Genomic DNA, 71,246 nt, shown 5'->3' with positions numbered 1-71,246 from the left:
CGCCCAACCTGTTCCAACACTTTCGTATGTTTTTCTGCTGCACTAAAATTCGCTGCTGTTTTTCAAAATCTGTGCCATAAGCAATATTATCAGCACAACCCAGGACCTAGGTAAATGACAAAAATGTTTGACCTACTGCCCTTATTGATAATGAAAAACGGAGAAAAAATGTTTAAGCATTAAGCAATGCTTTGGTCTATAGATTAGGTGGCATCCACATGAAGACCCTAATTTGAGAGGTAGAAACAAGCCAAAAAACTTCCACCTGTTGTGAAAGAAAACCATTATAACACATCCTCCTGATGTTTATCCTAATAATCATAATAATACCTTCAACATAATTTTGTTTTGTTTTGCAAGCAGGAGATGTTTCTACAGAGTTGGCTAACAAATTCTTAAAAACCCATTGAAGCCACATGCAAGGGCCTAATATTGTCTCCCAAAATGTTTTTTTCTAAAACTGATGAAGGCTAAAATTGAACCTTTTTACCAAACTGCCTCTGAAATTTACACCACAATTTATCTAATTTCAGACTACCTATTAGTTAGATTTGGGGGGTTGTAGGTTGCAAGTGTCTCATTCAAGCTGTTTCAGGAATGAAGTTTGTTTTGTCTTGTTTTGTTTTGTTTTGTTTTTTTGAGATGGAGTCTCGCTCTGTCACCAGGCTGGAGTACAGTGGGGCGATCTTGGCTCACTGCAACCTCCGCCTCCCGGGTTCAAGCGATTCTCCTGCCTCAGCCTCCTGAGTAGCTGGGACTGCAGGCGCTTGCCACCACACCCAGCTAATTTTTGTATTTTTAGTAGAGACGGAGTTTCACCATGTTGGCCAGGATGGTCTTGATCTCTTGGCCTCATGACCCGCCCACCTCGGCATCCCAAAATGCTGGGATTACAGGCGTGAGCCACCACGCCCGGCCTGGAGTTTTATTTTAAAGTTACATATGACGGGGAAACAAAACTTCCTCAGGATACACAGTACAGCCTCTCAGCTGGCCTGACGGAGAGTAAGCACTGTCAAGCACTGGGAGAGGCTTGCTGTCTCCTGCGGTCACTTCTACACTTTTTCTGCTTCTTTTTGTGGGTATTTGCACTTATCCGCCCACCGCCGGCTGACTGATTCTCTCACATGCCATAATTCAGCTGTTCTCTTAGGTTGAATCAGCCTGTGGATTGGCTGCCCTTGGGTCCGGCACCCACCACTGGTCCATTCAGCTGTGCCTGGCTTGGTTATGTGGGACAGACCTGGTCACATCTGCCTGCTTCCTCTGTGGGAAGCTGTGGACAAAGAAATGTTCTCTGGGGAGCAGGGGAAGCCATAACATGCACCATGAGAAACTAATACAGGAGAAATTAATCCTGAAAAATATAAAAACATAATTTTATAAAATTAGAGAATACTTTTTTTTGAGACAAGGTCTCACTCCATCACCCAGGCTAGAGTGCAGTGGCTTAAGCTATCTTCCCACCTCAGCCTCCCAAGTAGCTGGAACCACAGGTGCACCCCACTATGCCCAGCTAATTTTCTATTTTTTGTAGAGACGGGGCTTTGCTTTGTTGCCCAGGCTGGTCTCAAACTCCTGGGCTCAAGCAATCCACCCGCTTTGGCCTCCCAAAGTGCTGGGATTACAGGAATGAGCCACCACACCCAGGCTATGGAATACTTTTGTAAAAATACAGTTGAATTTATTTCAAGTTTATGCAGCAATTCACATAAAGCCAAAAACTGTGAACTCTCTAAGTAGAGATCCATGAGGAACCTGCTTTTAAAAATAGATTTTTCCAGGTACTCAGGAGGTGGGAGGATCCCCTGAGCCCAGGAGTTCAAGGCTGCAGTGAGCTATGATCATGTCACTGCACTCTAGTCTGGGTGACAGTGAGACCCTATCTAAAAATATAAAATAATAAAATAAAACATAAAACTATTTATGGTTAACATATTGTACTCAATTACTCAATTTGACAAGTATTATTTGAAGATCTAAATTCATTTACTTTTTTTTTGTTGTTAATAGAGATGAGATGGCCAGGCATGGTGACTTACACCTGTAATCCCAGCACTTTGGGAGGCCAAGGCAGGTGGATCACTTGAAGTCAGGGTTCAACACCAGCCTGGCCAAGATGGTGAAACCCCGTCTCTACTAAAAATACAAAAAAAAATAGCCGGGTGTGGTGGTGGGTGCCTATAATCCCAGCTACTCAGGAGGCTGAGGCAGGAGAATCGCCTGAACCCAGAAGGCAGAGGTTGCAGTGAGCCAAGATAGTGCCACTGCGCTCCAGCCTGAGCAAGAGAGCGAGACTCTGTCTCAAAAAAAAAAAAAAAAATAGAGATGAGATTTCACCATGTTGCCCAGGCTGGTCTTGAACTCCTGGGCTCAAGCAATCCTCCTACCTCAGCTTCCCAAAGTACTGGGATTACAGACGTGAGCCACCATGCCCAGCCATCTAAAATCATTTACTTATACGTAATGGGTTACATAATTTGATAGGTACATATTCTCTAAAATATTTTATTTTTAATTTTTCTTATGGGTGGCTCATTTCATCTTACATCTTAAATATTTTAGGTAGTATCCCTCTGATTTTATTTACTTTATCCAAAAGAAAAGGTATCAATTAAAATTTTTATTTTAAAATGCCTGCCTGGCATAAAGTAGCCAGTTAGCTCAGCTGGTTAGAGCATACTGCTAACAAAATACTTGCCTGGATAGAGTTAATATATCCTTCATCTTGAGGATATTAATATTTTCCTGATCCAAAGAACATCAAAGATTTATTTCCCTGCATATTAAATTTCATGATCATCCCATAAACTTAAAGGGCTTAGAGTAATATCTATTCTATATCGGCCAACTTCGTGCCTTCTTCTTCTTTGTTTTCTTCTTCCACAACTAATTCGAGATCTACCTTTTCCTGGAAACTTCCTTTGATGGTCTAGGAGACAGGGCTGTCATAGACTAAGCCCAACCTAAGTTATGGCAGAATGATATAAACCAGATACTTCTGTGGCTGCGGCATCCTCCTCAGATTAAGCATAATCACCTATTTTAAAAGAACACAATTAATGAGAATTAAACTAGAAAAGAGCTGTCCAGTTTCCTTGGTCCAACACCTCATATTTTGCACTTGTGGGAGGTGCTTCTCAATGAACGCTGAACAGTGGCCATATGGAGACCTGGACCTCTGAGAAGATGCACCTGACGTCTGAATAAAGGCAGACTTTTTCCTGCAGCTGTTAAAAATGTCTTAATGGCTCGGGCCTTTAAGAGATCATATCTGCCACTCTTCATCAAAGGTAGCTTATTTAGAATTAAGTGTGGAGCCCTGATAAGTAAACAACGACAAGGAAGGGGTCGCTGGTTGGGGTGGGGGCAGGTGGGGAATATCAATGAATGAATGATTGGTCTGAGAGATGGCTAATCACAAACAACCCGCGGGCACAAGGACCTGCTGGGGGACCTCCTTCTGCACATAAGCGTCTCCAGCACAACCCTATAAAACTTCCCTCCAGCCCCTCCCTCTCTGCCGACGGCTCCTTTTCTGCTGTGCTGCCCGCTGCGGCCTTGCAAAGTATTTTCATTCCTTCTCAATAAATCTGCATTCCTTTATGTACAACTGTCTTGATAAATTCCTTTACCACCTGCGCCACTGGCCCCAGATAGTTACCACCTGTGACATTAAGTTTGTCGGGTAACATATATCAGAACTTCTTTATTTAAAGGACTTCAAAGTGGTTACATCAGGAGGCACAAAATTGCAGCCATTGTTAAAGTATTATCAGAATGCCTTTCCTGGGGCTGCCTTCAGGAATGTCTCAAGAAAATCCGTGTGACTGGATTACTGTGATGATGTGACCTCAGAGAGCAAAACAGACACCCCTTTATCAACTAAGATGGACCCTAAGGGTAAAGAAACCAAAATATTACCTAGAGATAGAGGATTCAGGGGCCAGGTGGCATGACAAATTTCTAAATTTCTACAAGCAAAACCGCACTTTCACTAAACCCCCTAACAACAGAAGCTATCAGGCAGATTATCTGAACTCTGGTTTACAACCCAGACCACTACAACTCTGTTGGACAGAGGATCAGCCTTACAAACATTCTCTTTTTTGACAAACAACTGCAGACCTTAAGCCAATTTCAGCCAGCTTGTAGAGGCCGCGCACAAACCGTCTTTGAGTCATAAAGTTCACCTTTTGACATAAAGAGCCAAATTCTACCTCATTTTAATGCTAAAACCCCACCCCAAAGTGCACAGGGGATGTATGTTGCATATATGTTTACCCATTGCTCAAGCACTAGGCAGCCTTCATAAATATGTATAGCTTTTCCCCAAACCTGCTGAATATGTATGACTCTAGTGTGTAATACAGACCCTGTGAGGCATAAAACCCAACCATCCTTCCCCTCTTTGAAGAGAGAGCACCTTGGATACACACTGGACACTTTCTCTTCCCAGCTGGCAAAGCGATATCACCAGTAAAGGTCTTCTTTCTACCTTTTAGCCATCGTGGTGGTCTTTTGGACAGCAATAATCAAACTGTTGGATCAGAGAGGCAAGCACAATGACGATTTCTAATATTCACCTGAATCGTCACTAAAAGAGCTTCCAAGTGCACTTTGGAAGTGCCATCGAATATCTTTTCTGGGTTTTTCTTTTTTTTTTTTTTTTTTTTGAGACGGAGTCTCGCTCTGTCGCCAAGGCTGGAGTGCAGTGGCGTGATCTCGGCTCATTGCAAGCTTTGTCTCCCGGGTTCATGCCATTCTCCTGCCTCAGCCTCCGGAGTAGCGGGAATACAGGCGCCCGTCACCGCACCCAGCTAATTTTTTGTATTTTTAGTAGAGATGTGGTTTCACTGTGTTAGCCAGGATGATCTCAATCTCCTGACCTCGTGATCTGCCCGCCTCGGCCTCCCAAAGTGCTGGGATTACAGGCGTAAGCACTATTAGAACTTGAATCATATTTAGTATCTAGTTCAATCAAGTCTAGGTTTGGCAAATGATACGGTTCTTGAGGTAACTGTGTCATCCTAGGATTCAAGATCAACTAAACTGTAGGAATTTCAGTTGCATCTATTATTGCCCACTAATTGTGAGATGATAGCATATATGCTACAACATACATACAGAGGAAGCTATCCATAGAATTGTATATATATTTCAACTTGTAGAACTGACATAATTTTTTACTCACATGTTTTTTTATATGATATTAATGCACTGAGGGAGAACATTATGCTTTTTTAATTACTTTCTATTTTATTTACATATTTTTTAGAGACAGGCTCTCACTATGTCACACAGGATAGAGTGCAGTGTTGCAATCATAGCTCACTGCAGCCTCAGACTCCTGGGCTCAAGCATCCTCCCACCTCAGCCTCTTAAATAGCCAGGACTACATACAGGTGCACACCACCACACCTGGCAATTTTTTTTTAAGAGACAGGGTCTTGCTATGTTGCCCAGGCTGGTCTTGAATTCTTGGCCTCAAGCAATCCTCCCACCTCGGCCTCCCAAAGTGCTGGGATTATAGGCATGAGATGCCACACCTAGCCTAACATAACTTTTTAATGTGCAATTCACCCCTTAATTATTCTGTTTTAAGAGTTTGAAAATTTGCACATCTTCCTAAAACAAGACCCACCTACATGTATTGAGGGGGCTGAACTTTTTAAAGTATATGCTACAAATGGAACATTTCGTTGTAGTTTCCACCTGGGCTTTATTTGTATGTAGAAGAAATTTGTGTAGACTTTATCTGCAACTAATTTTTAAATTTCTCAATGTTTGGGCAGACGTGGTGGCTCACGCGTGTAATCCCAATACTTTGGGAGGCCGAGGCGGGTGGATCATGAGATCATGAGTTCAAGACCAGCCTGGCCAAGATGGTGAAACCCTGTCTTTACTAAATATACAAAAATTAGCCAGGTGCGGTGGCAGGCACCTATAATCCCAACTACTCGGGAGGCTGAGGCAGGAGAATCGCTTGAACTCGGTGGGGCAGAGGTTGCAGTGAGCCGAGATCACGCCACTGCGCTCCCGCCTGGGCGGCAGAGTGAGACTCCATCTCAAAAACAAACAAACAAAAATTCTCAATGTTTAATTCAGTGGCATTAATCACACAGCAATTTATCTCCAGAAAAACTGAATTTTTCAGTTTTGTTTTGAGTATATATAGCTGGTCAGATTAAAAGAATGTTTGCTGGCCAGGCGTGGTGGCTCACGCATGTAATCCTAGCACTTTGGGAGGTCGAGGAGGGTGGATCGCCTGAGGTCAGGAGTTTGAGACCAGCCTGGCCAACATGGCAAAACCCCCGTCTCTACTAAAAATACAAACTTAGCTAGGCATGGTGGCGGGAGCCTGTAATCCCACCTACTTGGGAGGCTGAGGCAGGAGAATTGCTTGAACCCAGGGGACAGAGGTTGCAGTGAGCCAAGATCATGCCACTATACTCCAGCCTGGGCAAAAAAGCAAGACTGTCTCAAAAAAAAAAAAGGATGTTTGCTATAGTGCTGCTATAATTAGAGTTTTGTTTTAAAAGCAAATGAAAAGAAATGAGTATATACCTAAAGCAGAATAAGATCTTAGATCATAAGTGTCCAATGATGACCCTATGATGAGATGCCTGATCTTTTAGGGTAACAACAATTTTTTTAAATAGTGCTTTGCTTTCTATTTTATAGCTCTTTACAATTTACAAATAATTTTCACATCCACCATCTCATCTGATCCATTGGATGGATTAGCCAATGCTTTTCAATTATGAAATACACACATACACACACACACACACACACAGAGACATACATATATTTTATAATATATATTTTACTAAGATGCTAAGACTCTCACCTAATAAACTGCATTTGGGCCACTATCACTCTGCTGCTTTTTACAGCATAATCTGAGCCACCTCTATAACATAAAATAGACACATACCCCATGAGAATCTTTACTACTGGCAGAGATGTCACTGCATGATATTCAAAAAAGACTGTGCTTTCTGTTTTTAACTGCAGTTGTTACTGCTGTGTCCTGCTGTTGACAACTCATTTTTCTAGACACCAAGACAACTAGTAGGGGTGGTTATTTAGAAAATTAGGAAAATCTGTCAACTTTATGGAACGTGTCACTGTGGTAGTCATAAGTGCTGTTTTCCAAATATTTCCAAACTCTCTTGTCTTCTGGGTACACTGCCAGTTTGCACTTTTGCACCTTTTGAGGTTGTGGGGGATGATGACGCTAATTCTGTCTTACAAGTTGAAAGCAGAAATGATGTCACTTCCAAGTCCCAAGCAATTAATTGTTGATGCAAGACCCTTGTGGGCTTTTTCCTTCCTCCCATGGTGGTAAGCAATATTCCACATAGCAACTGCTGCATTCATCTGGGTTCCATGATGAACATGCAGCGTGTGCAAGAAATAAAGCTTTGTTGCTTTATGCCACTGAGACTTGGGGCTGTTTGTTACGTCAGCTAACCCAGCCCATCCTGACTGACATAGCCACTTAACCAGTTGTTTGGTATCCTGAGGTAAAGCAAGGAGTTACTTGTCTGAACATTTTACTTTACCATCTGTTATTCTATTGTTCTTCAAAGACATTCTTAGATCAAAGAAGAACTGCCCTGCTCTTGACTGATGCATGCCAGACTGCTCTGCCAGCCATGTGGCTCTGTGCTTGTCCACATAATTACAATTCACAGAGATAGCTTGCTTCCATCATAAAAACATGTAGAAGGTCACCCTGTGTGCAGCAGAGGGCTGGTCTAAGGTGGAGCCCTCGAAGTGTCGCCTCCAGACCTGGGCCTGGTCGGCTGATGGTTTGTCACTAGTCTGCCACAAAGTAAGTATAGAACTCAAGAGTAAGCACTTAGAAACTTCAGTCTCCCAGACAAAAAGCAATTCTGTCTAAGAGACTGAGAGCAAAATAGACTTCATAGAGGAGGTCAAAAGCTCAAGCTCTGTCTTACACGGGGTTGGTGGGGGGTAGAAATTCCCTGAGCAGATGATGTTGGGAATGGTACTCAGAACAGCCACACACAGGGAGACTGTGTGTGAGTTAGAAACATGTGCCCCCTCTGAGTGGATGAATTTGAAAATGTGCCCCCACACCAAAGGATGTGACCTCAGGCCAGCATCCAGGGCTTGGCCAGCAGTGAGGCTGGATTCCAACCCCACCCCAACCATCTCAGCTGGGTGCCTTTGAGCAGTGCAAAAAACCCAAACTAGTCAACTGACAGCATTGGACCAGGTATACAGGTCAGAAAAGTCTGTCTGAAGGTGAGGCTGCAAGGAAAACCAAGGTTCATTCAGCGAGCTGCAAGACCTCCTTATGCTGGAGCAGAGACGGACAAAGAGAGAAGCAATGGGAGAGGTTGGCTCTGCCGCCACAGGGCTTCCATCCTGAAAGGAGGAATCTAGACATGGTCTGTGTGTGAAGAGCACTGGAAGGAGAGGCCTGATCATCAGTGAGCACTGCTGTGCTAGGCCCTCTTGGAGCCCGAGACAGAAGGAAACGTGTGTGTCCCTATATGCGCTTATCAAAATATCTTCCCATGCTTTGAACCAAGTGGAAAAACCTCATTTAAAAGTCTCCAATCAAAAAATAATTAAGCCTCAGCCGGGCACGATGGCTCACGCCTATAATCCCAACACTTTGGGAGGCGGAGGCAGGTGGATCACTTGAGGTCAGAAGTTTGAGACCAGCTGGGTCAATGTGGTGAAACCCCATCTCTACTAAAAATACAAAAAAATTAGCCAGGCGTGGTGGCATACGCCTGTAATCCCAGATACTAGGGAGGCTGAGGCAGGAGAATCGCTTAAACCTGGGAGGCAGAGGTTGCAGTGAGCCAAGATCGCACCATTGCATTCAAGCCTGGGCAACAGAGCAAGACTCCATCTCAAAAAAATAAAAATAAGAAATTATACATATATATAATTTTATATATATAATTGTATATATATAATTGTATATATAATTGTATATATATAATTGTATATATAATTGTATATATATAATTGTATATATATAATTGTATATATATAATTGTATATATATAATTGTATATATATAATTGTATATATATATAATTTTATATATATATATAAAGCCTCCTTCCCCCCATCTCCCTTTCTTCTCTCTTTTAAAACAAAAACAAAAATAAAAAGGCCAGGTACAGTGGTTCACACTTGTAATCCCAACACTTTTGGAGGCCAAGGCAGGATGACTTGAGCCCAGGAGTTCAAGACCAGCCTGGGCAACACAGCAAGACCCCCATCTCTACAAAGAAAATATATATATATATCTAATAAAAATATCCAAGAGGCTGGGCGTGGTGGCTCATGCCTGAAATCCCAGCACTTTAGGACGTTAAGACGGAAGGATTGCTTGATTCCAGGAGTTCAAGATCAGCCTGGGCAACACAGCAAGGCACCATCTCTACTAAAAATCAAAAAAATTAGCTGGCCGTGATGGCACGTACCTGTGAACACAGCTACTCAGGCAGCTGAGGCAGGAGGATTGCTTGAGCCCAGGAGGTTAAGACTGCAGTGAGCTGTGATTGCACCGCTGCACTCCAGCCTGGCAACAAAGCAAGACCCTGTCTCAAATATTTTAATAAATTTTTTAGAAAGTACCCAAGAATGGTGGCACACACCCATAGTTCCAACTACTCGGGAGGCTGAGGTGGGAGAATTGATGGGGCTTGAGAGGTTGAGGCAACAGTGGGCCATGATGGTGCCACTGCACTTTAGCCTGGGCAACAGAGCAAGATGCTGTCTCAAAAAAAATTTTTTAAGCCTTCCCTTTCTTTCATCTCTCTTTCTTCCCTCTCAAAATACAAACTATGTATGTGTGTGTGTGTGTGTGTGTGTATCTATATAGTGTGTATATATATACATATATACATATATACATATATATACATATATACATATATACATACATATACATATATACATATACATATGTACATATACATATATATACATACATTACATACACACACACACACACACATATATATATATATATATAAAGCCCTTCATTGCCCAATTTGTTTGTACCCCATTGTCAACCCTCACAGATCCATGGCAGGGACACAGCAGCCACACAAGCCCAGGATCCGAAGCCTGATTGGAAACGGCTCCTCTCTTGCAGTAACGCAAGGTCGTAAAACAAACCAAACAGCCTGCTTTTATAAAATTTTGATATGTTGTTTATCATGGGCTTTTTGGTATCGATTTTGTTTTTAAAAATATTGTGGTAAGGCAGGAGTGACTGAGGCAAGCATTAGAGCAGGAATGAAAGTTTATTAAAAAGTTTTAGAGCAGGAATGAAAGGAAGTAAAGTACACTTCGAAGAGGCCAAGCGGGCGACTTGAGAGATCACCCAGTGGACAGTCTGACCTTTGACTTACGGTTTTATAAGCTGGCATGCTTCCGGAGTCTTGCGTTCCTTCTCCCCTGACTCTTCCCTTGGTGTGGGCTGTCCACACTTGCGCAGTGGCCTGCCAGCACCTGGGAGGGGAGCATGCGCAGTGTGTGGCCTGCCAGCACCTGGGAGGGGAGCATGCGCAGTGTGTGGCCTGCCAGCACCTGGGAGGGAAGCATGCGCAGTGTGTGGCCTGCCAGCGCCTGGGAGGGGAGCATGCGCAGTGTGTTTGTACGCATGCAGGAGTTGTACACATGCTCACGTGAGGCGTTCTTCCCTTATCAGTCGAATGTCCCTAGAAGGTCATATACCAGTTAAACTCTGCCATTCTGCCTCTTAGTGCTCATGCTTGAGTCCACTCGCCCAACTGCTAAGATCTTATCGGGAAGCTGCTTATCACCCGTTTCAGGTGTTTTCTATCTACTGAGAGCCTGTCTTTCCCTAGCACCGGCTGCGACCGATTATTATTTTAGAGCGACAGACTAACAGCCGCCTGACCATCACCTGATGGTCACCTGAGGTTCCTGGTATTGGAACGGACCCTCTCCTGCCCTGCTCATACCTGACAGCTACCTACTGTAACGCACCTAGGCAGATAAAGATGAGATTGCGGAGTTCCAACAGAGGCAGACATTAGGGAATGAGCTGAAAGGTGGAGGTGGAAGTTGTTTAGGGAGATGAGATTGCGAGGGGTACGTAAGAAGAGAGCCTCAGTAGGCTTCGCGGTGGAGCAGGCTGTCCCATCTCCAGCGAAGCTCCCCCCATGCCTCTGTCTCCATATGGAGTTCCACTGTTAACCCTGGGCATCTCCAGCAAGATCCCTACGGGGAGAGGGAACGAATCTGAGTACTGTTTGCAGAACCACACACGACAGCTCTGAATGAATAAGCCAAGAGAACACCCCGAGATTCTTCTGCGGATTTGGGTTCCCAGGCCGGGAAGGAGCTGTTGGAGCCTGCATGGAAGATTAGTGGATCTGCACAAAGACAACGTGGATAACTGGCCGACGCCTTGTCCCAACACTGTCCAAGCAGAAGAATCGCCGGGATACTTGCTCCAGATACAAATTCTTGGACCCTGACTCAGACCGACTAAATCAGAACCTCCAGGAGGCCTCCAGACACTGCATTTTTAACAAATTCCCATGTGATTTTTAACGCAGTATAAGTTTAGGAAGCTCTGCTCTGTTGACAAGGAAAGTCTCTGCTCTGGTTTGTAGCAGACTGTCCAGGCTTTCCCAATTTGGTCCAAAAGGGCAGAAAGTGATTGGCTTGAGAGGGCAGAATCAATGGAAAAAGTTTATGAATTCCTGCCCCTGGGAACATTCGTCTTTCACTTTTCATCTTCTTCCCCACCCCCACCTCTTTGGGGTAGTCTTCCCCATGCCCCAGTTCCACATCTGCTCTGACCTGGGGTTCCCACCCAGCCTCCATCCAGAACACGCTCACCCTGTTTTTGTAAGAGAAAACATTGTCAAAAGCAGCTTATGCCTGAAAATTCAAGAAGATAAATTCCTCCTGAGCCTACTTGCTGGCATTCTCATCTGTTTCCAGTTTGGTGTATATCATCTGAAGGGTCCTTGTTCATCCATTTTGGTTCAAGTCATTTTAGAAAAGAAATGCACTTTACACTGGGCACAGTGACTCACGCCTGCAATCCCAGCACTTTGGGAGGCTGTGGCGGGTGGATCACTTGAGGTCAGGAGTTTGAGACCAGCCTAGCCAACATGGTGAAACCCCATCTCTACTAAAAATACAAAATTATCCAGGCATGGTGGTGGGCACCTGAAGCTACTCGAAAGGCTGAGGCAGGAGAATCGCTTGAACCCAGGAGGTGGAGGTTGCAGTCAGCCAAGATCATGCCACTGCACTCAGCCTGCGTAACAGAGTGAAACTTCATCTCAAAAAAAATTTAAAAAAGAAAGAAAAGAAATGCGTTTGGAACACAATGCAATCGATCTTTGAAGAAAATCCATCTAAAATGCTTCTCTTATTATTGTTTTTTGGGGGTTTTTTTGTTTTGTTTTGCTTTGGGGTGTGCTTTTCTCTTTTCTCATATTTAAAGGTTGTTCTTGTGTGGTTCTCCTAGGAAACAGCACTTTCCCAAGCTTGACAAAGAAAAGCCTCAGGGAAATAAACTGGGATGTGATGAAATGTATTCAGCCCAAGAAGTAAAAAATTCCTTTCCTTTCTTCCAAGCCTCGGACTTGTAAGTTGCTTTTATCACACTGGATTTAAGTGTTCTTATATGGAAACACACACAAAAATCTGATGGTTGATCAGCTGAAATTCATCAAAATTATTTGAAGACAAATTGGCATTCAAGACACCAGAATAGACAAGAGAGGAACCTGAGAGCTGTGTTCTCTGAGTGAAAGGACATCATTCTAACTAGCCTGTAACAAAAGAAAAAACAAAATGCCCTTCTCCCAAAAAGTTTATTCATTTTACCCGTGTGTACAGGCACTGTCCTAGGCTCAGGGAATACTGAGAAAAACAGAACAAATTTCTGTCCTTCTAAAGCCTATATAATAGAGAAAAACACACAAACCAACAAATAAATCTAAATTCAAAATTTCAGTACCCTAAAGACTTACCACTATGGGAGCCCAGCATTAAACTGCCTGCTCTGGCCGGGCACGGTGGCTCACGCCTGTAATCCCAGCACTTTGGGAGGCTGAAGTGAGCAGATCAAGAGTTGGAGATCAGCCTGGCCAACACAGTGAAACCCCGTCTCTACTAAAAATACAAAATTAGCCGGGCATGGTGTACAGCCAAGTAGCTGTAATCCCAGCTACTCGGGAGGCTGAGGCAAGAGAATCTCTTGAACCTGGGAGGTGGAGGTTGCAGTGAGCTGAGATCGCACCACTGCACTCCAGCCTGGGCAATAGAGAGTTCATTTCAAAAAATTATAATAAAAAAAAGTAAAAAACTGCCTGCTTATATCTGGGCCAGCCTGTAGTCCCAGCTACTTGGGAGGCCGAGGTGGGATGACTGCTTGAGCCCAGGAGTTCAAGATCAGCCTGGGCAACATAGTGAGAACCCATCTCTACAAAAGATAAAAGGTAAATAAAAATGAAAGATCGTGAAAATCAAGGTCACAGGGATGGATCACTCACCGTGAGTTAGGGACAGTTGGTGACATGCACTGCTTTTCAGCCACACAATCGGCAACCCTGTTTTGCTACTGCCTTGAATGGAAATGTGTTTTATTTGGCATGACAGTGTGCACATACACATACGGTGTGAGGAGGCAAGGGCACTGGTTTCATCTCACGTGTAGAAATGACTCTCCATACCTTAGGCTTACGGCCAATTGGTGTATACAGGAGTGGACATGGATGTGGGTGGATGTGTGGGTGTGTCTGTACACACAGCCACCAGCAGGTACCCCACACATACCAGGAATTTCTGAGATTCTCACAGACCACTGAAGAAGATGTCTGGGGAGCATGAAAGCTGCTCCACAGCCAGGCATGGTGACTGACACCTGTAATCTCAGCACTTTGGGAGGCCAAGGCGGGAGGATTGCTTGAGCTTGGGAGTTCGAGACCAGCCTGGGCAACATAGAGAGACCCCCCCCCACTCCATCTCTATAAAAAATCAAAAAAAGCTAGGTGTGATGGTGCACACCTGTAGTCCAAGTTACTCAGAAGCCTAGGGCAGGTAGATTGCCCAGCCTGGGTGACAGGGCAAGACAAGAAAGAAAAGAAAGAAAAAGAAAGAAAGAAAGAAAGAAAGAAAGAAAGAAAGAAAGAAAGAAAGAAAGAAAGAAAGAAAGAAAGAAAGAAAGAAAGAAAGAAAGAAAGAAAGAAAGGAAAAAGAAAGAAAGAAAAGAAAAGAAAAAAGAAAAGAAAAGAAAGAGAAAGAAAAGAGAAGAGAGGCTGGGCGCGGTGGCTCATGACTGTAATCCCAGCACTTTGGGAGGCCGAGGTGGGCGGATCACAAGGTCAGGAGATTGAGACCAAGCTGGCTAATGCGGTGAAACCCCATCTGTACTAAAAGAACCAAAAGTTAGCCAGCCGTGGTGGCGGGCGCCTGTAGTCCCAGCTACTTGGGAGGCTGAGGCGGGAGAATGGCGTGAACCCAGGAGGCGGAGCTTGCAGTGAGCCCAGATCGCGCCACTGCACTCCAGCCTGGGCAACAAAGCGAGACTCCGTCAAGAAAAGAAAAAAGAGAAGAGAAGAGAAGAAAAGAAGGAGGGAAAGAGGGAGGGAAGGAAGGAACGAAGGAAGGAAGGAGGGAGGGAGGGAAGAAGGGAAGGAAGGAAGGAAGGAAACCTCTCCATTATGCAGAATATATAAACAGCCATTTTTCTTTCTAAACTGTAGTTTTCTTTTAAAGTTAAATGCAACACCCACGCATGCAGACTGTAGCCCTGATGATCTGGGAAAAATATACAGGTACCAATTCCTCAATTCATTGTTTCTGGCACTGCCGCCAGGTTTGTCAGAGAAAGGAAAGGACAGAGGACCTAGCCAGGGCTTTGGGGGCGGGGAGGGGACGGCCAACATAATCAAAAGAACCATCTCTGAGCATGCCGGGTTCTGTGCATTTAGCAGGCTGCTCCTCCTCACCTTGTCCCCCGTCTTTCATGAAGCCAGGGCATTCTAGAAACGTAGAGGAAAAACTGGAAGGACGTTCTATGATGAGGTCAAACCCATCTGCCCAATTTCACACACAGGTCTGACCCTTTGGGAATTGTAACTTAATATTTTCCTGAATTCCTGATTCTTTTTTTTTTTTTTTTTTTTTTGAGATGGAGTCTTGCTCTGTCACTCAGGCTGGATGGAGTTCAATGGCATGATCTCAGCTCACTGCAACCTCTGCCTCCCTGGTTCAAGTGATTCTCCTGCCTGAGCCTCCTGAGTAGCTGGGATTCCAGGCGCATGCCACCATGCCTGGCTAATTTTTTGTATTTTTAATAGAGACAAGGTTTCACCATGTTGGTCAGGTTGGTCTCGAACTCCTGACCTCATGATCTGCCCGCCTCGGCCTCCCACAGTGCTGGCATTACAGGTACGAGCCACTGCACCCGGCCAAATTCCTGATTCTTAAGTCCTTAATTTTAACTTTAGTGTAACATTCTTTTATCTTCATTACTTTGCCAGGCCTCTGATTTTACAACTCTTCCTCCTACTTATCGGCTCTCACTCCCCATCCCCTCACCCTCACTCTGACACTTTCTTCCCAAGGAAGCCCTGGCACCCCACCCCTTCCTCTGCCTCCCTCTAATTCAGTACAGTCAGATGCTCCCCTGGACCCTCATTCTGGCTCCCAAGTATCCAGAGGTCATGGGTTTGTGACTCAAATGACTAAACTCGTGCTACCCAAGTACAACGCACAAGCCTTTTTGATTCTGCTGAGTAACACGAATCATGGGGTTCTTTCTTATGCAATTAATCACCCTCAAAGACAACGTGTAGCAGTTTTTTGTTTTTTTTTTCTTAAAAAGACAGTAGTTTTTGTCTAAGGAATGAAATCAAGCAATAATTCAGACATTGACTACATGTATCTGGGGTGGGAGAACACAGTGGTGTTTACAAAATTCAAGTGCCTTTGCAAAGGATTTTAGATCATCACCGTGTCCGCAATAAAGTCACATTAACATAGCGTGGCTCTGTTCCCGTGGCAGCTCCCATTCTAAAGCAAGGCTCTGAACAAGGGAGTAGTCCTGCAACACACAGCCCCCTTAATTTTAATCGACACCCAACCATAACACTTACTAAAATGTGAGGGCCCATCCCAAGAGTGAAGAGCATTTCCATTTTCACCTGAAGGGCAAAGGAAGTGTTTGGGTTGGAGGTTTAGGGAAAGAAAACTGTCCAGGAAAACTAACAATCTAAGAACTCTCCATGGCTCTTAGATTCAAATATGAGGAGTACTCATATTTGAGTACTCCTCATATAACTCAGCCAATGAAAGTCTAAACGCTAAGAGTTACAAGCTGCCTCAAGCTTATCTAAGGCCTTGCTCCAGACAGAATTCCCCACATTGTCCCCAGCAGAGCTGGAGGATGTGTCCTCACCTTTTAATAAGTGTTATTATTGGATGTCACTGGTAGTTGTGTGTTACAAGACAATTCTCTGCTTCGTAACTTTGCTTTAGAATGCAAGTTGCCTTGGGAATGGAGCGCATGCTATTTGAATAGCATTGAACTGATTAGTTCATTGAGCTTAAACATCACCAGCCAAGAGAGGACCCGCTATTTTGCAGGAAGCTCTTCTGGAATCTGCTTGCCTAAAATTTCTAACCACAGAGCCACCTATTAGGCAATCGTTATTAAAGACGGTTGGGAGGCAGCAGGGAGTTATGGATAAGAAATCTGGAGGCACCCCACCCCACCCTGGCTCCCAGTCAATCACTTGACAGCTGTGTTGCCTTCGCTGTTACCTAGCCCCTGGGTGTTTCAGTGTCTGCAGGTGTTAAATAAAAAAGGGATAACAATAGTAATAACCCCAGCCAGGCGCGGTGGCTCACGCCTGTAATCCCAGCACTTTGGCAGGCCGAGGCGGGCGGATCACCTGAGGTTAGGAGCTCAAGACCAGCCTCAACATGGCAAAACCCTGTCTCTACTAAAAATACAAAATTAGCCAGGCATGGTGGTGCATGCCTGTAATCCCAGCTACTCGGGAGGCTGAGGTAGGATAATTGCTTGAACCTGGGAGGCGGAGGTTGCGGTGAGCCGAGATCACGCCATTGCACTCCAGCCTGGGCAACAAGAGCTAAACTCCATCTCAGAAAAAAAAAAAAAAAAGTAATAACCCATGAGGTTTTTATACATATTAAATTATATTATACATCTAAAGCGCTTAGGCCGGGCACAGTGGCTCACGCCTGTAATCCCAGCACTTTAGGAGGCCGAGGCGGGCGGATCACCTGAGGTCAGGAGTTCGAGACCAGCCTGGCCAACATGGTAAAACCCCATCTCTACTAAAATACAAGAATTAGCCAGGCATGGTGGCGGGCACCTGTAATCCCAGCTACTCAAGAGGCTGAGGCAGGAGAATCGCTTGAACCCAAGAGGCAGAGGTTGCAGTGAGCCAAGATCGCGCCACTGCACTCCAGCCTGAGTGACAAGAGCGAAACTCCATCTCAAAAATAAATAAACAAACAAATAAATAAATAAAGCACTTCAAACAGAGCCTGGCACGGAGTAAGCGCACAGTAAATGTTAGTGATGGTGATGATCATGCCCCTGCAACATCTCCTCCTCTCCAGATTAACTAGCTCCAGTCCCATCAGCCATTCTGCATGTCATGAAATTCCAAAAATAGCTTCTCTGTTAGAAGCTCCTCCTCCATTAGAGTGAGCTGCAAAGATGTGGATTTTATGCTGTGATGTGGTACCTCAGGGGAACAGCACATGCCTTGACTTGGACTTCACAAATGTGTCAGTGCTGCCTACGATTGCTTTGACTTTCTGGCTATTGTCTCATCACTGGTCCTTCTCAGTTTTCTAGACACCTCAAACTACCAAGTCTTTTTCATAAAAACTACTGTCAAGCCAAGTCTTTCCAATTTGTATTTATGTAATTTACTTTGACGGCACGAATACATTTACATCTATTAAGGTAAATTCTTGGTTTGGGATCTTTATTCCAGCTTATTGCAACATATTTGTATTCTGGTTTTATTATTCAGTCTTTCCTAATTTTGTGTCATGAGCAAAACTTGATAAATGTGCTTTATCTTTATCCAAGTGATTGATGAAAACGTTATCCAAACAGATGCAAAGACAGAGCCCTGTGGCACATCACTAGAGACTTCCATCTAGTAAAGGATCTCTTCTTGAATGTTTCAGTTATGACTCCATCTAACTCTATTATCATGATCTCTGCTTTTTTCCATTGTTCATAAGATATCATGCTGGCCGGGCGCGGTGGCTTATGCCTGTAATCCCAGCACTTTGGGAGGCCGAGGCAGGCGGATCACCTGAGGTCAGGAGTTCGAGACCAGCCTGACCAATATGGAAAAAACCCCGTCTCTACTAAAAATACAAAATTAGCCGGGCGTGGTGGCGCATGCCTGTAATCCCAGCTACTCGGGAGGCTGAGGCAGGAGAATCGCTTGAACCCAGGAGGCAGAGGTTGCGGTAAGCCAAGATCGCACCAGTGCACTCCAGCCTGGGAAACAAGGGCGAAACTCCACCTCAAAAAAAAAAAAAAAAAAAAAAAGAAATCATGCTAAAAATTGACATGTGCTTTTTCTCTTTCAACTCCTGGTGGGGAAAAAAAAAAGTTGGCCTGGAAGCATTTCTTCTTAGAAAGAGAAAGGTAGTAGTCAGGAAACATGGTGCTAGCCCCTACAATCATGTCCCAGAGCTCACAGCATGGCTACATGGGCTTGTCAGAGGAGTTTTCTGAGTTGAGTTGATACAAACCCAGCAGGATTGACAGATCATCACATGGAAGGGGGTTGCACTAGAAGCAACTGGAACCAGGCAATTTGGTGTGGCATATGCCACAACTAAATTTCACTAACATGTCATCTTCTTTTCTGCTGAAGACCACGACTGGATTGGACTTGGATTGAATCACTGGGCTCGGGACAAACATCTTGGCTGAGTCATTACAAACACAAGTTATCTGCACGGCTCTCCAAGGACTACCTCTGCGCCTGCTCTCAGAAGCTGCATGGGGAGGGAGGGCTCTTCCAGGAGTGGCACTTACTCCCTGAAGGGAGCCAGAATTCCATGCAAAGAGAAAGAAGGGGGATGGGTGTGGGTTTTTGGCTCACTATGGGCCTCAGGGAAGTTGAAGGAATCAATAACACAAACAAGTGAATAGGAATTCACTGTTGGTTGGAGGCATGGTGGCTCACACCTGCAATCCCAACACGTTGAGAGGCCACGGTGGGAGGATTGCTTGAGCCCAGGAGTTCAAGACCAGCCTGGGCAATATAGTGAGACCCCATCTCTACAAAAAAAAAATTTTTTCAAAAATTAGCCAAGCGTGGTGGCACACACCTCTAGTCCCAGCTACTCAGGAGGCTGAGTGGGAGGATCACTTGAGCTCAGGAAATGCAGGTTGCAGTGAGCTGAGATCACAGCACTACACTCCAGCCTAGGCGACAAAGCAAGACCCTGTCTTAAAAATAGTAATAAAAATAGAGAATTAACTGTTTACTGGATCCTGAGCTTTCTTGTAAGAGTGGCTGAATCTGGTCAATTCTGAGATGAGTCAAAAGATGAATGGAAAATAAAATCTCAGGCTGGGCATGGTGGCTCATGCTTGCAATTCCAGCACTTTGGGAGGCGGAGGGAGGAGGATCACTTGAGCCCAGGAGTTCAAGACCAGCCTAGGCAACATAGGGAGACCCTGTCTCTACAATTTTTTTTTAATTAGCCATGTGTGGTGGTGTGCACCTGTGGTCCCAGCCAGTACTCAGAAGGCCGAGGCAAGAGGACCACCTGAGCCCAGGAAGTCGAGGCTACAGTGAGCCGTGATCGCACCACTGCACTCCAGGCTGAGTGACAGAGAAAGACCCTATCCCAAAATAAAAAAAAATTACTTTAAAAATTTTTTAAATTTTTTTTTAGAAAAAGAAAATCTCAGTAAAGGGGAGCATGTAAGAACCGGTTGAAACCTTGAATACATTATGATATGAAACCAAGTATATCAAAAGATGGTGCTTGAAAACAACGGATTTTACCACCTGATTCAGACTTCTTTGTCGTTGTTTTATTTAAAATGTTATTGTCTCTGATTAGAAAATACAGTCATGAGGGCTAAACACTGAAATGATGTGAAAAGGCATCCATTAAGCAGTGTTGCCCCACCACCCTCTCCATCAGTCCTGTCTCATGGGGGTGGGGAAAATGAAGACAGAACGCTTTGCCTTGCTTTGCAATCCCTCCTTTGAAGGCCTTCTGTCCCAGGAAGCCAGTGTTCATTTGATGTGGAAGAGGGACCTGTGTTTAACCAGAAGCTGTCCTCCCTCATCCCTTTCCCATGGCTTACACGCAGAAGGGAGAGGAGATGACCAGAGGAGAAATCAGGGGAAGAAAAGGCAACAGGGGAGGCAAAGGGAAAGGAGAGGAATGCTTAAAATATACAGTGAAATTTGAGTAGGATTCTCTACTCAAAGGCTTCTCTGGGAAGTGTCCAGAATTGACCACACAGGTGCTGACGGCAGAAAGAACACAGACCCAAAACCCTGATCTAGTTGCATTAACTCCATTAGCCCTGAGTTCTCTGTAAAATGAAGACTGTGGAGGCACCAACTAGAGGATTTCTGTGACCTTCTCAAACTCTAAAATTTTTGGCACTGGACTGTTCCACTTTGAATGGTCAAGAAAGAAATCTGGAGGTTGCAGAAATCAGGGTCAGGCGCACACACACACACACACACAGATCCAGCAGCATCCTTGGAACATCCTGAAGTCAAGAAGGGCACAGCACTGTCTGCCCCGATAGAAGGAATTCCAGAAAACAGCCACGAGGTTGGGCCACAGAATTTCCAAAGAGAGCAATCTACAAACTGGGGGTTGATTTCCCAGTTCCTGGATCTCAGCAGTCAACACACGAGGATTTTTTTCTGAAGCTGCCACCTCCAATTCTGAAATAATCCCATGTTTCAGACTGGTGCCAGGACGGTGGAAAACCTGCAGACCCTGGCAGCAAGATGAGGGCAAGGAAGGGAAAGGTCAGCTGGGCACAGTCCAGTTCTCAGCAGTAATGACAAAAATGAAGGAAGGAAGCTCAGAATGAGTGCACGGGGGAAATGGGTTTTGCTGATGCATTTCCAGGGCCGGCCGTACTCTTTGTTTTGGCACACTTTTCCTGACAAACAGCCAGTGTTCTCAACACATAAATACTAGTCCACGTTAACAACAACAGCATATGAGACCGTTGTCCGTAAAGATGCCAGATTGCATGCAAATGTACTGGAAATACCTTGGAGGGTTTCACAAAAATAAGACAAAGGGCAAAGGAACTTTGCCAAAGGAGATGGAGAGCAATTCTTTAAAGATAGTGGGAGGGAGGAAGCAAAGAGCTCATAAAGCCTCTTAAAATGGGACGCATTTGCCTCGCGCCTACTGAGTGTCTGCAGCTCAGCTTGGTGCCCCACACAGGAAAGCGGCTTTAAGTGGCTGCCTTTGCAAGGCTCAGAGGCCCTGAGGGTTGATGCCTGAAGTGTCAGCGCCATCTAGTGGAAACGTGGGAAATGGCCGCTTTGGACGGCCTCAGCCTAAAATGAGAGGCAGAGAGACACGCTCTATTTCGCATCTCACAATGAAAGATGAGAGAAAGGCTGTTGAGTTTTATTTCGTCATCGCCCGTTTAGGTCAAAGGAGATGCCACTTTGGCTCCCAGTCATCAATCAACTGGCAACACCCAAGGACCAGGCTGGGCTACATTTGCACATTCCATTTCAGCCCAGGTAGAGATGGAGACACTTATAAGAACGGCTTCGGAATCTTCTCCAGTTTGATTCTCAGATGTCAAAGCCTGTAGGCCATGAGAGGTCCCTACTTAAACAGAACAGCTATCCTTTGGTACCCTCTCCAAAGAAAAGAAAGAGTAAAAAAATAATAACTTTTAAAAATAGCTTATTTATGTGCAGAAAGTGTGAGACCTGAAGATGAGTTAACAGCCGCAGCAGGGGGAGGAGGGGTGACAGGTACTGCTCAAATGAGCAGCAACCTTCTGCCACCTGGCAAGAACAGGCGTTCAGTGCAGGGCTGGCCTGCTCCTGCAGACTCCAGAGACCACTGCGTTTCTTAGAAGGGAAACAACGGGGCCGGGCGCGGTGGCTCATGCCTGTAATCCCAGCACTTTCAGAGGCCAAGGTATCCCAGCACTTTCAGAGGCCAAGGTAGGTGGATCACGAGGTTTGGAGTTCGAGATCTGCCTGGCCCATATAGTGAAACCCTGTCTCTACTAAAAATACAAAAATCAGCCGGGCATGGTGGAGGAGGAGGAGGAGGAGAAGGAAGAAGGAAGAAGGAGAAACAACAGTCCAGAGATGATGCCATTGGGGAAAGAGGTTGACTTGAGGAAGGCAGCCATGGGGATAAAAGCTCCCACAGATCCTTTTCCCTAAAAAGAAAGCAGGCCGGGTGCAGTAGCTCACGCCTGTAATCCCAGTACTTGTGGGAGGCCAAAGCAGGAGAATCTCGAGTTCAAGACCAGCCTGGGCAACAGAGCAAGACCCCCACCTCTACAAAAAATATATTTTGTGTGTTTTTCAAGAAGTAATTCAAATTGCTGCTCAGATTTTAAAACTTACTGTAACTATCAGTGTAAAGACCCATGCCTGGATCCTGTTTCATTTTTATATCAACTTGGTAAAAATGCTGTTCTTGACACCCTGTCCTCCCTATCCTCCGATCTCTGAAAAAATAAAATTAGCCGAGTGTGGTGGTGCACGTCTGTGGTCCCAGCTACTCAGGAGACTGAGGCAGGAGAATCACTCGAGCACAGAAAGTTGAGGCTGCAGTGAGCTATGGTTGTGCCACTGCACTCCAGCCTCGGCCATAGAGCTAGACCCTGTCTCAAAAAAAAAAAAAAAAAAAATGCCGATCCAGAGTATTTTGTGATTTTACCTTTTACTCCTCCTCCCTTGCTTGGTTGGTAGTATGAAGACCAGAGAAGGAAAGAAAAGATGGAAAGGAGGCTGGGCATGGTGATTCCCACCCGTAATCCCAGCACTTTGGGAGGCCAAGGCGGGCGGATCACTTAAGATCAGGAGGGCAAGACCAGCCTGGTCAACGTGGTGAAACCTCGTCTCTACTAAAAATACAAAAATTAGCCAGGCGTGGTGGCGCACACCTGTAATCCCAGCTACTCAGAAGGCTGAGGCACGAAAATTGCTTGAACCCAGGACACGGAGGCTGCAGTGAGCTGAGATCATGCCACTGCACTCCAGCCTGGGTGACAGAGTGAGACTCTATCTCAAAAAGAAAGAAAGAGAAAGAGAGAGAGAGAGAGAGAAAGAGAAAGAAGGAAGAAAGGAAGGAAGGAAGGAAAGAGAGCAAGAAAGTGGGGAGGGAATATGCATTTCTTGAGTCCCTAGCCTATGATAGATAATATATGTGAAACCACATTGCTTTCTTCTCACAACAAACCTCATTAGGTCACACCTCCTGGGAAAGACCAGAAGGATCTGTGTCACTATGTGTCCTTCCCCCTTTTCAGTACAAAGCCAGGCGAATCTTAGTGCGAAGCCTACCAACCAAACCTTTGCGGCATATAAACATCCCTAACTCAGCACATCATCCGCTCACCTCCACCTCCCTCGCCTCTGCCTCACACTGGTTTTTCCTTTTGATGAAAAGCAGAGCGTCAGGCTCTTAGGAAGTAACTCCCTGACTTAGCTACACATTTTTACATGTCACTCAGTTTCTATGTAGAGGGATTATTTTTTTTCCATAACGAAAGAGAGATTTCCTATTGCTCTGCCCTACAGAGCTCTTTCTTGGATTAAGTCAATTATCATGGTTAGGTGTCACATGTCTTTGCCGAGAGACATTTGTGAACTAATTCTGTCAAACAGGGGATCTGGATTTGTCCTCTCCCACAATTAGACCTTGGGTGAAACATGAAACCGGCTTTGAGCTCTCCTCCCTGCCTTTCCTGGGCTGCCAAACCCCAAGCCAAGGTTGCCACTCCTCTGCCTTTCTGGAGTAAAACCTCAGGCCCCGTGATGATCCTGGCTCTCACACCATTGACAGCCTCAAAAATGAGGGGAAACACACTTGTTTTAGAGGCAACAGGAGAGACACATGAAGAAGGGTCAAGTACAAACCCAAAGGAAGTGAACCTTGAACTTCAGCTCCAACATGAAGCTCTCAGGGCAGCCCGTGTTCTATCCCCCGGAGTCTAATGCTCACTACTGGTAACTGCTGCCACCACCGTGAAACAGTGGCCACCACATCTTTATTGCATACTCAGGTGAATAACTTATTATACAATGAACATTCCTCCATTAGGAGACCATGCCCACTTACAGAATGCAGCCGTAAATGCGGTAAATCTATTTACAGAGGTTGGGGTGCAAGATGAGAGAAGTATCAGCCCCAGGAATTTAAAGTGAGAATGATCTACAAATTCTCCTGACAAGGAGCAACCGGGCTTGTGCTAGTGAGGTCTGAAAGAATTCCTGGCAGAGCGTAGGGGGAGATTAGATCTCGGAATTGACAGCAAGTTTGGGGACAGTGCAAGAAGAGAGGGGTGACCTGTGAAGTGGTGCTGGGGAGCTGCTGAGGCCCAATGTGAGGCAGCATCAGAGAGATGAGTAAATTTAGGGTGATCTTTAGCCTCTCCTACCCAGGCAAGAAGGGCTGGGGAGCGGGGGTGCCAGCAAGTTGGCTTCCAGTGTAGATTCAGGCCAGTGGGCTGAGAGGTTTTGCTATTTTTGCTCAGATATGCAGGTCTGCTCTGGGCCACAGAGCCTCACAAAACCCACTGTGAGTTAGAGGAGCAGGCCCCTAGAGCTGTGTGAGCCAGTGTGCGCTCAGATGGCCAGACCTTTAGTCCATGGAAAATAACAGCAAGATTAAGGGCCTAGGCTGGGAGCTGTGACTCACGCCTGTTGTCCCAGCACTTTGGGAGGTGGAGATGGGAGGATTGCTTGAGCACAGGTGGTCGAGGCTGCACTGGGCTGTGATCCCGCCACTGCACTCAAGCCTGGGTGACAGAGCAAGATCCTGTTTCAAAAAACAAACAAAAAGAGTAAGGGTCTAAACTTGAGTTGCCTGAGACTCCCACTTAAAAGAAGTATCCTAAGGATGAGACAAAAAAAAAAAATACTACAGCGCCGCTAAGAACTGGAGTCTTATTAGCCCACATCAGCCCCAGCATGGAAGAATTGTGGTTGAGGCTGGGAGGGAGGCAAACTGTTCCCATAGTGTCTTGTACAGTTTTCTCAGAAGACTCAAGAGTTCGCCCACATCCCTTTGAGCTCCCGCTAGATCTGCCGCCCGGCTGCATTTGTCCCACTCTTCAGGACAGAGTTAACTGCCCTCTTTCTTTACTTCATAGTCTTTGTAAGGGCTCGGCCAAGCGTGGGCCCGTGGGATGGAGAATTCCTTTTGGGGAGGCTGGTTCTGAAAAGGAAACAGTCATATCGTGAAACCCACTCCAGTTCCTGCCATTTCAACAGGTCTCCAGTCTGGGCAGGAGTCTCATTTCCTTCCCTTTCTCCCAGGCCTCCCACCCCCAAGTCCTCTCTATGCCAAGCACTCATTCTTACCCACTAACCCCATGAGGTCGCTTAGAGGAAAGAAGACCCATCATTCCTTCAAGTGGCCATCTCGGGGCCATGAGAAAGTTAACATCGTCTGTTTCCAAAGGATCAGTGTTCCTGAGGTGCTAATGCCTTTGATGAAGAGGGAGAAAAAAATCACTTACCTGCAGCTGAAAATGTGTGGAATAGGGGGCATAGAACGTGTCCCCTGTCTCTTCAAAACCTGAAACGGAGGAAGAGGAGAAATTAAACCATTGGGGCCCCCACCTATGTTCACCCCATTGTATCACTTATCACAGTGTGACATCTTGCCCATTTAATTGCCTGTCTCTCCAGCAGACCTTAAGTTTCTTGGAGGGAGAGAGACTAGGTCCTCAAGCCTAGGACCAGGCACAAAGCAAACACAGTATTGGTTGAATGAATGAATAACTACGATAACTAGGGATGCCCCTTTTCAGAACTTCACCAGAGCCCCACCTCATCCTAGGACCACTTCAAAAGCACATTTGAAAAGTCATGGGCTGGGCATGGTGGCTCATGCCTGTAATCCCAGAACTTTGGGAGGATCACAAGGTCAGGAGATCGAGACCATCCTGGCTAACAAGGTGAAACCCCATCTCTATTAAAAATACAAAAAATTAGCCAGGCGTGGTGGCGGGCGCCTGTAGTCCCAGCTACTCGGGAGGCTGAGGCAGGAGAATGGTGTGAACCCAGGAGGTGGAGCTTGCAGTGAGCCGAGATCGTGCCACTGCACTCCAGCCTGGGCGACAGAACAAGACTCTGTCTCAAACAAAAAAAAAAAAAGAAAAAGTCATAAAAACCAGTCATTTCAGATATAGATCTGGCCAGGGGTGCACCTAGAGTGAATCTCACTGGGGATTTACCTATTTCAACTGCCTGACAAGGAAAATATGTATATATTTGTATCATTTTCTTTGGGAAGAGGCAGGATTGATGAGCAACTGTTTTCTGTGTTTTTGGGGAAAACCAAAGGCTTGGGAAACAAGGATAAACACATGCAATCATCATGAATGCAGTTCAAAGCAATTCATTTATTTCCCACCAAATTTATGGGCCCAATTTGCCAAACAAACACTTAAACGCCTTTATGTAAAAGATCGTGGCCGGGCACGGTGACTCAAGCCTGTAATCCCAGCACTTTGGAAGGCCTAGGCGGGCGGATCATGAGGTCAGGAGTTCGAGACCAGCCTGGCCAAGATGGTGAAACCCCGTCTCTACTAAAAACACAAAAAAATTAGTTGGGCATAGTGGTGCACGTCTGTAATCCCAGCTACTCGGGAGGCTGAGGCAGGAGAATTGCTTGAACCTGGGAGGCAGAGCTTGTGGCGAGCCAAGATTGTGTCCCTGCACTCCAGCCTGGGTGACAGAGCGATACTCTGTCTCAAAAAAAAAAAAAAGAGAGAGATGGTGAAGCACATAAGGATTAACCAGAATGATCCCTCCTTGCAGCTGACACTGGAGAGTAAGGAACATATGACAGGTACATAAATAACAGTGCAATGAGACAGACCCTGATAAGAGCATTTCAAAGTCCTACAGATGCACAGGGTGGAGTGATTACCAGGGGAAACTGGGGAATGCCTGATCCTGGAGAAGGGCAGAAGAGGGAGATGGCCACACCAGGCAGAGGACAGACACACCTGGAGCACAGGCACAGGCAGGAAAGCACAGCGACTTGGTTCATCTGGACTGCAAGCAAAGCTTCAGAGGTTGTTGGTTCCAACTGTGGAAGGGCTCAGGATGGATTTGATGGGATGGGGTGGCTCAGGGGACCCAGGGAGGAAAGTGAGCAGCAAAGCATGGAGGCCAGAGAAGCATTTAAAGGGAGAAAGCTGACAGTGGCCCTTGAAATGAATGAAGGAAGGAAGACTCATCAGTGAATGAGAACAGGAAGTACAGGAGTGAGGTGATGGAGTGAAGCCACGGAACGGACAGAAGGGGCTGGGTGGTTAAATAACCCCTCCTGCCCTCCTCCGCCTCCCTTCAGACTTCCAAGTGCCCTAGACAGGGACCATAGCTGCAGTGAGTAGCACCAGTAAGTTCCACACCTCAGGCTTAAGAGCAAAGGAAAGACCTATTTTTAGCTGGAGCTAAGAACGTGGCCTTGGAGGTTCCTCATTCCTATCCCAAAACCACCCACCCCCTGTGATTAGACTTAAAGGTCAGTGTAAACCCTGGAGACCAGTGAATAGGTCCCTATGAGCAGGAGTACTTTCTGGCCATCAGTTTAGCCTCTTTTGCTTATGAAAACAACACGAGAACATCTGGCTTCTCTCAACTCCAGATAAAAGCAAAATCATTTGATTCTTTTTTTTTTTTTTTTTAATAGAGATGAAGTCTTGCTATTTTGCCCAAGCTGGTCTCAAACTTCTGGGCTCAAGCAATCCTCCCACCTCAGCCTCCCAGAGCGCTAGGATTACAGGAGTGAGCCACCATGCCTGGCCTGAATCATTTGATTCTTGTATGTCAAATATGATCTGTTCCTTCCCATGGGCCCAGAAACATACATAAAAAATGTGGTTCTTCGCACTAAACCAGAATCCTTACCAATTTTACAGAGACTTCCTGCTGGTTTGTGATAAAAGGGCTTTCTCCCTTCTCTGCTCTGTGATCACTGCAGGAAATCATGGCTTGGTTTTATGCACTGAAATCTACAAAGGCTCCACATTTCTGGAAGGAATGCCTCGTTATCTTTTATAAAAAACACAACCTCACCTACTTATTGCTGGGAATTTGTCTCGTTATCCCTTTTCCATGTCTTTGCTGCATCTTATTTTGATGCACAGAAACCTCTGAGGTGTTCTGCCCCACAGGAAATTACAGCACAAGAAAGGGGAAGTGAGGAGGGCTCTCCCAGTCTACACCAATTGTACAAAGTACTCAATAAAGACTCCAGAGGCCAGCTTCGTGTTCTACTTGTCTCTAACAGGCTGGACGACTTTAAGCAAGATCTGAGCCTTAAGGAACTTATCTATTCTATCAAGGGTATAATCTGGAAAATCTTGCATGTTCCTTACAGTTATAATATCCTATGATTCTCCCCCCACCTTTCTACAAGGGATTCTCTGCCTAGCCAGGCTGCATCTGTACCTTGAGTGATTTCCTCTTGAGAGTAGGCTCTGTTCTCCACACCATAGCTCTTCTTCACAAGTTGAGGTTTACAGAAAGCATCCTCAACAGGATAATCCATGGGGTTTCGTTGCTTTGTGAGCAGCCAAAACTCGGGACTAACATAAGCCAACAGGAACACCCAGCCATTGGCAGCCAAGGCGGAGCTGAGGATGGTGTCATCCCACCTGCGGTCAAAGTCAGGAAGCATGAGCAGGGTGATCCAGGCCACCCAGATGGCAATGGAGAGGAGCATCGTGAGGTAGATGTGGGCCCCATGTCTCTTCCAGCCCGTGAAGGAACCACAGAAGGTGAAGGAGGACATGAGGAAGGTCAGCGCCATCAAGAAGAGGACGTAGATGAGCAGGAGGACAAAGTCTTCATTGCGACGAGGAGCGGAAAGCTCAGAAAAGACACTGATGTTGGTCCTATTCATGGTCAGGACAATATATTCAATAGCGATAACATCCTGGACCAGGCTGAAGCCCACAGCCAGACCCAGAATCACCAACAGGGAAAGGGGCTTCCTGCCCCGGACGAGCTGAGTCAGACTGAGAGCATGAGCCAGCAAGCAAGAGAAGCAGATGGAAAAGAGGATCCCAAAGAGGAAGAAGCGTGTGGGCCCTGTGCTCCCGTCCAGTGTGATGATGAAGGCGAAGGTGAGGCCAAAGATGCCCAACACACCCAGGAGGAAGAGAAACTGAGTAGGCAGCATTTTTCGCCTGTTGGAGTCCTGCACCTTGCAGACGAGGATCGGGAGAGCGAGCATGAAGGCCACCGAGGTCACAACCCCGGCTGTGGCCACCGTTTCTAGGACGATGCCCCAAGCTTCAGCCTTATCACAAAGTCTGTAGTACTTGGGTTTCAGGCCATTGCGGCAACCATCAGGGACTGTTGTAGCCATTCTGGACCTGCAGAAAAGAAATGCTGGAGTGGGGAGAAGGTTGAATCTCCTAACACAGTCCTCAGACACAGAAGACTAAAAAAGGATTAGGAAACCAATTTTGCATGTTTAGCCAGGGTTTTGACTTTGAGCTTACTACATTAAGTAAAGCTACTAACTTTCCCCTACCTCCTGTAGTAAATTCTAAAACCTGTTGAAGAACCAGGAAGAAATCCCATATGTCCCTTCCCCCAGTTTAACTATATTAATATTTACCTTAAAGCCAGAGAACCTAACACTCTGAAGAGGTATTTTGAAGCCTAATCTCAAAAAACTTCACAGGGCTGGACGTGTTGGCTCATGCCTATAATCCCAGCACTTCAGGAGTCTGAAGCAGGAGGATCATTTGCTCTCCGAAGTTTGAGACCAGACTGGGCAATATAGCAAGACTCCATCTTTATATTAAAAAATTAGCTGGGCATGGTGGCACGCACCTGTAGTCCCAGCTACTCAAAAGGCTGAGGTGGGAATATCGCTGGAGTCCAGGAGTTCAAGGATGCAGTGAGCTATGATCACATCACTGCACCCCAGCCTGGGCAACAGAGCAAGACCCTGTCTCTTGAAATATATATACATGTATATATTACAAATAACCTGCCAGGGTTCCTGATATTTTTTTGCTAGTGTTTTCTTAGAAATTAGTGAACATGGAACTATCTAAACTTGAAGTTAACACTTTAATCATAATGTTGCAGCCTCTACCTTTGGCCCTGATACAGTTATCATTTGTAAGCATCCTATTCTCTCATGGATAAGAGGAGTTATCTGAATGGTAGATTTTTCTTTCCTCTTTTTTTTTTTTTTTTTTTTTTTTTTTTTTTGAGACAGAGTCTCGCTCTGTCGCCCAGGCTGGAGTGCAGTGGCACGATCTCGGCTCACTGCAAGCTCCGCCTCCCGGGTTCAAGTGATTCTCCTGCCTCAGCCTCCAGAGTAGCTGGTACCACAGGCATGTGCCACCATGCCCGGCTAATTTTTTTTTTTTTTTGTATTTTTAGTAGAGATGGGGTTTCACCGTGTTACCCATGATGGTCTCTGAATAGTAGATTTTTCTACAGAAGGCCGAGCATTCCCTTCTGAGCCAGTGGCTGGGTCCTCTTCTTAGGCTCTGTGGTTCAGAATTATTCTGCCCCTCCTCCTTAAGATTTGTTTTTGAGTTTTTTTTTTTTTTTTTTTTAGACGGAGTTTCGCTCTTTTTGCCCAGGCTGGAGTGCAATGGCACAATCTTGGCTCACCGCAACCTCCACCTCCTGGGTTCAAGCAATTCTGCCTCAGCCTCCCGAGTAGCTGAGATTACAGGCACGCGCCACCACGCCCAGCTAATTTTGTATTTTTAGTAGAGATGGGGTTTCTGCATGTTGGTCAAGCTGGTCTCAAACTCCCGACCTCAGGTTGGTCTCAAACTCCTTCAGCCTCCCAAAGTGCTGGGATTACAGGTGTGAGCCACCGTGCCCCGCCTCCTCCTTAAGATGTGTAAAGATGGCTCCACTAATTCCAAAAAGTTATGAAAGGGGTCTTGTCTGTCATAACCAGCTCTAAATTGGCTACCTATAAAGAGGAACGTCCTGGATGGCACATAAATAGCGGGTAATCCAACAAAAAATAATCTTCATAGCTAACATGTTCATTTTTAGTATTGCTCCAATTTTTACTCCTTTTGGGGGGGATGGGGGGAACAGAGCCTCGCTCTGTCACCCAGGCTGGATCTCAACTCACTGCAACCTCCACCTCCTGGGCTCAAGCCATCCTCCCCCGACCTCAGCCTCCTGAGTAGCTGGGATTACAGGCGTGTGCCACCACACCCCGCTAATTTTTGTATTTTTGTAGAGATGGGGTTTCACCATGTTGCCCAGGCTGGTCGCAAATTCCTGGGCTCAATTAATCCTCTTGCAATGGCCTCCCAAAGTGCTGGGATTATAGGTGTTGAGTCACCCCGCCCGGCCTCGAATTTTTACTTCTAATCACTCTATATATACATTACTTACTTCATTTCATAGCAACCCTATGAGGTAAAACTATTATCCTATTTTACAGATGAGGAAACTGAGGCAGAGAGAAGTCAAGTTACATGCCCAACATCATACAACCAGGAAATGGCACAGCCAGGATCTGAATCCAGGTTGTCTGGTGCCAGGACCCAGGTTCTCAAGTACTCTACATGTCTCCTCTCAAATTAGCCTTAAAATGAGATCTGAGATATCCTTCTCTCTCTCCTCTCTACGTCTCTTTCTCTCTCTCCCTACCCCTCCCCTCATCAGATGCCTCATTATAACTCTGGTTCCACTCTCCTAGTTCAGCCCCAGGAGGATAGGAGATCCCAGGTAACGGACCATCCACAAAGTGAGAAATCTACTTACTCATTCGGATAATCAGGAATCCACTAACTGTATTACAGTTTACTTCCCATATATCTGTCCTTTGTCAGGAGAAAGGCTTCTTTCTCTGCCCCTACAATCTTTGTGTGAATTTTAGACCCAGCTCCTTGACCATACCCCTAGGAAATCTAAGTCCTCAGGATTCAGGGCACAAGTGGGAAGATAAATTGGGAAATTGGAAAAGAGAAAGGAGTGTCCCCATTTCCTCAAAACAGGTGGCTCACAAATTCCAAAGTCAATGTCGAATAAGATGTTGAGATTCAACAAGGCTAGACATAACTACAGTCCAGTTTGTCAACAATTTCATTCAAATTATTTTATTGCTTATTTAAGTGTCTTCTACACTATTCGTTTTGTTGTGTTCCATGCTTTTTGGGCATGGGATTTTTTTTCTTGAGTTTTTTGTTTCCCAATGAGATTGTTCACATGGCATTAAAAAGTTTTGAACGGACTAGAAGAGAACTATGTTGCGGCAGGAAAGAGGCCAGAGTTAGAGGAAGGGAAGGCTCACAGAGGTCACCTCCAGCCCTAAAGAAGGACAGAGATGATGCAGCAAGAAATCCAAAACAAGAGGAAGGACTGGGGTTGGGAAGCAGGAAAAGATACAAAGCATCCCCTGAATCCTGCCTCTTTCCTTAGAGCAGAAAAAACAGCTCAGAAAAAACAACCTTCTTGGCCAGGCACAGTGGCTCATGCCATTCCAGCACTTTGGGAGGCCAAGGCGGGCAGATCACCTGAGGTCAGGAGTTTGAGACCAGCCTGGCCAACATGGCGAAACCCTGTCTCTACTAAAAATACAAAAATTAGCCGGGCATAGTGGCACACACCTGTAATCCCAGCTACTCAGGAGGCTGAGGCAGAAGAATTGCTTGAATCCGGGAGGCAGAGGTGCAGTGAGCAGGGATCATGCCACTGCACTCCAGGCTGGGTGACAGAGAGAGATTCCATCTCAAAAAAAAAAAAAAAAAAAAAAAACCACAAAATTTTCTTTTCCACTAGAAGAGAGAGTCATCTTACCAAAATTATTTAATTCATATAGCAAGTAGGAAAAGATTGTACATATGTATATATGCAATATATATATATACATACATATGTATGATACATATGTGAATATCATGTGAATATATATTATTACAATATTATGTATAGTGTGTTAAAGTGACACCAGATATAGCTTAAATCGATCTTCCTGAGTTTTAATAAAATTTGGCTCTCCAATCTTAACTTTATTTTATGTAGTCATTCATTCAACAAATATTTACCGAGCACCGCTATGTGCTGATCACTGCTCTAAGCACTCTGTGGTAAAGGCAGAAACAGACACGTTTCCACTTCTACCACAGTAGAAGAGAGAGACAGATGGCACCTGTCACTATGGTCATAGGCCTCCCACCTCCTTCCCTCACAGTGGGTCTGTCACCTGCACACTCTACCCTCCTGGAATCTACACCACAGCCATCGCTACCACAAGCAGAGCACAAAGAATGGGCTATACCTCTACAGGGCAGTACAGAATGAGAAACAGGAAGAAAAAGGCAAATGAGGTTCAGATATAGACAGCCCCTGCAATCCAAGCACCCAAGTCTGATCCGTCTTGCCTACAAATGTCCCCTCTTTGGTCCCCTCTTTGACATAGGAAAGAGGAGGTATGAGGGCTCTCCCAGGCTACACCGTGAATGTGGAAGAGGAAGACCCTATTTCCTTCAAGGGCGGCGAGGGGAAGGAACTCAGGCCCTGTGCACTTCACTGTGTCTCTCCACACCCCGGCAGATTAATCACCAGGGTGTTGTCTAGCAGGAAAGGTATTTCCCTCTTCCCTTTGATCTCTCCCTCTCCCTGCCCCTCCCTGCCAATTGCTCCTTCCCCACCCATCAGGTATTACTGTTTGTGGACAAGTAGTTGTTTTCATAATTACCTGATTGTTATGAGGACTGGATCGTTATGAGGGACTTTGAACCTGATGACTCTAAATCTTGACAGAGATTGATGTGGTGTTTGCCTCAAGAACAGTTCTGGTACTGGACAGACAGGAGGTAAGGCAGAGCCCCCATCTAGAACCTATAGGCTCCTCTTCCAGCGCAGCTGCGCAGGAGGGTGCTGAGTCTCAGGGCCTTACAGAACCCAGAGACCAGGATCCAACAAAAGTAATGGCAGTGGGTGTAAAGAGAAGAAAAAACCAGTTTCCCCAAATGTCACCTCCACCTCCCTCCTCCCAATCATGCAACGGGGAATGGAGAAATAGTTCTTGAAGTTCCTTTTAAACATTATTTAGGCCAGGCCCAGTGGCTTTAATCCTAGCACTTTGGGAGGCTGAAGCGGGCTGATCGCTTGAGCCCAGGAATTCAAGAGCAGCCTGGGCAAGATGGTGAGACCACTGTCGCTAGAAAAATAAAAATGTAAAAATTAGCCAGGTGCGGAGCGGCACACTTGTAGTCCCAGCTACTCAAGAGACTGAGGTAGGAGGATTGCTTGAGCCCAGGATTTCGAAGCTGCAGTGAGCTGTGATCACATCACTGCAATTCTTCCTGGGAGATAGAATAAGACCGTGTCTATTTTTAAAAAATTAGAAATTAAAAAAAAACTTGTTTTCATTGGCCAGGTGCGATGGCTCACGCCTGTAATCCCGGCACTTTGGGAGGCCGAGGCGGGTGGATCACCAGGTCAGGAGATCGAGACCATCCTGGCTAACACGGTGAAACCCCATCTCTACTAAAAACATAAAAAAATTAGCCGGGCGTGGTGGCGGGCTCCTGTAGTCCCAGCTACTCTGGAGGCTGAGGCGGGAGAATGGCGTCAACCCAGGAGGCGGAGCTTGCAGTGAGCCGAGATCGCGCCATTGCACTCCAGCCTGGGCGACAGAGCCAGACTCTGTCTCAAAAAAAAAATAAAAAAATAAAAAAAAAACTTGTTTTCATTATAGAAAGTTTTATAATGGAGTCCCATGTATCCAGCACTTCATTTCAAAAATTATTACTATATGGCCAATTTTGCTTCGTCTGCATTCCCCACCCCACTCCCTAGACTATTTTTAAGCAAGTCTCAGACATCACATAATTTTATCTATAAATAGTATGTGTATTTTTTTTTCTTTTTTCTTTTTTGTTTGAGACGGAGTTTCACTCCCGTTGCCCAGGCTGGAGTGCAATGGCGCGATATCGGCTCCCGGCAACCTCCACCTCCCAGGTTCAAGCGGTTCTCCTACCTCAGCCTCCCGAGTAGCTGGGATTACAGGCACGCGCCACCATGCCCGGCTAATTTTGTATTTTTAGTAGAGACAGGGTTTCTCCATGTTGATCAGGCTGGTCTCAAATACCCGACCTCAGGTGATCCACCCCCCTTGGCATCCCAAAGTGCTGGGATTACAGGCGTGAGCCACCGTGCCCAGCCCTTTTTTTTCTTTTTGAGATAGATTCTCACTCTGTCACCCAGGGTGGAGTGCAGTGGTGTGACTGTGGCTCACTGGAGCCTTGACTTCCTGGGCTCAAGGTATCTTCCCACCTCAGCACACACAAGAAGCTGAAACTACAAGCGCATGCCACCACACCTGGCTAATTTTTTTAATCTTTATTTTTTGTAGAGATGGAGTCTTGCTATGTTCCCCAGGCTGGTCTTGAACTCCTGGCTTCAAAGGATCCTCCCTCTCTCGGCCTCCCAAACTGCTGGGATTACAGGTGTGAGCCCCTATGTCCAGTCTAGAATGTCTCTCTAAAAGATAAAAACTCCTTCTTAACCACACTTTAATGACTAACAAGAATCCTTTATTATCAACTATCTAGTTAGGATTCATATTTCCCAATTCTCTCACAAATGTCTTTTTTAAAAAAAAACCATCTTAGTCTATTTTTTAATCTGGATGACTAATTAGTTTGGAATTATCATTCTTAATTCACCTCTGTTAGCCTCCCCAACCCCATCCCTAAGCTGATAGGGATTGCTCAACAAGTCTAAAATGTTCTGAGTACTTTGAATTTAGTAAGAGGAAAATAAAACTCACTGGAGTTATTAATAAACAAGTCTGCACTGAAAGGGTGCCATGTTGCCCAGAGAATGACCCAGGTAAGGGAAAGACACCAGGGGATTGGAAGAGATGGACAGGGTTCTGAAAAACTGAAAATGATTTCTAGAAAGCAATATTTGAGAGGGAAAAGAGAAGTGATCAGCATTTAGGAATATGAACTGTCTGGAGCTAGAGAAACACCCTGGGAGAGGAGCAAAGGGCTAGAGCAGGAAAGAGAAAAGAGAATGAGACTAGCGGTGGTTTGGATATTATTTGTAACCAAAGTCAAAGGACGGGAGATCTAGAGTCCAGCCAACAAAGAACTTGCTCCTATAAAGACCAAATGGACCCCACCCTTCACTTGACGTAGAGGTCCTTTCCTCCAAGATGGTTTTTTTTTTTTTTTTTTTGATGCCCAAGTCTGATGAGACACACATCTCATAAATTCTCAGACACTCTCAGCTTTTCCTCCCGTAGCACTTATTACACAACCCAGCCTGTCAGTAAGTCTGTGTCTCCCTCTAGACTCAAAGGCTCTGTGCAGGCGGAGACTGAGTCATTAAAACGTTGTCTCTCCCCAGCCACTTGCCTAGCACCTGATGCTCAGTAAGTACCTAACCAGAATAGATGAGGCAGCAAGAGAATGGCGCTCGGTGTGTGGGGTAAGGGGAGTCAGGAGGAGGACGGGCTGCTCGTGAGACAGGGTAGGATGGGCTGTGCCTGGTTTCCTCTCAAGCCCCCAGGCTGCTACCCTTAGTTCTAACCACCTTTCCTCCCACCCTCCTTCTCATGCAGGCTGCCAAAAATTGTACTTTGGGTCTGAGATTAGGAGCGCCTGGCCATGTCTGAACCCCGCTCCTATCTTAGTGGCTGCAGGTGGCTCCCAGGAAAGCATGAATCCTGAGGTTTTACTGGTAAGCAGGGAGGGATTAACTGGGATCCAGTCATGTGCTCCACCCAGCACTCAGTGACTAAACCCTGCACTTTGGAGGGAGATGGTAATGTTTCAGCATGAGTAGCCTCTGGCCTTGGGCATGAGCAAAAGGACTTTGAGTATGAGGACGAGACCCTCTTCACTTATTCCAGCTGCTAACAGTTAACACACAGCCATCCAGTAACACAAGGATGCCCACAGCTGAGATCCTGGAATCACTTGGTGCTGTCTTAAACCTTTTTGGAATGAATCTAGGCATGAAAGAAAGGGGTTTTTGGTTCTTTTGTTTGTTTGGTTTTTGGGTTTTTCTGGTTTTTTTTTTTTTTTTTTTTTTTTTTGAGACGGAGTTTTTACTCTTGTTGCCCAGGCTGGAGTGCAATGGCGTGATCTCAGCTCACTGCAACCACCAACTCCCAGGTTCAAGTGATTCTCCTGCCTCAGCCTCCCGAGTGGCTGGGATTACAGGCATGTGCCACCACACCCGGCTGATTTTGTATTTTTAGTAGAGATGGGGTTTCTCCATGTTGGTCAGGCTGGTCTCGACCTCCCGACCTCAGGGCTGCCTCGGCCTCCCAAAGTGCTGGGATTACAGGCCTGAGCCACTGTGCCCGGCCCCAAAAGAAAGGTTTAAAAAACCAGTGAGGAAGAGGGAGAGGGAAGGGAAGAATAAGAACAAGAGGAAGAGGGAGGAAAGGAAGAGGAGGGCGAAGTCATTTCTTGGGTCAACTCCAAGTCCTCTGTTCCTCCTCCCCTTTAGGGAGAAGGGGTTTCAGCTGCCAGGCTGTGTGAACAAGTAAGTCACTTGACCTCTCACAGCTTCCTCTCATCTATAAAATGCAGGACACGCTGCTGAACTACGTGGTCTGAACTCATGTTCAGCTCCACCGTTCACCCACCTGGGGAGCTTCATGTACAAAACTTCCAGATGTCTTTCTTTCTCCCCCTCATCCTCATTCTTGCCCCATCTCCTGTCATTAAAAGAGTACGTGCCACAAACTCCTACCCAAACTAAAAGCCAGGGCTAGAGGTAAGGTTGAAGGGTCTGAAGAAGAGACACACCAAGGGACTGCCCACCTGAAGGACAAAGCCAGAGGCTCCTGGAGCAGCACTGACCCTAGACGTGGCCTTGACTGACACACAGCACTGACCACTGTGCAGGGACAAACATGAACATGTGATGAGTCTCCCGCTTTGGGTTTCTAACCTGAGACTCCTCTTCGCAACCAGAGAGATGGGGAAAGTGTCTAGAGTTGCTTGTGACTAGGCCTGGAAGTTTGCCCATGCTTATTCTACGCAGTCCTTCCCAGAGCATCTGAGAATGAATCATCTGGGGCCCAGAACCTTGCAAAGACAAACTGACTTTGTCTTCCTTCCTATGAGATTTCTCTCATTCTGTCAAAATGTGTCTTCGCGCCAGCCCAGCCCCGAAAATGTGTGACTTTCTAGCATTTTCATTTTTTCTCTATTCTCGAATTGCTACATTCAATCAGTAGTAATAACAGTCATGATGTAATTATGAGTAAGAATAATGACAGCCACTGTCACCTCCTGAGTCCTATTATGAGTCAGGCACTATGCTGAGTAGTTATGTGTTTTTACACATATTCTCTCATTTACATGCTTTTCCATCCATTATCTCATTTAACATTCCTACAGCCCATTTTATAGGGGAGAAACCTAACAGAGTGAGGAAGGTACATGTCCAGTGTCACATGGTCAGAAAGAATAGCTCTTTGAGTAGTCATAATCATAATTCAATCCTCCTTTTCACCTCTAAATCACTGTCATCATCTCTAGAGCTTTTCTCCCTGACCCCAACCTCTCTCCATTTAAACCACCATATATTCAAGCATTGGCTTGCTGAGAAGTCTCCAAAACAAGCAACCCTGGCCGGGGGCAGTAGCTTACACCTGTAATCCCAGTACTTTGAGAGGCCGAGAGATGGGAGGACCACTTGAGCCCAAGAGTTTGAGACCAACCTGGGCAGCATAGTGAGACCCCCGCTGTACAAAAAGAAATTAAAAATTAGCCGGGTGCTAATTTAGTCAGGATCACACCTGTGATCCACCTACTCGGAGGGTGAAGCAAGAGGATTGCTTGAGCCCAGGAACTCGAGGCTGCAGTGAACTATGATCATGCCATTGCACTCCAGCCTGGGCAACAGAGTGAGACCCTGTCTCAAAACAAAAACTAAATAAATAAATAAATATAAAATTGTGGCCACTGCCCTTGGAATGAATAATAATCACACTGACATACAACTAAGAAGTTATGGAATACATTAGGAATGCTGAGGGCACATGGAAAACAGTGACCCATTCTACCTAGTGGGGTTTTAAAAAAATTATTTTTAATTTTTAATGCTTTAGGGAAGAAAGCAGGGAGATGAAACATGAAAGATGAACAGGAAATGGTAGGAGATTTTTATGAAGGTAGAAGAGACAGGGCTTTGGTAATGGAAAAGCCCAGGTTAACTCCCAGATTTCTGGCTTAGGCAACTGAGTGGCACCATTGTCAGAGCCTAGAAATACAGGCTTGCAAGGAGAAATGCTAAGTGTAGCTTTGTTGGGTCTTTGATAAATATGTGACCTGCAAGTGGAGCTATCCAGGAATAACAAGAGTCAAAAGACCCAAGTCCTCTTGAGAGTCTCCTCTGAGCCATATATGGTTTCCTTTCTTTTCTCTTTTTTTTTCTTTTCTTTTGAGACAAAGTCTCTCTGTTGCCCAGGCTGGAGTGATGCAATGGCACAATCACAGCTCACGGCAGCTTCGACTTCCTGGGCTCAGGTGAACCTCCTACCTCAGCCTCCTGAATAGCTGGGACAGGTGTGCACCACCACATCTGGCTACTTTTTGTATTTTTTGTAGAGGTGGGGTCTCGCTATGTTGCCCAGGCAGCTCTTCAACTCCTGAGGCTCAGGTGATCTGCCCGCCTCGGCCTCCCAAAGTACTGGGATTACAGGCACAAGCCACTGCTCCTGGCCATATATGGTGTTATTTAATCCTCACAACAACCCTATTATTATGCCTCCCTTTAACAGCTGAGGAAACTGAGGCACAGAGAAATTACATAACTTGCCCAAGATTACATGACTCTTAAAAGCCAGGCTCCTTGACACTGGGTTGTGCTGTCTCTGCACCGTGGGCATATGGGTTGGTGCTCCAAAGAGGTTTGGGCTGTAAGCACAGACTGGCAGTCATCACCTAGAGTGGTATCTGAAGCCTCAAGAGGAGACAAGATCACATGGGAAGCCAAGGACAGAACCATGTGGAGCACCATCTCATCTAGGTAGGAGTCCGCAAAGGAGGTTAAAAAGAAATTATCGGCCGGGCGCAGTGGCTCACACCTGTGATCCCAGAACTTTGGGAGGCCGAGGCGGGTAGATCACCTGAGGTCAGGAGTTAAGAGACCAGCCTGGCCAGCATGGTGAAATTCCATCTCTACTACAAATACAGAAATTAACCAGGCATGGTGGCTCACGCCTCTAGTCCCAGCTACTCAGAAGGCTGAGGCACAAAAACCGCTTGAACCCAGGAGGCAGAGGCTGCAATGAGCTGAGATCATGCCACCTACACTCCAGCCTAGGCAACAGAGCGAGACATGGTCTCAAAAAAAAAAAAAGAAGCGTATTCGCTCCTTTTTGTCTGTCACGGCAGATCCAGCCCCAGTTTGAGCTTCAAGGCCTTTCTCCAATTAGTCCTCCCACCTATCTCCTCCTTCCTTCCTAACTCCCATCTCCACCTCTATGCAAGGCAAGCAAATCTTCCTAGAGTTCCGTATTTTCCATCTGGAAGGGAATGTGGGTTCATTTAAGGTCTTCTCATGCTCTTTGCCTCAACACATGAATTATTCTCCTAACCAGAAAGATCCTCTCCCTCCTATTTATGATCCACTTACCATATTTCTGCAAAACTTTGCCCAAGATTTAACCTCTATCATGAGTTTTTAAAATTATTATCATTATTACTATTAATCCTATAGCCTTTTTTTTTTTTTTTTTCAAGACAGGGTCTTGCTCTGTACTCCAGCCTGGGAGTACAGTGGCATGATCTCAGCTCACTGCAGGCTCTGCCTCCCAGGTTAAAGCGATTCTTGTGCCTCAGCCTCCTAAGTAGCTTGGATTACGAGCATGCGCCACCACATCCAGCTAATTATTATATTTTTAGTAGAGGCAGGTTTTTGCTATGTTGGCCAAGCTGGTCTCGAACTCCTGGGCTCAAGTGATCCACCTACCTCAGCCTCTCACAGTGCTAGGATTACAGGAGTAAGCCATCGCACCTGGACTTGAAATCCTATTGCACTCTAAATGTGTCGATCTCTTCGTGGTTTTTACAATTAAATATTTCTTGGCACTCAAGTTTTTCCATATCTGTGTTACATATTACAAATTAATATCACTGCTGAGCTGCCTATCAGACAACAAGCTTCTTTGTGGCATCTATCTCCTAGGAAGATAGGAAGGTGGCATGAGCCACCGTGCCTGGCCAGACAACAAGCTTCTTAAGAAAATAGAGCAAACTTCTATTTGTTGGTATCCCCCTTACTCTGTACTCTACACAGTGATTGCTGAGCAAATGCTTTGGACTAAGACTGAGTGCTGAATATTTACCCAAAGCAAGTTATTTATTTGCAAGTGTGAGTAATGGGGAGGAAAATTTTTTGGAGATGAATATGTGCTGATGTTAATCCTCATATTTCTACTCAGGCTGAGTTCTTCTAAGGGAGAAGTCCTACAGAAATCCCTCTGCCCTTGATAAAGGATTATTTATAAATGCAAAGCGTCTACAGGGAAATCTCCAGGATCCCCTATTCTGGGTAGCCATCCCGACTCTGATGACATAAAAGTGATGAATCATGGCAATAACTTATGAATAACATCTGAATAACATCACTGAATTGAGTTTCTATGCAATAATGAGAGAAAATAAGTCATCATAGCACCACAGGCAGATCAAAACAAGTATAACCACGGTGTTCATCCCAATTTCTACACTTCCAGGTAGTTCCCTGGGCGTATTACCATCTTCCTGTTACTCTAAACAAAACATGTAGACTTGATTAATGAGAATATAAAATGAAATACTGGAAATCATCTTTTTAAATAAAGCTTAATATTTGAGTGAAGCTTCTAAATCTCTTATGCCCAGAATTCACAGAAATGAAATTTCCAGAAAATAGGAAAATAAAGTATACTAGTATACTATCTTTTTTTTTTTTTTTTTTGTGAGACAGAGTCTCGCTATGTTGCCCAGGCTGGAGTGCAGTGGCGCGATCTTGGCTCACTGCAAGCTCCACCTCCTGGGTTCACACCATTCTCCTGCCTCAGCCTCCCGAGTAGCTGGGACTACAGGCGCCCACCACCACGCCCGGCTAATTTTTTTTTTTTTTTTTTTTTTGTATTTTTAGTAGAGACGGAGTTTCACTGTGTTAGCCAGGATGGTCTTGAACTCCTGACCTCATGATCTGCCTGCCTCAGCCTCCCAAAGTGCTGGGATTACAGGTGTGAGCCACCGCGCCGGCCCTCTACTAGTATACTATCTTAAGGCTCTCAAAGATCTCTTCATTTAAATATCTCATTCTGATACATAAGGGTAATATTCACTGGATCCAACAAGTTCAAAGCTAAACTGATTACCTGTCCTTACAAGCTTATCTTTCAAAGCCATGAGAATGGCACTACCATCTACTCAGTTGCCTAGTAGATCTAAAAATATGATATATACTGTCTAATGCAGAAGGAGATGGAGATGACCAAACCATATGGCCTAAAATTAGATGACAACAAGTAACTATTATTACAAGAAATGTAAATGGTAACTGTTTTATTTTGAAAAAAAAAAAAGACTAAACTATATCATACCTAGAAGAACCTAACCTAAAACAAAAAGATACACAAGAGTTAAAAGCAAAAGAACAGAAAGAAATGAAAATAAAAAGAAGAAATACTAACAGATAATATTTATTTAACAAGTATTATGTGTCAGGCACAAAGTTAAGTAAGTTGTTCAAGGTAAAATAATTAAGTAGAAGTTAAGGTTTTAATATCATACAAAGTTGTAATCAAAGCAAAAAGATATTATATTGACCAAAAGGCTTGTTTTATAACAATTAGGGATGCTCTATACTGAAGATAAAACCATCCTGGGCCGGGCACGGTGGCTCACGCCTGTAATCCCAGCACTTTGGGAGGCCGAGGAGGGCGGATCACGAGGTCAGGAGATCGAGACCATCCTGGCTAACACGGTGAAACCCTGTCTCTACTAAAAATACAAAAAATTAGCCAGGCATGGTGACGGGCACCTGTAGTCCCAGCTACTCAAGAGGCTGAGGCAGGAGAATGGCGTGAACCCGGGAGGCAGAGCTTGCAGTGAGCCGTGATCGCACCACTGCACCCCAGCCTGGGTGACAGAGCGAGACTCTGTCTCAAAAAAAAAAAAAAAAAAAAAAAAAAAAAAAAAAAAATCCTAAACTTTTATGCACCAACTAATATAGCACCAAAATACATAAAACAAAAAGTACTGAAGGCTGGGTACAGAGGCTTACACCTATAATCCCAGCACTTTGGGAAGTGAAGGCAGGAAGATTGCTTGAGCCCAGGAGTTTGAGACAAGCCTAGGCAACACGGCAAAACCCCATCTCTACAAAAAATTTAAAAATTAGCCAGGTGTAGTGGTAGGTGCCTGTAGACCCAGCTACTCAAGAGTCTGAGGCAAGAGGATCACTTGAGCTTGGGAGGTGGAGGTTACAGTCAGCCAAGATTGTGCCACTGCACTCCAGCCAGGGCAACAGAGCAAGACCCTGTCTCAAAATAAATAAATAACTGCTGAAAATACAAGGAGAACCCAAAGGCAATACTATAGTTGCATGAGACTTTCATACTTCTTTACCAGTCCTTGGCAGATAAAATATACAATATGAATAAGAACATGGTAAAATTGTGTAAATGTTCTATGGATACTTAAATAGAAATATTCTCTATCTTCATATCTTATTAGACCTCCATTACTAATCATATAATTCAGATCCTCTATATCAGTGATCAGCATAGATTTTCTATAAAGGGCCAGGTTATAAGCAATTTAGACTCTGCAAGCCACACATTTGTAGCATGAAAGCAGCATAGATGATACATAAACAAATGAGCATTGCTATGTTTTAGTAAAATAGCAGATTACAGGTTGTGGCTCATGCCTATGATCCCAGCACTTTGGGAGGCCGAGGCAGGCAGATCACCTGAGGTCAGGAGTTTGAGACCAGTCTGGCCAACATGGTGAAACCCTGTCTCTACTAAAAATACAAAAATTACCCAGGCGTGGTAGCGGGCACCTGTAATCCCAGCTACTTGGGAGCCTGAGGCAGGAGAATGGCTTGAAACCGGGAGGCAGAGGTTTCAGTGAGCCGAGATCGCGTCACTGCGCTCCAGCCTGGGCAATAAGAGCGAGACTCCATCTCAAAAAAAAAACAAAAACGAAAACAAAACAAAACAAAACAAACCACTTTATTTACAGAAAGAGGCTATAGGCCATATTTGGTCCATGGACCATAGTTTGCCATCCCTACTCTATTATGATTGCTTAATAGGAACTATGGTTCATGGTCCAAATGGAACATTTGCCAAAAATGAACATATTTAGAATACAAAGACAAATCTGGAATTCAAAAATAAGAAATGTGCAGACCATATAGTCTGACCACAGTGCAATAAAAATGAGAATAAAATAAGCAAACACCCTGAACTACTCAGTAAGTCAAAGATTCCTCAAGCAAAAATACTATTCAATTTATTGTTTACTATACTACCATATTAATTCCTCAGCTTAATCTTTGGACTTTAAATAGTAGTGGACCCAGAATGAGAAGAATAAAATCACGCCGTCAAAATTGTTCTTCATACCCTGTTGTCTTCGATTACCATTCAAGACTAGAATACAAAAAAACCAGTTCTAAAGAGAACTTCCAAGGCGACGTGTGCAGATGGAGAGGGGCTAGAATCGAAACACAGGAGGGGAAACTGGGGGCCTCCCCAAGACCCCTATGAGGAACTCAGGCCCAGCCCCTTGCCTGATCACAGTTCCATGTTCCTGCGGAGCTGGGAGGAGAAATCAGTCTTCCTGACTCAAGGTTGAGAGCTCTTCCCGGGAAACCAAAGGGTTCTGCTCATTCCATTCTGCCCTTGAAGCACTCACCTCTCCACACCCTTGGAGAGGCCCCTTGTCTCCCACGTAGCGCCTCTCCCGGCCCTTCCTTCCCCTCATTCCTTCCCTCACCTAGCAGACACCGGCATGCAAACCTGGAGGGTGTGTGCCCCCTCCGCCCTCACCCCTCCCGTGGTCCCTAGCCCATTGTATCTGAAGTAGCTGAAGTGTTCCCCTTCAGGAATGAACCCACAGCAGTGGCTGATTCCGCCGAACCCTTCAACAGGTGTGGTGTTTACACAAGCCTCTGAGGAGAAAATCAGCCTGGAAAGAAGTCAGGAATGGAAAGTCCTTCAAATTCCTTGATTCTGAGCAGGTTTCAGCTGTTAGCTAGCCTTTCCCATGGATGTTTAGAGCTATGTGCTAGCCTTTCCCATGGATATTTAGAGCTATGTGCTAGCCTTTCCCACGGATGTTTAAAGCTATTTGTGGCCGGGCGCGGGGGCTCACACCTGTAATCCCAGCACTTTGGGAGGCTGAGGCGGGCAGATCACCTTAGGTCGGGAGTTTGAGACCAACCTGACCAACATGGGGAAACCCCGTCTCTACTAAAAATACAAAATTAACCAGGAGTGGTGGCGCATGCCTGTAATCCCAGCTACTCGGGAGTCTGAGGCAGGAGAATCGCTTGAACCCGGGAGGTGGAGGTCGCGGTGAGCTGAGATCGCACCATTGTACTCTAGCCTGGGCAACAAGAGTGAAACTCCATCTCAAAAAATAAAATAAAGCTATTTGCCAGCCTTCCCCATGGATGTTTAAGGGACCAGATTGAACAGCATCTATGCTATTCCCAAATCCTATCCATAAAGTCGGTAGTGGAAGGTGCGCTCTCAGTGCACATTCAACTTTCATCTGTCCCAGGTTCCTGAGCAACTCAAGGCACACCAGAGTGGAACTGACCGCCCACACATCAACAGAAAAGGGATGGGCTTCTAGATCTAATTCCCAAAACTCAGAAGGCCTTTTGCAGCATCTGGGTAAAATAGTAGCTGTCACCGTGTCCTCCCTCCTGCCCCTGCCCCTTGTTTCCCACTCCCCCTCCACTCCCAGTACCTTCGGGTCCTCTGAGATCTTTCTCCCTCTATTCTTTTCCTTCAGAGTGATCCCAGAGCTGCTCACCTCCTGCCTGGCCGGATTCCATCTACTCAAAGTTTGTAGAATGTGTCCGAGCAGAAACTATTACCCTGATTATCTCTTTGCTCTCTGCCTCTATCTTAGCCTAGGAAACCCGCAAAGGAAAAAAAAAAAATCTGCGTTGTTAAACTAGAGGAACTGTTTCCTAGGGAATTTTTTTCTCATAGCCAACTGTATTCCATTACCAGGATTTCTCTCCTCTTCTATCCCACCCCTCCCAACGCCCCGCTCTCCCCAGACGATTTAAATCCGGAGGCCCGAGCGCTCTGGGCTCCTGGCGCCTCACTTACCCTAGTGCCTAGGCGTTGGCCGTGAACTTGGTGCTGCTTCCCGCGCGCAAGAGGGCAGCAGGCGAGCTCCTCAGTGCTGGGGGAGACCTCGGACAGCTATCCCGCCCTCGCACTCTGAGCAGTTGTTATAAAGGCGGCCCTCGCCGGAGGGAGGGAACGAGCGAGGGGTGAGCAGAGGGACAAGGAGGGGGAGGGTCGAGGGAGAGGACACGCCTATTCCAGTTCCACGGCACTTTATGCTGTTATGAAAATAAAGTCCCCGTGCCAGGGAATGACCCAAAAACCGTCTGACGTCAGAGGCACAGTCACCCCTGGAAGCTGGGCGGGGGTGACCACCCGGCCCTGCCCAGCGCATCGGACTCCTCCGAGACGTGCTCACGCGCTGGTCCCAGGGGGCCGGCTACGAGAGGGAAGCCGGAGCAGACCAGCTCCTTACGGGCCCCGCCAGCTGTCACCTCCCGGGGGAGCCACACCCGCCTCCCCGCAGGCACTCTGGTCCACCCGGGGCAAGGGCCCAGCCCGCGAGATTGCAGCAGCTCCGCCGTGAAGTCCAGCGGGACAAGCCAGCCTTCCTCCACTTTCTTTGACCTTAGCTTAGCCTTTCTCTCCATCACTCTCCCCCAGCCACTGCCGTATGGGAAGCCAGGCTTAAGAAAAAGGAGGCAGCCACCTTCTCAGGGCTCCCCAGCCAAAGCCACGTGAAAGCCAAGGAAAACTTCTCCACCAGGTCCGTAGTTAGCTCAGCAGCTCCACCTGTCAGAGTCTAGACAGGCACCATTAGTGCTGCCCTGGGGCTGAGAGATCAGTATCTCTCCTTTCCTAACTGCCTCTCCTAAAGCCTCGACAATGCAGGCTGATTGAACGGGGGCGCCAGATGAAATTATGAAATGAAGGAATTTGCTTTGGTGCCTGGTTTCCCCTCCCTCCACTGCCCACTCCTCTTCCAGGATCAAGCCAATCGGACCGAAACTCGTCTTTGTTTACGTGTGGAACGATCCTGGAGTGGCTGCCCGCCTGTGTCGGGGCTCAAGCCAGGTTCTACCCCATGCCACGGGGAGGCAGGAGGGACTCTGTTTTTAAAGTGGTTATCAGCGCGCTTGGTAAACTAATCTGGATTATTCTGCATATGAATAAATGGGGGAAGGCCCAGGGCTCCCCAGCTTTCTCTTCACTTCTCCCCACACCCCAAGTCTCCAGAGCCTAAAGTGCTTTTAAAATGTGACCTACTGGAGACTGTGACCCCACCGTTGTTAGGTTTTTATTTCACTCCCAAAAAACCACAGGCAGTGCCTTGAGTGTTGGAACACTTTGAGGTATGCAGCCCAGGGGTCTGTGCGTCCACCCATTTCACACCTAAGACTCCCGGGGTGTGTGTGGCAGAGTGGGGGTGGGTACTGAGAGATTGGTGGGACTGCAAATGACAGTGCTTTATAGTGTGTGCCATCCACTAAGTCAGGGCTTCTCTCCGGACCCCAGCGTTCTCGTCTGTTCAAGAAGTTGAACTAGACTACCATCGTACAATAGAACTATAATTCAAGCCACAAACATAAGCCACATTTGTTTTTTATTTTTTGTGTGTTTTTTCTTTTTTAGACAAGGTCTCACCGTCACCCAGGCTGGAGTACAATGGCACAATCGGCTCACTGCAGCCTCAATCACCCAGGCTCAAGCTATCCTTCCACCTCAGCCTCCCAAGTACCCAGGACCACATGTGTGCATTACCACACCTGGCTAATTTTTTTGTTTCTTGTTTGAGACACTCTCACTTTGTCACCCAGGCTGGGGTGCAGTGATACCATCATGGCTCACTGTAAGCCTTTACCTCCCAGGCTCAAGCAGTCTTCCCGCCTCAGCCTCCCAAGTAATTCTTTTTATTATTTATAGAGACAAGGTCTCGCTGTGTTGCACATGCTGGTCTCAAACTCCTGGGTTCATGCCATCCTCCTGCCTTGGCCTTCCAAAGTGCTAGGATTACAGGTGGGAGCCACCACACCTGGCCCACATATGTCATGTTAAATTTCTAGTCACATTAAAAGAAGTACAAAGAAACAGGAAAATTAATTTTAATAATACTGTATATTTTTTACCCAAATATGATCCCACATATGATCATTTCAACATGTAATCAATATTTTTAAAAATATTAAGGGGCTATTTTACTTCTTTGGTTTCCAACTATATCCTCAAAAACCCAGTGTGTCTTTTATATTTAAAGCACCTGTCAGTGTGGACCAGCCACATTTCCATCGCTCAAAAAGTGTGTGTGGCTTGTGGCTACCACACTGGATAGTGAGGACTAGTTGTCCTTGGTGGCTCTTCCAGCACGGAGTCTGAATCACCATGTCTAGGGTGAGTTTCATGACATCGAGCAAAAGACGTCAAGTCTGAGGATGGTGAAAGAACAAAGATGATGTGGTTTTGGGGATCCTACCCTATCTCTACACCCCCTCCCCAGGACCACATTCCCATTAGGTCCTCCTAATGAGAATGTGATGAGTGTATTTGATCTTTCCTTTGTTCACTGTTCTCTGGATGGTGTCTGTCTGGCAGGTCCAGGGTGTGTGAGACAGAGAGCATGTGTGGGGATGCTTGTTCTGAACCTGTCTTCAGTCATTGTTCTTCACTTTGCTATTGGCTTTGTTTGTTGTTGTTGTTATTCTTAGAGACAGTGTTTCACTATGTTGCCCAGGCTGGAGTGCAATGGGTATTCACAGGCCACCATAGCTCACTACAGCCTCCAACTCCTGGGCTCAAGCCATCCTCCTGCCTCAGCCTCCTGAGTGGTGCCATTGACTTTTGATGTCCCACCTTGTCCTCTTAGTACTCTCTTTTCTACTCTCCTCTTAACCTCTTGGTCTCCTCCTATCCCTTTATGGAGACACCTGCCTGCACAAAGCCAGGACTAGATGAGGCCAATGAGGCACCCAGAGCACAGATTTCAAGGAGGCACTCCACAACTTTAAGAGTGAGTGCCCCTTTAAATCCTGAGCTCTAGGCCCCTTGCTTGCCTCTCCCAGTCCTGGACCTGCACCTGTGTCCCTGGGGGCTGGCTCTCTGGAAGAAGACAGGGAGGACTAGGGCAGGTGGAATAGCTGAGTGATTCTGGGGTATCTGAGTGATTTTGAGATGCCCCAGAGGAGAAGGAGGACAGGACCAGTAGATGGAATCATTCACTTCCTAGGTCTCTCATCCTATTAAAATGGTCTGCAGACCAAGGTTGAGGGTTCTTGGGAATAAATGAAAGAAACAGTAGGACGGGGGTCTGGAGACCCATGTTTCACTCCCAACTCTAGTTATCATCCTTAGAGTGTCACCCGGTTGAAAGTGACGGGTAGCTTTGTTGAGCAACACAGAAGAAAGCTCACCAGACTGGAAATGAGGAGAGGAGAAGAGAGAGCCCCACAATAAGGGTGCCATGTTCCCACAAAAAGAGAGGCTGATCTGATGCTGTAGAGGACCTTCATTCAGCTGCAAGGCCAGCAAAGTGTGGGCAGGGGTTAGGGGGCCTATGGCCCAAGATCATGGGCCTGGGTCTGCCTCATTCAGGAAGTCCCAGAACTCAGTCCCTGCTGACCCCTTCCCTTCTGATGTGCACCAACCATCACCACCGTGATCCCCACTCTTGATTGCAGGAAGGAAGCAAGAACACAGATGGCTCTGCCAGTGCCCTGATCCTGACCCCCTTCCTAATGCCGCCTTGGAATTCCCGGCTGCAGAACCTCAGGCCTGGGGCTTCCCCTTTCTCTCCCTTTGCTTTTTTACTGGCAGGATGGAAGGTGCTACTTGTTCCCCTCCCTGACCTCAATTAAATCTCATATAAGAAGTACCTGAGTTGGTTGGAGGAAGGCGGAGGGGAATTCCATTTCCTTAGGTTATTACTTTATTGGAGCTGCTAGTGTCAGTGAACCACAGCTCCCGCCAGGTTCCTGCTAATAGTGGTTCTTCCATTCAATCACTGGAAGCATTTGAGAGCCACCTAAGCACCATGCATTGTAGGGAATACAACAGAAGTAGGAGAAAGACCGTACTCGATCTTTATCCTCTGAAGGGAATGTCCGTTTATTGAGTGAGTCATTTAGCAACTATAAATGGTCTTCTATGTAACTATGCTGGAGAATCAAAAGAAAACTGCATTTAAGAAGCTCAGTCTGGGCCGGGCACGGTGGCTCACACCTGTAATCCCAGCACTTTGGGAGGCGGAGGCGGGTGGATCACCTGAGGTCAGGAGTTCAAAACCAGCCTGACCAACATAGTGAAACGTCGTCTCTACTAAAAATACAAAAAAATTAGCTAGGTGTGGTGGTGCATGCCTGTAATCCCAGCTACTTGGGAGGCTGAGGCAGGAGAATCACTTGAACCTGGGAGGCAGAGGTTGCAGTGAGCCAAGATCGTGCCATTACCCTCCAGCCTGGTCAATAAGAGTGAAACTCCATCTCAAAAAAAAAAAGAAGCTCAGTCTGGTGGAGAGATGGGCAGTAATCAACCAAAAACAATGCATTGTGGGCCAGGCGCGGTGGCTCACGCCTGTAATCCCAGCACTTTGGGAGGCCAAGGCAGGCGGATCACGAGGTCAGGAGATCGAGACCATCCTGGTTAACACGGTGAAACACCGTCTCTAATAAAAATACAAAAAATTAGCCAGGCGTGGTCAAGGGCGCTTGTAGTCTCAGCTGCTACTCGGGAGGCTGAGGCAGGAGAATGGTGTGAACCCGGGAGGCGGAGCTTGCAGTGAGCTGAGATCGTGCCACTGCACTCCAGCCTGGACGACAAAGCAAGACTCCATCTCAAAAAACAAAAACAAAAAACCAATGCATTGTGTGAGGTGTCACACCAGAAAAATGCACAAGGACCACGGTCAGGCACAAAAAGCTGCAGTCAATACTCACCCCGGAATTCAGAGTAGCCACTACTGAGGAGGGGAGGCGTAAAGGATGAGTTAAGGCTTTTCAGATGGAGAAGACAAGAGGGGCAAGGATCAGGAAGGGCATTTCAGGCAGAGGGGGCAGAATGCACAGGAGCACAGAGGCATGTGTCAGCCCTGCCTGTTAAGAAAGTGTGAGCACACACCGGGCACAGTGGCTCATACCTGTAATCCCAGACTTTGAGGCAGGAAGATTTCTTGAGTCCAGGAGTTCAAGACCAGCCTAGACAACATAGTGAGACCCTCCTCGCTACAAAAATAAAAAAAAATTAGCCAGGCCTGGTGGCATACACCTGTAATCCCAACTACTCAGGAGGCCAAGGTAAGAGGATCACTTGAGCCCAGGAGGCTGAGGCTGCAGTGAGCTATAATGGTGCCACTGCACTCCAGGCTGGGCAACAGAGCGAGACTCTAAGAAAAAAAAGAAAGAAAGTATGAGCACAACGTGTGGGCAAGAGGAGAGACAGCTGGCCAGTGTCCAGTGGCCAGCTTGAGTCTAGAGTCCCAGACTCAGAAGCAGAGGGGCACTGAAGGCATGAAGTAGGGATGGTCACAATGCCATATGTGAGAGGAAGAGCCATTCCTGTGGCCTTAAATCCAATAACTGGTGTCTTTATAGGAAGAGAGATACAGAGACACAGAGGAGACAGACACACAGAGAAGGCCTTGGGAAGACAGAGGCAGAGCCTGGAGTGATGCTGCCACAAGCCGAGGAACCCAAGACTGAAGGCATGGGATGCTTCTCCTTCAGAGCCTCCAGAAGGAACCTACCCTGCCTACACCCTGATCTTGGACTTGCAGCCTCCAGAACTATGAGGCAATACGTGTTTTTGCTGTTTTAAGCTGCCCTGTTTTTTGTACTTTGTTACAGCAACAATACACCTTTGAAATGTACACCTTTGAAATTTTTGCATATGCCAGCATGTGACATGCTAAAAAGAGTCCACCTAGCACAGCAGGAGTCTCTAGGGCTTCATCTCCAATGCCTTGGTTTCATCCCCCGCCCCTCCCTGCCGCCCACCCCCCACACCCAGTCCCCAGGTGGAATGGAGACAGGAGTGGCACGTGCAGAGGGCAAACACGTGCCTGCTGAGTGAGAGATGACACCTGAAGCCCCGGAATGCAGTCTGTAGGGAACGCTTGCGGTCAGGAGGCTGGCCAGCCCCAGCGCTGCCTCTCAGGGGGCCTCTCATTGTTATCAGGCTATTTTAAAAACTTCCCCACCTTCTCTGGGATGGACTTTAAGATTGCACTCATTCCCAGGGTCTTAACTCCAAGGAAATTCATAAACCGAAGCCCCCTCGCTGAAACCAGACAGGTGCTACCAGTAACCCCAAGGCTGGGTTAGAGAATCCCATTAAGTACCCAGGCTGGTTCAGTGACATGAAACCCAGCGCAGTTGTGGGATTCTCCTTCCCACTCCATGAATCTCCTCTGACTTCTCTCGCCCTCTCTCTGAGGCTGTCTCAGGGCAGGGAGGGGAGCCAGTGGCTAGGGAGGCTCATACCTCAGCCTCATTTTTGATCAGGCCTCATAAATCAGTCTGTTCTTCTGGTTCTTGCTGCTTAAATGCCTCTGCCTGACCTAGAGGCAGTAACTGGGAGTGAACTTGAACGTTGGAGTTAGGAAGAACTGGCTTGAACCCTACTCAACACCATGATGGTCTTTTTCCTCATCTAAGGAAAGGGCACTCACCACACTGAATTCACAGGGTTGTGGTGAGCATCAGATGTAATTTACGTCTAGCACTCAGGAGATGTTCAGTAACATTTACTCACCCGCTTTTGGATTTCTGACATCAAAGGCAAGAAGGAAGGTAGCTTCGTGAATCGGCACATAAAGACAGGCGGTGGAGCTGGCAAAACTGCCTTCCAGCCTCTCCCCTTGGTCAGGCCTCATCCTCACTTCCTCCTCCACAAACACTCCTATGCTTTCTTTCTTTCTTTTTTTTTTTTTTCTCGCTCTGTCACCCAGGCTGGAATGCAGTGGCGTGACCTTGGCTTACTGCAGCCTCCACCTCCCGGGTTCAAGCAATCCTCCTGCCTCAGCCTCCCAAGTAGCTGGGACTACAGGCGTACGCCACCACGCCCAGCTAATTTTTTGTATTTTAGTAGAGATGGGGTTTCACTCTATTGCCCAGGCTGGTCTCGAACTCCTGAGCTTAGGCAATCTGCCCACCGCTGTTGTGATATTGTAAAGGCTTATGGGATCAGTTTTGGGGTGAATGTTTGAAACTGGGATGATCCCTTAAAATGTTATAACCTCTTACTTTCCCCAGCAGAATTCTGGAAATGCTTTCTCATTAATTCTCTTTCCTACTTCACGGTAAAATCACTCGTGCTGGTGCGGCTGAGTGGGATGGAATGGAACACCCTGACAGTGAGGCAAGAGTCTGGTGACACATCAGGTGTTAGGATATAGAAGTTAACATGAAGTTTGCCAATCCCCAGAGGAGTTTAGAATAAATCAATCATCATTTATCCAAAAAGGGAAAATATCACAGAAGCACAAATGATAATATTTTCTATCTCTTTTTTTTTTCTTTTTTTGACAGTCTCGCTCTGTCGCCCAGGTTGGAGTGCAGTGGTACAATCTTGGCTCACTGCAACCTCCGCCTCCCAAGTTCAAGAGATTCTCCTGCCTCAGCTTCCCGAGTAGCTGAGACTACAGGTGTACGCCACCATGCCCGGCTAATTTTGTATTTTTAATAGAGACGGGGTTTCATGTTGGCCAAGCTGGTCTCGAACTCCTGACCTCAGGTGATCCACCCACTTCGGCCTCCCAAACTACTGGGATTACAGGCGTGAGCCATCCCATCCTGCCTCCATCTTGTTTTTATCCTCTACGGCACCATCTTGCACAAGTTTGAAGTCATAGGCTTTTTTCACAATAGTTCACAGGTGAGATGATTCACTTAGAGTCCCAGTATAGAACACAAATTCCTTGCTCTGCCTTCAAGCCACAACATTTATCCCCCAGCAAATAAAAGAAGGTGAGAGAAATGAAAACACTTCTACTCTCATTGACTGGAACAATCCAGAATTTCAATATAGGGTAACAAGGAACACCTTCACTTTTGAAATTGTTCTCAAATAAACTTGCTTCCCAAATGCTCTCAGATCTCCTGTATCCCTAAGGGGGTGGGCTGGGCTAAGACCTGTAAAAAGAAAAGTAAATTGTCTGAAATTTACTTGATGAGTCAGTGGAACACAGAAAAGCATTTCTACCAAGATAAGACGGTCAGTAAACAAAGTTAATTCTCCCCCGAGCATAGAGGAAATATTTGGCTTTTCAGTGCAGACTGGCCTGAGGTTTTTAAATATGTTCTTTGTTGTTTTGTTTTTTTTTTTTTTTGAGACAGAGTCTCGCTCTGTCGCCCAGGCTGGAGTGCAGTGGCGTGTTCTTGGCTCACTGCAAGCTCTGCCTCCCGGGTTCACACCATTTTCCTGCCTCAGCCTCCTGAGTAACTGGGACTACAGGCATCCGCCACCACGCCTGGCTATTTTTTTCCATTTTTAGTACAGACGGGGTTTCACCATGTTAGCCAGGATGGTCTCGATCTCCTGACCTGGTGATCCGCCCGCCTCGGCCTCCCAAAGTGCTGGGATTACAGGCATGAGCCACCGCGCCCGGCCTTAAACACGTTCTTTAATACAGCCTCACTCATGGTTTCCTGAGGCATCTGAAGAGTGAAACACCTCAGGGAAGACAGAGGTAAGAACCAAGTATTGATTGAAGTCGTACTGTGTGCTAGCTCTCCTTTTTAGTACAAAAGGACTATGGAGAACTGTTCATGTATTCTCTCTACAAACTTGTATAAACCAACTACTGCATGCCAGGTATGGCTAGTGTTTTAGATGAAACTGAATCAGTAAATAAACAAACAGGCCACCTTCAAATAAGAAAAAAAATCACCTTTGCATCAAAGTGTCCTTAGTCTCCTCTCTTGGGTTAGAAAATCCGATTACCACCTTGTGCTGCCTGTTCTTTTGGTTGCTAAGTTTATTTGGTGTGTTGGTAGGGGAATCCCAAGGAAAAAAGTCAAAAGGGATAGGGGTAGGGTCCCACAGGGGTGGGAAGAGACAGGCTCAGTCTGCTCTCCCAGGCCATGGCTGAGTCTATTCTAGCCTTGTCCCAGAGATGGGCCAGTGGCACCAGCAGACACAAGATATTGCCTGGGTTCATTAGGTTTTTTTCCCTACCCCGAGATGGGGTCTCACTCTGTTGCCCAGGCTGGAGTGCAGGGTACGATCATGGCTCACTGCAGCCTCGACCTCCCGGACTCAAGCAATCCTCCCACCTCAAGCTCCAGAGTAGCTGGGACCACAGGCACCCACCACCACGCCCAGTTAATTTAAAAAAAATTTTTTTGAGACGAAGTTTCACTCTTGTTGCCCAGGCTGGAGTGCAATGGCACAATCTCAGCTCACCATAACCTCTGCCTCCCAGGTTCAAGCAATTCTCCTGCCTCAGCCTCCCAAGTAGCTGGGATTACAGGCATGTACCACCAGGCCAGGCTAGTTTTGTATTTTTTAGAGACCGGGTTTCTCCATGTTGGTCAGGCTGGTCTTGAACTCCTGACCTCAGGTGACCCACCTACCTCAGCCTCCCAAAGTACTGGGAATTACAGGTGTGAGCCACCACGCCCGGCCAATTTTTAAAATTTTTAATAGAGACGGAGTCTCCCAATGTTGCCCAGGTGGTCTCAAACTCCTGGGCTCAAAGAATCCTTCCTCCTCCACCTCGCAAAGTGGAGCCACCGTGCCTGGCCTGGTATCTTCTGTTTAACGGGCTCATTCCAAAGACAACACAGACCCCAACCCAGAGTGAAACTCCTGCGGAGAGACTCTGGGCTGCTGCTAAGGAAACACCCCAGAGCCCCACCATCAGGGACACACTGCAGTGGCAGCTCCGAACCACCCTGGCCTGCGGCAGGGGGGCGGCAGAACAAGGGTGCCACTGGGCTCTCCACTCACCCATGAGTCATTTCCTTATTTTTCTTGTACTACGCAAAACCACGACTGCCTGAAATGCCTTTTCAAGAAACTGATGGGTGTGGCCTTGGGAGGGAACAGTGTAAATAGGGCCTGACAAAGGTGGGTATTGAGGAGAGAAGAGATCTTACGGGGAAGCGGGAGAAGACCAAGCCACCTTCATCTCGCTAAAGATGAGGGCCCCAGGAGTATGACCACTTGGTTTCCCATAACCAAGGCACGTCTAGATCCCCTGAGAAAGAATTTTTGAATTGAGACCTATGGGAATTCTATTTTCCATTGTAAAGAAGTATGGCTGTCTTCCCACAAAATCATAACAGTACATGTGTGTGTGTGTCTGTATGCAGAGAGAGAGAAAATGTTTCATGGTTTCAAAAGATTTTCTACATGGTGTCCTGTGTAATTCTCACAGCATAACCATAATGTCAATACAACCATATATAGCAAGAGCCTGGAGTTGGCTGAGCCTGGAGTTGGCTAAGCCTGAATGCCAATTGCAGCTCATTCTTTAAATAGTTATATGACCTGGGGCCAACTATTTAATCTCCTCCTTAGCTGTAAAATGGGTATAATAAGACTTGCTTTGCAGTAATATTAAACACATCAGCAATTATATTGGGGGTGGGGGGACAGGGAGGAAATAGCTTAGTGTCTGGCTCATGATATGGCATCAATAAGTAGTAGCATTAGATGGGAATAAGCTTGACCAGTGAAAAAACTGAAGTTCAGAGATACGGAATGATGTGTCTTAGGTCCCAATTCGGGTTGGCTGGGGAGGCAGGACTAAGAACCCAGGTCTCTAGACTCTTGTTCCTAGCATCCAGCTGCTATAGCACCCTAATTCCCACTTTAGTACCTGCCCAAGGATAACATTTTAGATAGCAAACTCTACCATCCTGCATTTTGTTTTCTTTTTCTTTTTCTCTTTTGAGACAGGCTCTCACTCTGTCACCCAGGCTCGAGTGCAGTGGCGCAACCTCAGCTCACCACAACCTCCATCTCCTGGGTTCAAGCAATCCTCCCGCCTCAGTCTCCCTAGTAGCTGGGACTACAGGCTTGCGCCACCACACCCAGCTAATTTTTGTATTTTTTGTTAGAGTCGGGGTTTCATCATGTTGCCCAGCCTGGTCTCAAACTCCTAAGCTCCAGTGATCCACCCACCTCGGCCACCCAAAGTGCTGGGATTACAGGTATGAGCCACCGCGCACGGCCTAATTCTGCATTTCTTTTCTTTTCTTTTCTTTTCTTTGGAGACGGAGTCTCGCTGTGTCACCCAGGCTGGAGTGCAGTGGTGCGATCTCAGCTCACTTCAAGCTCCGCCTCCCGGATTCAAGCAATTCTCCTGCCTCAGCCTCCCGAGTAGCTGGAACTACAGGCACACGCCGCCACGCTCGCTTTTTTTTTCTTTTTTTTTTTTTTGTATTTTAGTAAAGATGGGGTTTCACCAGATTCTGCATTTTTTTAGTCCTGCATTTTCTGCTTTCACCCAAAGGAAAAAAAAAATGAAAGAAATGTTACACATGAGCTCAGAGACCAAGGCTCCCTATCTTCTGTAGTGCAGGGTTCATAACCTGGTGCCAATGACTGAATTGTGCCCCTCTAAAATTCACATCTGAAGTTTCAACCTCCTGTGTGATGGTATCAGGACGTAGGGCTTTTAGGAAGTAATTAGATTTAGATGAGGTGATAAGGGTAGGATCCTTATGATAGGGTTTGGTGCCCTTAGAAGACACCAGAGAGCTTCCTCATTCTCTCTCTCTCTCTCTCTCTCTCCCTCTCTGTCTCTGTCTCTCTCTCTCTCTCTGTCTCTCTCTCTCTCTCTCTCTCTCTATATATATATATATATATATCATCCTTCTCATGCAAAGAAGAGGTCACGCGAGCACACCAAAAAAATGGCCATTGTCCATGAGCTGGAAAGAGAGCCCTCACCAGAACCCAGCCATCCTGCACCCTGATCATGGACTTCTAGCCTCGAGAATTGTGAGAAAATAAATCTCTGTTATTTGACTACCTGTGCTATGGCATTTTGTTATTGCAGCCCCAGCAGACTAAGACACCTAGTGTCCATGGACCACACACACACACACACACACACACACACACACACAGGGACTCAAGGATGGGCCTCAAGTTAAGAACCTTCTCCCTTGTGGTCAGAAATACATTGTTTGAGTTCCGGAAATCCAGACAAGTCTGGACAACATAGCAAGACTTCATCTCTACTAAAAATCAAAAAAGCTAGGCCGAGCACGGTGGCTCACGCCTGTAATCCCAGCACTTTGGGAGGCCGAGGCAGGTGGATCACGAGGTCAGGAGTTTGAGAACAGCCTGGCCAACATGGTGAAACCCCCATCTCTACTAAAAATACAAAAATTAGCGGGGCATAGAGGCATGCTCCTGTAGTCCCAGCTACTAGGGAGGCTGAGGCAGGAGAATGGCGTGAACCCAGGAGGCGGAGCTTGCAGTGAGCCAAGATTGCACCACTGCATTCCAGCCTGGACAACAGAGCTAGACTCTGTCTCAAAAAAAAAAAAAAACTAAAAATCAAAAAAATTAGCTAAGTGTGGTGGTACACACCTGTGGTTCCAGCTACTCCCGAGACTGAGGTGGGAGGACCACTTGAGCCTGGGAGCTCAAGTCTGCAGTGAGCTATGATCATGCCACCGCACTCCAGCCTAGGCAAAACCCCAAGAAAGAAAAGAGAAGAAAAGAGAGCATTTTCCATGCCCATGGCTTTCATCACGTTCTCAAAGGAATCCATAGAGAGTAAAAAGGTTAGAAGCGCTATGAACCTGTATCCCTTCACCTGTGTACCTGCCAGCATAGGCCAGGTTTGCCTTAGAAGGTGCCCCTGGCTGTTGATGTTAAAGGCTGCCTCTCCAGGTGACACAAAGGGGCTGGTAGGGATAGACCAACACAGGGCAGAGGAAGACAGGGTCCATCCAGGGGGAAAAACATTTCCCTATGTCAGTTTTTGTTTTTGTTGTTCATTTGTTTAGACAGAGTTTCACGCTGTCCCCCAGGCTGGAGTGCAATGGCATGATCTCGGCTCACTGCAACCTCTGCCTTCCGGTTCAAGCAATTCTCCTGCCTCAGCCTCCTGAGTAGCTGGGACTACAGGCACGCACCACCATACCTGGCTAATTTTTGTATTTTTAGTAGAGACGGGGTTTCACCATGTTGCCCAGGCTGGTCTGGAACTCCTGACCTCAAGTGATCCTCCTCCCTCAGCCTCCCAAAGTGCTGGGGTTACAGGCGTGAGCCACTGTGCCTGGCCCCTATGTCAGCTTTTTATCGGAAGCCTATTTGCTTACTGCAGGAAAAAATATATATATTTTATCTATAGACGGTAGGATTTTTTTTCCCTTTCACTAAAATACACCATGGAATAGTCATCAGAAGGAAACTTTTGTTTTTAACCAGTATTGTTTCTCTTTCATGATAATGACATCTGACATCCAGAGCTTTTACAGTTTCCAAAGCCCTTGTGCTTGCTTTGTCTTGTTTTTAATCTTTAGAGAAACTCTGCAGAGCAGATGCTATTAGCCTCATTTTATAGATGAGGAAAGAAGCTTGGAGAGGTTAAGTAACCATTAGAAAGTGGTGCGGCACCACCCGGCCCAGCCCTGACTGCAGAGCCAAGTAGTCTTTGCTGCATCCCTCTGCCTCCAGAGAGGCCCTCTGGCTCTGTAGGTGGCTTTAACATTAGAGGCTGTGGCCCCTGCCATCTCTCCCCCCAAAGAACTGTGCGGAGGCCCCCGCCCTGCTGAGCTCATTTGCAGCTAATGTTGCCCTGAGGCCTTGGTAAGTTACACAGTCTGCTTTTTAGACTGTTAGGTTTGCCAGGGACTGCGGCTCTGCCCTTAATTTCTCTTTCCCAAGTGAAAATAGCTGATGAATTGACTTCGCTGAGCCGGGCTGGCATCTCTTAGCAAATGTCTCCATTCACAGCTTGTTTTCCATAATTCATGTTTGGTGCTATTATTGTATTTCTACCCATTCCGAGATGTAGAACAGAACTATCAAATGGCCGTGTCTTTATTTGCTATTAGTCAGGGACTTCATTTCTTGGGATCCAGCTCACCTGTAATCTTAGGGCTTCTGGCAGTCAAGGCTACTCTTGTCTAGAACAAGCTGGGAAGGAGATGCTTTCAGTGCCAGGCCTCCTGCTCTCCTCCCCAGTTCCACCCCACTAATTCCAAGTCCTTCCCCATATCTCCTCTGTCCTCTGAGCACCTTCTCACTTCTAACCTGCTCTTATTTACACTAACAACATCTGTTGAGCACCTTCCTTATTCCAGCGCTTTATAGTCATTATCCAAATGCTCCCAGGAAGAAGCTGATAAGCATATTCATGGCAAGGTTTATAAGACAGATAAGGTTTAATGAGCTAAACCCAGGGCACTTTAGAGGAAACCAGAGACCTTCCAGCATTGTAAGCCAGGTGAGGAAAGAAATGTATGCCTCGGTTTAGTTTTGGTTGACTGGCAGTTTCTTCCTATAAGACCTTGAATTGTGTTAAGGATTCACCTGTTCCTCTTTTGCAAGACTGTCTGGCAAGTGTCACTACTCATTTCAGTTCAGTGCAGTGCTATATATTAAGCATCTATTATGTGCAGGGCATTGTACTAATGTGGCAATACAAAGATCTCTGCACAAAGGAGGCTCCCGGACTCCTGGAACTAAGGAAAGGTAATAATGACATTTTTCAGAGGAGATTTTGTTTGTTTCTTTGTTTGTTTTTTGAGACGGAGCGTTGCTCTGTCGCCCAGGCTGAAGTACAGTGACACGATCTCGGCTCACCACAAGCTCCGCCTCCTGGGTTCACGCCATTCTCCTGCCTCAGCCTCCGGAGTAGGTGGGACTACAGGCGCCCGCCACCATGCCCTGCTAATTTTTGTATTTTTAGTAGAGACGGGGTTTCACCGTGTTAGCCAGGATGGTCTCGATCTCCTGACCTTGTGATCCACCTGCCTCAGCCTCCCAAAGTGCTGGGATTACAGGCGTGAGCCACCGCACCCGGCCCAGAGGAGATGTTTTAAGGGCTTCTTCAACTCACTACAAGTTCAGAGTGACTGCTTTACAGACTTAAGTTATAAAATAAGCCCAAAGATAAGACACTAGAAAAAAGAATGAACATACAAATGGAACTAATTTATAAACATATACAAAAAGTTAAGTCCCCTCTCTCGGTTACTGTAACCACTCAAGGGGTTCACCTTGCCCGCTGCGTAGACGGACCGATTCATCAAGACAGGGAAACTGCAATAGAGAAAGAGTAATTCACACAGAGCCGGCTGTGCAGGAGACTGGAGTTTTATTCTTACTCAAATCAGCCTCCCTGAGCATTTGGGGAGCAGAATTTTTAAGGATAATTTGGCAGATGAGGGGAAGCCAGTGAGCCAGGAGTGCTGATTGGTTAGAGATGAAATCGTAGGAAGTCGGAGCCGTCTTCTTTCAGAGTCAGTTCTGGGTGGGGGCCACAAGATCAGATAAGCCAGTTTATTGATCTGGGTGGTGCCAGCTGATCCACCAAGTGCAGGGTCTGCAAAATATCTCAAGCACTGATTTTTTTTTTTTTTTTTTTGAGGAATTAACAGTCTTTATTGGGCTCAGACCAGGAGTCCGTGGGTCTTGAGGACTTCTGTGTATTTGTCAATTTTCTTCTCCACGTTGTTCTCGGCCTGTTTCCATAGCCTCATGAGCTGTTTCTTCTTCGGGTAGTGGATCTTGGCTTTCTCTTTCCTCTTCTCCTCCAGGGTGGCTGTCACTGCCTGGTACTTCCAGCCAACCTCGTGAGCCAGGCGCCCCAGATAGGCAAACTTTCTTGCAGGCTTCAGACGCACAACCTTGAGGGCAGCAGGAACCACCATCCGCTTTTTCTTGTCGTAGGGCGGTGGGATGCCGTCAAACACCCTGAGGCGGTCCAGAGCGGCCTGGCCTGGCTTGGTCTTGTGGGGCAACATACCTCGCATGGTCCGCCAGAAGATGCGGCTGGGGGCCCGGAGGTGGTAGGCACCTCGGGAAGGGTTGGTGTTCATCCGCTTGCGGAGGAAAGCCAGGCACTTCAACTTGTTTCTGTAGAAATTGCCAGAAATGTTGATGCCTTCACAGCACACAACCACCACCTTCCGGCCCAGCAGTACCTGTTTAGCCACGATGGCCGCCAGGTGGCCCAGGAGATGGCCTCGACCATCAAGCACCAGGACCTGTACCTCCACCATCTTCGGCAGCCGCTTGGGAAAGAAGCACTGATCTTAGGAGCAGTTTAGGGGAGGGCTGGAATCTTGTAGCCTCCAGCTGCATGACTCCTAAACCATAATTTCTAATCTTGTGGTTAATGTTCATCCTACAAAGGCAATCTAGTCCCCAGGCAAGAAGGAGGTCTGCTTTAAGAAAGGGTTGTTACCGTCTTTGTTTAAACTATAAACTAAGTTTCTCCCAAAGTTAGTTCGGCCTACACCCAGGAATGAATAAGGACAGTCTGGAGGTTAGGAGCAAGATGGAGTCAGTTAAGTTTGATCTCCTTCACTGTCTCAGTCATACTTTTCCAAAGGCAGTTTCAATCTGATTTTCCGCTGTGAGTACTTCCTTAAGGAGCCTGATCTCTCACTGGTACGAGTGACCAGAGGAGGCCCTGCAATGGCAAGCAGGAGGGGGAAAACAGAAAGGCCTAGAAAAACAACTCCAACTGTTTGACAGCATTGCTTTGAGATGCAGGAAATGAAGAGTGACTGGAATGGCCCGGTGTGATGGTTCACGCCTATAATCCCAGCATTTTGGGAGGCTGGGGCGGGCAGATCACTTGAGGTCACGAGTTTGAGACCAGCCTGGCCAATATGTTGAAACCCTATCTCTACTAAAAATACAAAAATTAGCTGGGCATAGTGGTGCGTACATGTAATCCCAGCTACTTGGGAGGCTGAGGCAGGAGAATCACTTGAATCCAGGAGGCGGAGGTTGCAGTGAGTCGAGATTGCACCACTTCATTCCAGACTGGGCCACAGAAGGAGACCCTGACTCAAAAAAAAAAAAAAAGAGTGATTGGCAAAGCGCCCTGCAGTGCCTGATGTTATTATTAGTTCCTCTTTCACATTCCTCTCTCAGGCCTTCAAATTCCAGTAACCATAGCTGCCATTCACCTCATGCTGTGATGAGGACTGGGCATGCATTTTCTCATTCAATCTTGATGGCAACTGGATGAAATGCACATTATATGTATCCCCACATTATAGGGAGGAAACTGAGACTTCAAAAGGTTCATATCTGGCCCAAGAGAACCAGAATCAACTCCAGGTTTCTCCAGCCAGAGACTAGGCTGGTCATCACCACTTTAGATGGAGGCTGACGCTCACTGCCTCCAAGGGTGTCTGTGGATTCTAAGTGGAGCTCTGTGCCATGGAGGAGAGACAGAAAGGAGGCCCCAACCCTGCAGGGCTGAAGAGTCTCCCCAAGACTGACGCCTGCTCACTGTACCTCCAGTCTCCTCCCAAAGGGCTTTTAAAGGAAACCAGGAAGTAACATTGTTCCCCATATATGGGGTCTGACGGTGTCACTTTGAGTAGAGAAGAGGCTCCTATGAGATCCCATTCTGAAAGGGAGCAGGCTGGCCTTTGCAGGGAGGCAGTGCATACCTGGACTAGAAGTTAGCTTTATCACCAGCTCTTTATTCTTTTAACATTTGGTTAATAATCATTCATTAAACATCAACTATGTATCAGGTTGTGTGCTAGGTCCTGATTAAAATAAAAAGTATTGTTCCTGCCTTTAGAAAAGGTAATAGTCTAATATGCAGAGAAGGCAAGTAGGTGAAGCTGTAATACAATGTAGGAAGTGCTGAAAATGAGAAGCAGTTAGGAATAAGACTGGGTTTAATTCTGAGTTTGACATGTAAGTGCAGTGGAGTTATTTAAAAACTGTAAGCTTCAATTTCCTCAGCTATGAAATGGGGATAATGAGACCTTCTACCTCTTAGGCTTTGTTGAAAGGATTAAACAACAAATGTATGTAAAATGTTTAACTCTAGGACTGTTCCTGGTTATCTGGTGAATAACTGCCAATTCTCACAATCTTGGGCAGGTGGCTAAACCCTTCCTCTTCGGCTTCCCAATCTGTAAATTCAGGCTGACACATCTTCCGAACTTCCGGATCTGTCAATCAATAGAGGTCACCTAAAAACTCTGAGAGGAGTTACGAGAACATAGAAAGAATAAAAAGCCCTCAGAAGGGCCAGGTGCGGTGGCTGACGCCTGTAACCCCAGCACTTTGGGAGGCTGAGGTGGGCAGATCACTTGAGGTCAGGAGTTTGAGACCAGCCTAGGCAACATGGTGAAACCCCATCTCTACCAAAAATACAAAAATTAGCGAGGCGTGGTAGTGCGCACCTGTAGTCCTGCTACTCAGGAGGCTGTGGTAGGAGAATCACCTGAGCGCAGGAGGCAGAGTGAGCTGAGAGCATGCCACTGCACTCCAGCCTGGGCAACAGAGACCCTGTCTCAAAAAGAAAAGGAAAAAAAAAAAAGCCCTCAGAGGGCTTCTAGAAAAGCTGGGAGACTAAGAGGAGCAATGCATTGAACACAGAAGTGAGTCAGTGTGAGCTGTATGGTGTCTACTCTTCCCTCTGTGGTTCTTCAAAGGGAGTAGAGGGTGGGTGATGGGGGTGACTCAAGAATGCATAGGACTTTATCAATCAAATTCCCATATAGAATCAGAACAAGCCTGGCAGGTTCATGGACCAGCGAACAGATTAGAGTAGATCCTTTCAGGGATCATTTAGATTATCATCATAGACCTTCAGGGTCGCCTAAATGGGTGGATGAGAACACCGCTGGGCTCATGCTTTGCCCAGTCCCAGCAGTCACCCTGCTGTCTCAGATGTCTTTCCTCAGAAGCTCTCTCCTGCAAGCGGCAGCCGCTGGGGTCACCTGTCCCCAGGTGCCTCATCTCATCTGGCTCCTCAAAACTCCTCCGCTCCACCCATCAGCCTGGATCCAGGCCTGCACCTTCCAAGAATGCAGATGCCATGACCAATCTGCGTCCACAGAGAATGTTTGAGAAACACAGCTTGAAAGGCCAGCGATGCCCCCACAGAGTGGCCAATCACATCTTGCTAGAGTTTTCCATGCCAATAAAACCAGAAAAAGCAAACAAACACTTTCAGCCTGACCCAAAGGAGAACAAATGAGGCAGTTATAAGAAGGTAGGGTGTGAACCTATACACATAAACCGGTAGAGCTGGAAAAAACTCCTTCAAAGAGAATGGCTCACCTTGCTCCATTTCCCTTGCAGCGATTCCTGGGGCACGTCTATTATCAGCAATTGCAGGCATTAGTAATGGAAATGAAATCCATACCTCCCAGCTAACCATCCCTGCCCAGTTACTTGTAGTTACTTATCTGTTTCTATCAAGTAGCGCATATATTAAATTCATTCCTAAATAAACAAGAAAAAAAGGCTAATTTCCTGGCAGGAAATTCTTATGTAATTAGTCAACAGCTCCCGCCCCTGGTCCGTCACTAACCAGCACTGTGACCTTTAGCAGGTCCACCTCTCTTCATCCCCCTCAGCACAACCTCAGGCCCAGCCCCCACAAGCCTCTCCTGGACCACCACAGTGGCTTCCAGCTGATCTCCATGTCTCTAGTTTTTCTTCTCTCCCAAGCATTCCCCACTCTAGAAGCCTTTTGTGTAGAGATCCTCCTAAAACCCCAAATCTGCTCAACTCTCCTCAAAATCCATAACCTCTCAGCCTGGCCCAGTGGCTCACACCTGTAATCCCAGCACTTTGGGAGACCAAGGCGAGAGGATCACTTGAGCCCAGGAGTTTGAGATGAGCCTGGGCAACATAGTTAGATACCATCTCTACAAAAAATAAAAAATTAACTGGGCATGGTGGTGCTCACCTATAGACCCAGCCACTCTGGAGGCTGAGTGGGGAGGATGGCTTGAGCCCAGGAGGTCGAGGCTGTAGTGAGCTGTGCTCACACCACTGCACTGCAGCCTGGGTGACAAAACAAGACCCTATCTCAAAAACAAACACAACCTCTCTTCACTTACTCTAGGACAAGTTCAGAAAACCATGTATGGCTTACAAAGTCATTCGTGATCTGGCGCCTGTTTACCATTCCAGAATGATATCTCTCTCTCCATTCACTCTCTTTTTTTTTTTTTTTTTTTTGAGACTGAGTCTTGCTGTATCGCCCAGGCTGGAGTGCAGTGGCGCAATCTCAGCTCACTGCAACCTCCACCTCCCGGGTTCAACCAATTCTCCAGCCTCAGCCTCCCAAGTAGCTGGGATTACAGGCACACGCCATCATGCCCAGCTAATTTTTGTATTTTTAGTAAAGACAGATTTCACCATGTTGGCCAGGCTGGTCTCGAACTCGTGACCTCAAGCGATCCGCCCACCTCGGTCTCCCAAAGTGCTGGGATTACAGGCATGAGCCACTGCGCCTGGCCTCTCCATTCACTTTCTTAAATTCTATGTTCCAGCTGTATATTTACATACCCACGGCTCCCTGTATAATACTAATAATAGCAACAATGACCACCATCTATTGTTTCCTATGTATCAGGTTTGTTCTAAAAAACTCTTCCTTCTGGTTCAAGTTGGTGTTTGAAAAAGAAAGACAAATAAAAATAGATTAATAAAAGACTTTCTGCATTAACTTATTTAATATTTACAACTCTACTAGATATTAACTATAATTATCTCCATTTCGGAGATGAGAAAACAGACGTGGAAAGGTTAAATAACTATCCAAAGTCATTCAACAAGTAAATGATATAGAACCTGAATACAACCTGCTTACCGTGCCCTCACCCCTTCTATCTGGGTCTTTGTACACGAGGCTCCTTCCACCTGGAAGACCCTTCCTTTCCTCCCCCATTCTTCACTTGGCTAACTCCTCCTCCTCGTCCGAGAGTTCCCCTGTAAACATCTCCTCCTCTGAGAAGGTTTCGCTTGCCAGGCTGCTATCTCCCCTCAATGGCAGTTAGACTCCAAAGACAGCACCCACTGAATGATGCCTCCCATAACCATGGCCTTACGTAGTTCTCTCGGATATTGAATCTCAGTTGACCCTGTGACTCACCGTGGAATACAGCAGAAGGGATGTTGAATAAATTCCAGGGCTAGGTCATAGAAAGCCTTGCGAATTCCACGCAAGTCTCTTGGAAAAGTCACTCTGGGGATCTGTAAGGAACTTAAACAATTCAACAAGCAAGAAATAAACAACCCCATTAAAAAATGGGCAAAGGATATGAGGCAGATACTTCTCAAAAGAAGACATACATGTGGCCAACAAATATATGAAAAAATGTTCAACATCACTAATCATTAGAGAAATGCACATCAAAACCACAAGGAGATACCAACTTACACCAGTCAGAATGGCTATTATTATATATATTTATTTATTTATTTATTTATTTTTTTTTTTTTTTGAGACAGAGTCTCGCTCTTGTCGCCCAGCCTGGAGTGCAATGGCATGATTTCGGCTCAGTGCAACCTCCGCCACCTGGGTTCAAGCGATTCTCCTGCCTGTCTCCCGAATAGCTGGGATTGCAGGCAGACACCACCACGCCTGGCTAAGTTTTTTGTATTTTTAGTAGAGATGGGGTTTCACCATGTTGGCCAGGCTGGTCTCGAACTCCTGACCTCAGGCGATCCACCCGCCTCCGCCTCCCAAAGTGCTGGGATTACAGGCACGAGCCACCGCACCCGGCAGAATGGCTATTATTAAAAAGTCAAAAAATAGCAAATGCTGGCAAGGTTGCAGAGAAAAAGGAATGCTTACACACTGCTGGTGGGAATGTAAATTAGTTCAGCCACTGTAGAAAGCAGTGTGGAGATTTCCAAAAGAACTTCAGAACTGCCAGGCGTGGTGGCTCACACCTGTAATCCCAGCACTTTGGGAGACGGAGGCGGGCAGATCACCTGTGGTCAGGAGTTCGAGACCAGCCTGGCCAACATGGTGAAACCCCGTCTTTACTAAAAATACAAAAATTAGCTGGGCGTGGTGGCACGCGCCTGTAATCCCAGATACTCAGGAGGCTGAGGCAGGAGAATCACTTGAACCTAGGAGGGGAAGGTTGCAGAGTGCCAAGATTGTGCCATTGCACTCCAGCCTGGGCGACGAGAGTGAAACTCTGTCTCAAAAAATAAAAGAACTTGAGAACTACTATTCTACCTAGCAGTCCCACTACTGGCTATATACCCAAAGGAAAATAAATCATTCTACCAAAAAGATGCATTCACCCACCTGTTTATCACAGCACTATTCACAATAATAAAGACATGGAATCAACCTAGATGCCCAACAGCAGTGGATTAGATAAAAAACATATGGTACATCTACACCATGGAATACTATGCAGTCATAAAAAAGAATGAAATCATGTCCTTTGCAGCAACATAGATGGAACTGGAGGCCATAATCCCAAGCAAATTAACACAGGAACAGAAAACCAAATATAATATGTTTTCACTTGTGAGTGGAAGCTAAACAGTGAGTAAATATGAACATAAAGATGTCAACATGGCCAGGCACAGTGGCTCACGCCTGTAATCTTAACACTTTGGGAGGCCGAGGTGGGCAGATCACTTGAGGTCAGGAGTTCGAAACCAGCCTGGCCAACATGGTGAAACCCCGTCCCTACTAAAAATACGAAAAAAGAAAAAAAAATTAGCCTGGCATGGTGGCAGGTGCCTGTAATCCCAGCTACTCAGGGGGCTGGAGCAGGAGAATTGCTTCAACCCAGGAAGCAGAAGTTGCAGTGAGTCAAGATCACTCCATTGCACTCCAGCCTGGGCAACAGAGTGAGACTCCATCTCAAAAAAACAAAAAGGATGGCAACAATCTTTATGGAGACTACTAGTGGGGAGGGGTTATAACAGGGACATGGGTTGAAAAATTACCTATCTGGTATTATTATTATTATTATTATTATTTTTTGAGACAGAGTTTCATACTTGTTGCCCAGGCTGGAGTGCAATGGCGCGATCTCGGCTCTCTGCAACCTCCGCCTCCCAGGTTCAAGTGATTCTCCTGCCTCAGCCTCCTGAGTAGCTGGGATTACAGGCATGCGCCACCACACCCAGCTAAGTTTGTATTTTTAGTAGAGATGGGGTTTCTCCATTTTGGTCATGCTGGTCTTGAACTCCTGACCTCAGGTGATCCACCCGCCTCAGCATCCTGAAGTGCTGGCATTACAGGCGTGAGCCACCTCGCCCTACATAACTATTTGTTTTTAAGAGATGCGGGTCTCACCGGCGCGGTGGCTCATGCCTGTAATCCCAGCACTTTGGGAGGCCGAGGCGGGCGGATCACAAGGTCAGGAGATCGAGACCATCCTGGCTAACATGGTGAAACCCCATCTCTACTAAAAATACAAAAAATTAGCCGGGCGTGGTGGCGTGCGCCTGTAGTCCCAGCTAGTCGGGAGGCTGAGGCAGGAGAATCACTCGACCCCGGGAGGTGGAGGTTGCAGTGAGCAGAGATTGCGCCACTGCACTCCAGTGTGGGCGATAGAGCGAGACTCGGTCTCAAAAAAAAAAAAAAAAAAAAGAGATGGGGGTCTCACCAGGCACAGTGGCTCACGCCTGTAATCTCAGCACTTTTGGAGGCCGAGGTGGGTCACTTGAGGTCAACAGTTCGAGACTAGCCTGGCCAAAATGGTGAAACCCCGTCTCTACTAAAAATACAAAATTTAGCCGGGTGTGGTGGCATGCGCCTGTCATCCCAGCTGCTTGGGAGGCTGAGGCAGAAGAATCCCTTGAACCCAGGAGGCGGAGGTTGCAGTGAGCCAAGATTGCACCACTGCACTCCAGCCTTGGCGACAAGAGTGAAACTCCATCTCAAATAAATAAATAAATAAAATAGTTATAAAGATTAAATTAAGTACTGTTTATAATGTTTATCAGTAGCCTACTGTATGGTAACATTCTCTACCTAATATATATATCTATAATATATATATATCTATATATCACATGTGACTAAATATATTTCTAGCTAATTATAGAAAGAGAATCTGGTCTAGTAATAATCAGGGCTTGTCAAAACTCACGCCAAACTACAACAGAAAACATGTCCCTCTAGATATGTGAACTTATTTCAATGCTTTACATTGTATAATTAAGTTATTAATTATATTTCTCTTACTTGAAAGCCCATATCCTTCTATATATTAAAAAATGAAGAGGAAGACTGATTCTTACACTTCGGCTTGTACTAAATAGGAGACTGAACTGGCCTCTCCGTGAGGGCAGAAAATGCGTCTTGTTCATCCTCATATCCCCATGCTGATAATAGCACCTGTATATGGTAGCTGCTAAGTATGAAATGAATGAATGAATGAATGGGTGAATGAATGAATGAATGAATGAATAGAAGAACTCACAATACCTGAGCACATACAAAGTGTCAGGACTAGGCTGAGCATTTTATCTAGAGAATCTCATTTACTTTTCACAACCATCCTATGATACTGGGAACACAGTTGTTCCTGACAGAAACCATTCTCCTGTATTCAACACTTTGTTCAACATTTCCTATAACACAAACACAGGGATGATCTTTTTCAGAGAGGAGAAGTGTGGCTTGTCTTACTGGCCAGAGAGAAGGCTCTCACAGCCACACAAAGTTTGTCTTCAAATTGCTACATATACACGTGAATAAGCTTTGAAAGTTTAGATCAGCTGGTGGA

At 46.3% G+C, this 71,246-nt stretch overlaps 2 protein-coding genes across 5 annotated transcripts; both read right to left on the bottom strand.

The window, feature by feature from the left end:
* Positions 1-20,091: 20,091 nt before the first annotated feature.
* Positions 20,092-47,369, bottom strand: GPRC5A (G protein-coupled receptor class C group 5 member A). 4 transcript variants are annotated; one of them, XM_004052758.4, is made up of 4 exons: positions 46,621-47,369; positions 28,734-29,662; positions 25,787-25,845; positions 20,092-25,482 (listed from the first exon to the last, which is right to left on the bottom strand). In XM_004052758.4, exons 2-4 carry the CDS (start codon positions 29,653-29,655, stop codon positions 25,390-25,392), a joined length of 1,074 nt encoding a protein of 357 aa, XP_004052806.1. In that variant the 5' UTR covers positions 29,656-29,662; positions 46,621-47,369; the 3' UTR covers positions 20,092-25,389. The 4 variants fall into 4 exon arrangements, with proteins under 4 accessions (XP_004052806.1, XP_018894773.1, XP_055214682.1 ...); XM_019039228.3 differs by having other exon boundaries at positions 28,734-29,678; positions 46,621-47,054; XM_055358707.2 differs by lacking the exon at positions 46,621-47,369 and adding an exon at positions 46,250-46,460.
* A 14,469-nt stretch (positions 47,370-61,838) lies between these two features.
* LOC101151385 (large ribosomal subunit protein uL13-like) lies at positions 61,839-62,779 on the bottom strand. The gene has a single exon (XM_055358706.2). The coding sequence runs from the start codon at positions 62,760-62,762 to the stop codon at positions 62,151-62,153; it is 612 nt and encodes a 203-aa protein (XP_055214681.1). The 5' UTR covers positions 62,763-62,779; the 3' UTR covers positions 61,839-62,150.
* Positions 62,780-71,246: the final 8,467 nt, after the last annotated feature.

The sequence above is a fragment of the Gorilla gorilla genome, chromosome 10 (assembly GCF_029281585.2).
Source record: "Gorilla gorilla gorilla isolate KB3781 chromosome 10, NHGRI_mGorGor1-v2.1_pri, whole genome shotgun sequence".
Taxonomy (NCBI): domain Eukaryota; kingdom Metazoa; phylum Chordata; class Mammalia; order Primates; family Hominidae; genus Gorilla; species Gorilla gorilla.
The sequence above is the reverse complement of the archived record's forward strand: the minus strand, read 5'-3'. Positions and strand labels throughout refer to the sequence as shown.

Excerpts from the sequence above, each read along its gene's own strand:
- GPRC5A (XM_004052758.4), bottom strand. The coding sequence starts at position 29,655 with ATGGCTACAACAGTCCCTGATGGTTGCCGCAATGGCCTGAAACCCAAG. Across the intron at positions 25,846-28,733 it reads TCAAGAGGAAATCACTCAAG|GTTTTGAAGAGACAGGGGAC; the intron begins GTACAGATGCAG and ends CCTCCGTTTCAG. Across the intron at positions 25,483-25,786 it reads CCACACATTTTCAGCTGCAG|AACCAGCCTCCCCAAAAGGA; the intron begins GTAAGTGATTTT and ends TTTCCTTTTCAG.
- LOC101151385 (XM_055358706.2), bottom strand. The coding sequence starts at position 62,762 with ATGGTGGAGGTACAGGTCCTGGTGCTTGATGGTCGAGGCCATCTCCTG.